Source organism: Sus scrofa, chromosome 13, assembly GCF_000003025.6.
Source record: "Sus scrofa isolate TJ Tabasco breed Duroc chromosome 13, Sscrofa11.1, whole genome shotgun sequence".
NCBI lineage: Eukaryota > Metazoa > Chordata > Mammalia > Artiodactyla > Suidae > Sus > Sus scrofa.
This window is the reverse complement of record NC_010455.5, coordinates 98,574,408-98,646,496: the sequence shown is the minus strand read 5'-3', so window position 1 is coordinate 98,646,496 and position 72,089 is coordinate 98,574,408. Positions and strand designations below refer to the sequence as shown.

The 72,089-nt window shown below is 40.6% G+C and overlaps 1 protein-coding gene and 1 pseudogene across 2 annotated transcripts; one reads left to right on the top strand and one right to left on the bottom strand.

The window, feature by feature from the left end:
• Positions 16,114-18,365, top strand: LOC102167018 (annotated as a pseudogene).
• MFSD1 (major facilitator superfamily domain containing 1) lies at positions 31,436-54,153 on the bottom strand. Of its 2 annotated transcripts, XM_003358650.5 has the most exons (16): positions 53,871-54,152; positions 52,179-52,231; positions 50,888-51,000; positions 49,323-49,365; positions 48,959-49,026; positions 46,913-47,021; positions 42,862-42,964; positions 40,965-41,063; positions 40,131-40,242; positions 38,641-38,697; positions 38,139-38,295; positions 36,768-36,865; positions 36,036-36,148; positions 34,146-34,193; positions 33,007-33,064; positions 31,436-32,153 (listed from the first exon to the last, which is right to left on the bottom strand). In XM_003358650.5, exons 1-16 carry the CDS (start codon positions 54,040-54,042, stop codon positions 32,150-32,152), a joined length of 1,407 nt encoding a protein of 468 aa, XP_003358698.2. In that variant the 5' UTR covers positions 54,043-54,152; the 3' UTR covers positions 31,436-32,149. The 2 variants fall into 2 exon arrangements, with proteins under 2 accessions (XP_003358698.2, XP_020925383.1); XM_021069724.1 differs by lacking the exon at positions 31,436-32,153 and having other exon boundaries at positions 33,003-33,064; positions 53,871-54,153.

The window sequence follows — 72,089 nt, the reverse complement described above, 5'->3', positions numbered from 1 at the left end:
AAAATAAGTGAAATCACTTTTGTAGAGGTGAAAAATGGACATTTAGAGGTCAACCAGAACTTGGTCAAGTTTTTAATTCAGTAGCTAAAGCTCTGTAGAGTCTAATCTAAGCTGAAAATCTGGTTGAAAGACCTAAGCATTTCTAATTTAAGATATATGCCAAGTAGACCTAAATAGCAAGAAAAATGGGAATAGACATACTTAGAGAAAAAGAAAAAATCCTGACATGTTCAGGTTAGCATCTCACTAAAACCTCTGAGGCTCATCCAACATGAATAATTATACAGAATAAGCTATAAATTGATGAGATTTTCAAAGTCTGATTTTTTTTTCTTTTCTAATTTTTTCTTTCCTAAAACTAACACTTTTGGACGAGGCTGGAGTCAGGATTTCCATTCACATCCTCCTGCTGCCTTTTTCATCATCACTCATCAACAAAGCTCAAACAGCCACCTTGTCAGAAAGTGCCCTTTGGCTAAGTGAACTGAGATTGAAAAATCCTTCTAAACTGAACAGCAGTCCCATGTGGGCAAGTGGCAAGGCTTCAGTGGGAAGGAATTAAGTACAGGATTCATCCCCTCTGAGGTTGGCTAAGGGTGAAAGTCTTAGATCTCCCCGCTTGCCAACAAAGCACAGAGCAATGCTTTCTAACAGCCCAAAGGGGCCCTGCAAATCAAGCCCTCAATACTGCCACTACTGTCATGTGGACACATCACCCAGCCTGTTCTTGGAATTAGAGGAACATAGATGTTTTTTATTTATAATGAACTTGGAGATCCTCTAATTTAAAATCCTTGTTCTGCAGAAATGGGAGCCCAGTGATACTAAATGTCTTATCCAAGCTCACACAGTAAACTACTGGCAAATAAAGACTCCACATTCTCCACATCATGCTCTTTGTCTGTGGCTTGTACATACTGCTAATACTCATGACAATTAAAAATATTAATTCCTATTGATGTTTCATTCATAAGAAGTTGCCAAAATTTTCAGCAGCAGTACTTTTAGAGCATTACAAACTTCCTGTGGAAGATTATATTAATATTCTCAGCCATTTGCTCTGTCTCCCTCAGAGAGGATTAAACTGTCCCATTGGAGTTCCTGCCATGGCTCAGTGGTAATGAACCCAACTAGTATCTGTGAGGTTCAATCCTTGACCTTGCTCAGAGGGTTAAGGATCTGGCATTTCCGTGAGCTGTGGTATAGGCTACAGACAAGGCTCGGGTCTGGCATTGCTGTGGCTATGGCCTATACCAGCAGCTGCAGCTCCAATTTGACCTCTAGTCTGGGAACTTCCATATGTCGCAGGTGCAGCCCTTAAAAAAAAAAACAAAAAAAAAAAACAAAAAAAACACAAAAAAACTGTACCACTGATGCCAGGCTATGGGATTTGCAATTTGCTTTGGCCAAAGATATGAAAATAGAAGGGAAGCATGCTTTTCTAAGAAGAAGCTTCAAAAGGCATTGCCTATTTCCTCTCTCTTTTTCTCCTCTCCTGTAAGATAAACATGTACCAGGTAGAAACCATTCTCTCCGCCTGGATCCCAGGATGAATAATAGACACAAAAAAGAACTGGCCCTCACTCACACTGATGCACTGTGAATGAGAAACAAACCTTTGCTGTTTTATGCCATTAAGAATTTAGGGTTTTTCCAATAAAAAAATGACCAAAAGATCTAAATAAACATTTTTCCAAAGAAGACACAGATGGCCAAAAAGCACATGAACAGATGCTGAATATCACTAATTATTAGAGAAATGCAAATTAAAACTACAATGAGTTATCACCTCACACTGGTCAGAATAGCCATCATCAAAAAGTCTATAAATGGTAACAAGGCCTTACTGTATAGCACATGGTAATCTACTCAATACTATGTAATACCTGTATGGAGAAAGAATCTGAAAAGGAATGGAGATATGTATATGTATAAGTGATTTGCTCTGTTGTACACCTGAAACTAAAACAACTTTGTAAGTCAACTATACTCCCAATTAAATTTATTTTAAAAAAATAAATGCTGGAGAGATTGTGGAGAAAGGGGAACCCTCCTACACTGTTGGTGGGAATGTAAATTAGTGCAACCACTATAGAGAATAGTATAGACGTTCTTTAAAAAACTAAGTATAGAACTATCATATGATCCAGCAACCCCACTCCTGGACATCTATACTGTGAAAACCATAATTCAAAAAGCCACATGCGCCCTAATGTTCACTGCAGTGCTATTTACAATAGCCAATGCATGGAAACAAAGTAAATGTCCATAGACAGAGGAGTAGACAAAGATGATGTGGTACATAATACAATGGAATATTACTCGGCCATAAAAAAGAATGAAATAATGCCATTTGCAGCAACATGGATGGGTCTAGAGGTTATCATGCTAAATTAAGTCAGACAAAGATAAATATCACATGAGATCACTAATATGTTTTTAATCTTACAAAAATGATATAAAAGAACTTATTCACAAAACAGAAACAGACTCAAAGCTTTCAAAACCAAACTTACAGTTACCAAAGGGGAAACATGGGGGAAGGGATAAATGATAAGGTTGGGATTAACATATAGTCATTACTATATATAAAATAGATAACTAACAAGGAACTACTTATAGCACAGGGAAATCTACTCAATACTCTGTAATAACCTATATGGGAAAATAATCTGAAAAAGAATGGATAGATATATAACTGATTCACTTTGCTGTATACCTGAAATACAACATTGTAAATCAACTATACCCCAATAAAGTTATTTAAAGTCAGCAATAGCTTAAGCTTAACATTTATTTCTAAAAAGAGCTGGAGTGGTGCAGTGGGTTAAGGATTTGTCAGTGCAGTGGTTTAGGTCACTGCTGTAGCACAGGTTCAAGCCTTGGCCTGGAAACTTCCACATGCCATGGGTATGGGAAAAAAAAAGATTTTAGTTTGTTATTATAGCACAACCTAATAAAAAGCTAACTGACAGTTACCAACAAACGGCAAAAACAAAAATGCTTGGTTAGTCATCACAAAACAACTCCTATAAAATTGTGAGTAGAGAGATCGACCTAATACATTATTTTTGAAGATGAAGGCAAGTCATAATTCATTCTTTTTTCCTTTTGATCTATTCACTTTCACATTGTACCAAACTCCTTTTACAAAAGCAGTGTGAAAATCTGACTATGGGATCATTAATAGGTGCTTTTCATTTATCCTCCTCAAGAACACACATCTCATATTAAGGGAATCAAGACCAGAGAGCATGAAATTGTGATATTCTATCTCATCACCCATGGCTTCTAGAAAGGAAGCTGAAGAGTAGGGGCCATGGAGAAGTCCAACATACCATGAGCCAAGACTTTGGGGGCTAAAGGCTGAAGCAACTTTCCCCATGTCCCCATTCAGGATGGGGGTTACCCAACAAATACTGTCTCAGAGGCCAGCCTGTCATCATCTTATGAATCCAGCAATAAAGTCCATCCTGTGGGGCAAGAGAGGAAGCATGACCCTCCCTTCTAGGACAGTAAACATGGCACTCCATAATTCAGCTAAGATCTGTTGAGTACCAACTATGTACAAAGCACTAGTAGGGGAAAGTGTACTCCAAGCAGTGGGGGGCAGGAATCACAAAGATTGTGGGGCGTGAATGAGCATGACATGTTCAGGGGACAGATAGGCCTTCAGGGAAATGAACTTGTGATTTGGGTCCTGGAACCAAATTCAGCATCAGAATAATCCAGACTGAATGACAGTCAAGGAATGGACCATGGGGAAGCAGGCTTTCTAGAATGCTTAAAAGCTAGAGGCAGGCATATTTTTCAGGCAAACCTAAATTTTGACTCTCCTCCAATGAGAATGTGGCTTTGCTAATGCTGAATTTGGTTCATAACTGGAAAATCTAAGAACACAGTATACAGAATGACAGGCTAAGTCTTGACATGAGTCCTATGTATTAAAAAGACCTGTGGTACAGCAAAAATCTGGCTGTTTACTTAGCAACAGCAGGACCCTATCCTGTTCTGTGTGGACATCCCATGGGGGAACTAGCAAAGTAGAACAGACCCCACATCTGCTCTTTTTTGGAAAGTTTCTAGGTCTTGACTATACCAATCAGGATATGTGTGTGTAAGAGAAAGAGAACAGTATAGAGGTTCCTTAAAAAACTTTCATTTAATTATATGCAAATATACCAGGAAAATATACTTCCTCTCTTTGGAGGAGAGAATATGTGTGTGTGTTAGCTTTCTCCTGTTGCCAGACCATAACCCACCTAGCACACTGTAGGCGGCTGGTGTAGTTACAGCCTGTAACTGGGGAGGTAAAAAGGATGAGACTAGGTTGGAGTGTGGGGCAGGGACAAAACCACACAGAACCCTACAGTACACTGGAAGATAGCTGGAGTTTATTCTGAAGAACACTAGGAAGGCAACAGAATGCCTTTAGAAGGGCACACTATCTGATTTTTGCTTCGTACAGATCACCCTGGCTGCTATGCATGGAGTAGGGTAGAAGGAGGCATGGAGAGCAGCGAGGAGTACAGCTGAAGTGGGCAAAGGATTACGGTGCAAACACCAGGGTGGTGGCAGTGAGTCGGTAGTAGTGGACAGTGTGACAGGTATTTGATACAACTCCGTGACAGACTGATGGGGGAGAAGGAAAAGAGGAAGAATGGAGAATGAGGTCTGAGGTTTTTGCTTAAGCAGCTGGATATGTAACAGTGCCATTTACTGAAGTGACAGAGAATGTTGAGCAGAGAGACATATGTGGTGGGAGAAAAATTAGGAAATTAGAATTTCACTCTTAGCCATGTTGGGGTGGTGAAATCTACAAAATAGCCAGGTAGTGCCAAGCGGGCAGCTGGATATACAAGTCTGGAGCTCAGGGCACAGAACAGGGCTGTGGGCCTGGGCTAGGGAATTATCAAGACATGGATGGTGTGAAAAGAACAAGCTTCACATACTGTTCAAAAATTATTCCTCCAAAATCAAAATGATATTTCTCTCAAATAAGCCCTATAACAAGAAGGCCAAGGCAAAGGGCCTTAATGGTTTCTGACTAGAAATTGGTTTATGAATTTATGTAGAGATAGAGTTATGAGACAAAGTTAGCGAAGTCATTAACGGTGCTGGTGGGCACACGACTGCTTAGGTACGTAAATCCAATCTCCTACCCAGACAATATTCTAATATATCCAATTTGTTATAACATACATACAGTGAATAAATGCAATTCTCCACAACAAATACATAAAACAAGCTTCACAGTAACCATTTCCTCGAGGTTAAAGATTATAGTTCATAGATGATTACAATAAACCTCTATAATAAGGAAGGGAAATATCCCGAGAGAATTCACCTTCTCAGCAAATAGACCAGCCAGAAATTCAATTTCACAAGGAAAAGAGCAAGTATATAGAGATCTAACTTTATCAGGACTTTTAAGCCACCTGGCTAATATACTTTATTTTTTGTGCTTTTATGGTTGCTACTTGTAAATATTCTCCAAACTTATCCCTTATCTTTGGAACAAAGGATAAGGAGTAAACTCAGTGCTTTTCCTTCACAGGTATACTTGTGTCAATAGTCTTACTTCCTCTCAAGACTTCCCATTAAATACTACTTCTCATTAAATTCCATGGCCTATAGTTTCAACTACCATGCGAGAAAAGTTTGACTCAAAGTGCCTTAGGCTGTGTCCATCTTCTCCTTTCACAATGGATGAAATCACCTTGAAAACAAGTATAGTCATGAAAAAGAAGCAGCTCTGGAGTTGGGCTCTGGGGATATCCAACATGAGAGATGAAGTTGAAGTGGGTGACACAGTATAGAGACCAGAAAGAGTGAAGTAGGAGGCATATTAGGAAAGTGTGATATCGGAGACATTGCTATGGACATTTGTATCTGCTGTTCAGTATTCAGTCCCTTTCTTGTGGTAACAGGACTCCAAATATGCTTTAGGAGAACCACTCTTTTCTCAGTCTAATACATAGGATATGGATGAAGCCAATTCTCTCTTCAATCCTAGGTTTGGGACATTTCACCAAGACCTGGGCCCATCTGTGCATTCCATTCCTCTGGCCACAGAGTTTGATTCAGAGATGGACACAGAGTTTAGGGCAAGACAACAGGATCAATCATTGCTAATCATTGCTAATCCCAGGACTTCATGGCTGAGGCCTAATTTTTCCTGCTGGATTTGCTTATAACTAAATGAGAGTAGCATTGATGGCAGCTATCTTGTCACTATGAGGGGAGTGTATGCAAGAGAATGAAGCCAATTTGGAGAAAATGGAGCCAAGAAATATGTATCAAGAAAGCAGTCTTAGTAACACTATCTGAGCTCCTGCAACAGTCCGTGCCTAAAGCCATCCTCCAAGGACAGTGACTGTATGAGTCGACAAATTATTGTTTAGCTTCATCACCTTTGGTAAGGGTTTCTCTCCCCAGCAATGAAGTCTTAACTATTGGGGAAAACATGAGAAGAGTTGCTTCAAGGAGTACTCAGTTGTGTCATATGCTGATTAGAGGTTTAAACTGAGTCAGAAAACTATCTGGAGAATTTGGCAACATGAGGGCCATCAGGAGCTTGTCAAGCTCAGTTCAGTACAGTGGTAGGTTGGAAACTAGATTCAGGTTGTTCTATGGAATATCTTCCAAGCATATGTATTATCAGTCATGGCTCCTAATGGATAAAATGGAGCAGAAAGAGCCCAGGACAGAGATAAAGGAGATCAGGACCTCAGATACAGCTCAGACACCAAACGTGTCTCCTTGGACAAACTGCTCACTTGGAGTTTAACAGTTTCCTCACCTATCAAGCGATTACCCCTGCCTTGCCAGGGGCCCTCTAGCACTAAAATTCTTAGGTTTTTGTTATTTTCAGCAAACGCGTTTGTTCTGAAACTTAGAAGCCATCCATGGTTCCTAGTCGGATTCGTTACCTGCTGCACCACGGCTGTGTAGCACTGAAAACTATGTCTAGTCACTTATGATGGAGCATGATAATGGGAGAAAAAAGAATGTACACATGTATGTGTAACTGGGTCACCATGCTGTACAGTAGGAAAAAAATCGTATTGGGGAAATAACAATAAAAAAAAAAGAAGAAAAAGCCATCCAAATCTGCCCAGGTCCCATCAGCATTCTCTCCTATGTTGCTAAGTTAAATTCCCCTTGGGGAGCTCCCCTCAAGGCTCAGAGGAAAAGAATTTGACTAGCATCCATGAGGACGCAGGTTCAATCCCTGGCCTTGCCCAGTGGGTTAAGGATCTGGCATTGCCGTAAGCTGTGGTGTAGGTCACAGGCACTGCTTGGCTCCTAAGTTGCTGTGGCTATGGTTATAGCTTGGATCCTGCATTGTTGTGGTAGCAGATACAGCTCCAATTTGACCCCTCGTCTAGGAATCTCCATATGCCCCAGGTACAGCCCTGAAAAGATTTTTTAAAAAATTCTCCTTGGCTTGGTTATCATTTCTTAGAATCATTTCACCGAAGGCTACATCACAGTTGTAGGGGTCTTGGGCAGAGCACTTGGGTGTGCCCCCTGCCTCTGACATTCCAGACTGAGTCTGTGACCATCCAACAGTGACACTGTCCCCTCGTGTCCTCTCTGTTTGGGGGCCCTCCATGCCACTTCCACTGTCCTTGTCGCTCTCACACCAAAGACACAGTTATGGGTCCACAAGATCTGTCCAAGAGAGTTTCACAGGCCTTTTGATCCTCTAAAAGGCAAAGATGTTTGTTGATTAGCTTTCATTCTTGGCAGAGTCTTTTCTGGAATGTTGCATATGTGTGCTGCTCTTTACTTCACACCATGGGCCAGTCCCATTGCAAAATGGACACTGGCCAGGAAGCAAAACCTGCACCAAAGGTCAGTGGCTATTAAAATGTATCCCTCTTATTTAGCTCAATTGGGAACAGGACAGGAGAGGTTAATTCTTCAACAGGGTAACATATCGTATATATCAGCACTAACAATGAGGTTTTATTTTCCTGAGTCAGCTTTAAAAATAATGTTGACTTTTATGGTCGATACATTATAGATCACCATATTTATGTCAGAACATATTGGCATGAAAATAAATCAATGAAAATATTAATACATGAGCCTTGTGTTTAAATGAAACTCCTTGCAACTCCACACCTTCCCCTCATATTTCACCATAGCGCTTTCTGAGACCTCACTCTGACATGTTTTACTGAACATGACATCAAGGCCTGTTTTCATTCTCTACAACTACTGTTTTTAATATCTCACATATAATGAGGTTCAAAAAACATCCAGTTGGTTCTTTTACCATAAACTTAACGTAACTACATTCCATCATTAATAGGACTGTCAATTCAAATTTAGGGCTTATACATGAACAAAATACCTCAGAGTCAAAGCTCTGACTGGTATACCATTATAAATGAAACTCTGTGTTGGAGACCACCTTCAAATATTGTATTTGCTATCTATAGTCACTTTAAGAGTCATGAGACATTTCTATTACAAATATGTGTTTTAGAAAGCAAGTTCATAATTTAGACATTATTAAAGAAAAATTGGGTTTGGTGAAAAAGAAAGCCCATTCTCTTAAGTGTATCCTTTCTTTCTAATGCTCTCCTGTACTCAAAGAACACACCAAGTGCCAGCTGCTCACTGGCCCCCCTCTGAGGGGAATTGTCTTTCTCAAATCCTCCACAGAAAGAGCAACCCGTAGTACCCAACCATCAGGTGGGGCCCTGCTCCTAACTCTGTTATCCCACCACAGCAGTCCCTGCCATAGTGAAGGACCCAGGCATCCAGCATGTATGCAGACCCACAGCATGCCAGAGGCATCCCAGAGTCCTGTCCAAACAGGAATAATAGTGAAAAATCAGGTCAACCAGAGCCCCTTGGGAAAATTTCTATGGCTCTGTGTGCAGAGTTAGCCATCTGCAATAGCAGGGGAAGCCAGAGGAAAAGCGAGTCAGGAGAAGCAAGGAGGATGCAGAAATTGAATTAGGGAAGCAACGAAGTAGAGAAATAATAGAGGAAGGGTGACAGCATTGGTTGGAGCAGCAGAAAAAGGGGTCACTAGGGGTAGTCCTCAGCCCCTCCCCCATATTCATTACCAAGTCACATTCATTTCCCTCCTAAATCTCCACTGAATACATCCATTTCTCTTCATTGCCATCCTCACCACTCAAGACAAAGCTACCATGAGATCCCCCCTAAATTGGAGCAAATGCCCCCTAATCTGTCCAATGATCCCTGCACTCCATTCTCCACATGGCATCTAAGCTAATCACATTTCTCTGTGTTTCTTAGACACACACACACACACACACACACACACACACACACACACACACACGGTGTGTGTGGGGGGGACCATGAAGCCCTTAGTAGGAAAAATCAATTAGATCTAAATGGGAAAAGCTTACACATGCTAATAGAGAATATCTTTATGACCTTGGGTTAGAGAGAGAGTCTTAAACCAGATACAAAAAGCACTAACCATAAAAGGATGACCATTTCAACTATGTTAAAATTAAGAACTTCTGTTTATTAAAAAAAAAAAAAATATATATATATATATATATATATGTCATTAAGTCAAGGAATGCTAAAGAGTAGGAAAAAAAATAGTTGTATCATGAATACCAGAAAATATTTTTGTCCAAAATATGTAAATAACTGCTAAAACTCAATAACAAAAAGACAACTCATTTGAAGATAAGCAAGAAGAAACTAGAAGGGTCACTTCACACAAAAGGATTCGAGTCCAGCTAGAGCAGGAGCCCCTCATCGCACAGAAATGTGTGGGCAGGGAAGGGGGACACCTCACAGGGCAAAAGAAAATGGGGTTGAGTGAGGAAACGCATTCTCTTCAGGGTGTCTCCTCTTTCTGATGCTCTCCTGTACTCACAGGTACACCATGAGCCCACTTGTGTGGCCTGGCCAGTGGAACATAGGAGTTGATGGATAAATCCCTCCTTCTTTCAGGTCCTGGGTGGACTTTCCTAAGACACCTTGACTCAGGTTCTCATCAGACAGTGCCTTCTGTGGGGACCAGCTCAACAATGCAGCTTCAACTCTTGGTATTGGCCCTTCCCCACTTGGCCAGTCGCTCTCCTTGCCTTCACCGCTGCTCCCTGGGACTACACCCCAAATACAATGGTAGCATGCCATCCTCCCTCTTACCTCATGTGCTGAGTGTTCAGAGCCATTGTGGAGTCCAGTCCCCTCCCTAGCAACACCCTGGGCAACTAGATTTCCTAGAACCGCAGGCTCTGCCACTGAATCTTTCTTGCCCCAAACCAAACAAGCTTTCTACGTTTCTGCACACAGGGAAAGACTCAGTTGTGATGGCTTTAAAGATCTCTGATGCCAAATGAAAGGAAAAGGGAAAAGGCTCATGAAGATCTCCTTCCAGGGTCGTGAGCCCAGAGGCAATGATGGACTCCCAGAGCCACAGGATATCATGGCTATGGTTATTTTTATTGCATTATTAATGTTAAAAATTCCGATTTCAAAGTCTTTTGGAGGGTACCTCGTATTTGCATAAGTAAAAAGATTATTTTTTCAGTAGTGATTATTTTTCAGACAGTTCCCGAGCAGCCACCTTCTCTGTTGTGACAATACAATGTCAGAGCAATGTTTCCAAATCACTCCCTGTGTTTACACTAATTTGAAGCTGCCAATTATGTCAGATCCTTGTCAACAGAAAACATAAATGTGCAAGCTGCTATATAAAGTAATTATTGAAATTAAGCACTGTCTCTAGAGAATCTTCTAAATTATTAAAAGGACCCAATTTGCTTTTCCTTGTGAAAAAATAAAAGCCCTTGGCTCTCATGTTTCGGGACAATTCACACATGAAAGAGGGACCCAGGTAGACAGCAGGCATAAGCCCACACTGTAAAAAGATAACACAAAATCATTAAAAGGAAAATGTCAGTGCTCTTTATCTTAAGACTCAAGGAACAGTTTTAACCTGGGTTGCTATGCAGGTCTCATTCTTGACAGTTCTTAAAAACTCCCATCTGTCTTCACTCTCTTCACCATTATCTCCAGATGAGGCTTTTTGAGCTAGGTTTCTGACATCTATAACAAAGGCACTAACTACACCTAGTGACTTTGGGGGAATGACCTGCTCCCCTGTCTTCTTTGTTGTGTGACTGGGGAAGGGGGAGAGGGAGTAAGTAACTAAGAAACCATTCCCTGGAAATCTGGGAATTTTCTGAGTCTCTGCTTGGTGAAAGAAGCCCAGGCTTGTCCTAAATCATCGCAGATAGGACCTCCACTGAACCTCAGTTTGCTCAGCTGTAAAATGGGGGAAATAATGCCAGTCATGCTTATCTCACAAGATCTTTTTAAAAATCATTCCCAACAAGGCTGCTTTTATCTGACTTTAATACCATTTCATTGTGCGAACCTAACACAGTAACCTTAGACAAAAGGCCAATACAAGGTGGTTCAGTTGGTAAGATTTTCTGTATGTTCTCAATGAACTGTGTCTCATCCACAGCTGCTATGCCTGGACTTGAGCCCAACCCCAATTCCTGCTGCCACTTAGCAGAAAAAAATTGTAACCTGTCTGTCAGTCTTCATCGCCACCCAGTGGTATATTGGACAAATAACACCAAATTATCTCGTGGATTTGAAACACTGAAGTAATTCAAAGTAAACCGCCAACTATTTTAATTCACCATGTAATTAAAAAAATGTACCTCGGGGCCCCATTTTTTGGGAGGGGCCACTTCATGACATATGGAGTTGCCAGGCCAGGGATCAGATCTGAACCACAGGTGCCAGCTACGCTGCAGCTGTGGCAACACCAGATCCTTACCCCGCTGTGCTGCACCGGGGATCGAGCCTGTGTCCCAGTGCTCCAGAGGCGTGACTAATCCCATTGTGCCAGAGCATGAACTCTTGGGACCCCGTTTTTAAAAATATTTTGAAAAATCAAATAATTATGTTGTAATATAAATAATAAATCTCTAAGTCATCTTTGTAAGTTAAGAAATGCATATATTAGAGTAGCTTTTGAGAAACCTCCACACTGTTTTCTACAAACAGTGTGGAGGTTTCTAAAAAAAACTAAAAATAGAACTATCATAACTCAGAAATTCCGCTTCTGGGTATATATCAAAAAAAAATCAAAAACACTAATTCAAAAAGATATATACACCCTCAATGTTCATAGCAGCATTATTTACAATTGCCAAGAAATGGAGTTCCTGTCGTGGCGTAGTGGTTAACGAATCCGACTAGGAACCATGAGGTTGTGGGTTCGATCCCTGCCCTTGCTCAGTGGGTTAAGGATCCGGCATTGCCGTGAGCTGTGGTGTAGGTCGCAGACACGGCTCGGATCCTGCGTTGCTGTGGCTCTGGCGTAGGCTGGCGGCTACAGCTCCGATTAGACCCCTAGCCCAGGAACCTCCATATGCCGCAGGAGCGGCCCAAGAAATGGCAAAAAAAAAAAGACAAAAAGACATACAATTGCCAAGAAATGGAAGCAACTTAACTGTCCATCAAGAGATTAATGGATAGGAGTTCCTGTTGTGGCTCAGCAGTAACAAACCCGACTAGTATCCACGAGGGTTCAATCCCTGGCCTAGCTCAGTGGGTTAAAGATCTGGTGCTGCCGTCAGCTATGGTGTACGTCGCAGTCATGGCTTGGATCTGGCATTGCTATGGCTGTTGTGTAGGCTGGCGGCTACAGGTATAATTCGACCTCTAGCCTGGGAACTTCCATATGCTGTGGGTGCAGCCCTAAAAAGACAAAGAAAAAAAAAAAAACAAAAACAGATGAATGGATAAAGAAGACATGGTACATATATATGCAAGGGAATACTACCCAGCCATTAAAAAGAACAAAATTTTGCTATTTGCAGTAACATGAATGGACTTGGAGAGCATTATTCTAAGTGAAATAAGTCACACAGAGAAAGACAAATACAGTATAATATCAGATATGTGTAGAATGTAAAAATTCAACAAACTAGTGAATATAACAAAAAAAGTAGCAGACTCACAGAGATCAAACTGCCAGTTATCAGTGGGAAGGGGAAGAGGAGGGGTAAACAGGGGTGGGGGAATGGGAGGTACAAACTATTGGGTATAAGAAAGGGTACAAGAATATATTGTACAACAAGTGGAATATAGCCAATATCTCATAATGACTGTAAATGGAGTGTAACCTTTTAAAATTGTGTAAAAACTTAAAAATAAAAAAAAAGTTTAAATAAATGCATATATTAATCAACAGCTTTTGGAACAACGTATAGAAACAAATTTATTGTCTGGAGGATTTATGACGCCCCATTAAATAGTTCCATTTCTCTAAGAAAACTCTCTAGAAACAGATAAAATACTAAATATTAAAATCAATTTATAGATTTAAACACATTAATAATGTAACAGTGGCATTTTAAAACAAAAATGAACAATGCCTTCTCCTTTGGCCCAAAATCTTTTTAAAGGGGGATCTTATTTTCTCATTCAACAACCACACCTCCACAATTGAAAGGCAGTAACATTTTGTTGTTACTCAAATTTATTCATAACTTTCCCTTTTTCTGAACTCTCGAAACAGGTACCTTATAAATACTTGTTAAAGGAGAGAGAACAGTCCTTTCTTCAACTTAGCTGAGTCACTTCTCTGGGTAGTGATAAGGATTACAAACCACAAAACGAAGAAGACTTCACACTCCCCTTGGGAAGTTGTCCACCATGTCACTCAGAGGTCATTTCTGCTCCCAGGATGACTTGCTGAGGCCCCTGTTGAGCAGGGAGCCAGAAACCAGCCCAGGATCTTGGAGACTCACAGTGGGAGGAACTCTGGGCTGGAGAGTAGAAGTCCTAGTACCCATCTAGCCCAGATTCAGGATGCTCATTTCATTCTTTCCTCAAGGCCATCTCCCCATTGCATCCAACAGTGAAACAAATTCCACCTCTATAAGTTTAGTCTTTTTGAAGGCTCTTGAAGACATGGTGACAAAGAGGGGAAATTGCATTATGCCACATATGCTCACTTTCTGGAAGTGAGGGCATCTCTTCTCCTGAGAATTCCATTCCTCATGCCCCCATCTTCTTCTCTATTGTAAAACCCTGGCCTGCCTTTCACTCTGGGTATTTTCTTTTGTTCTACAAATAACTACATAACCCTTCAATCCTGCATCCCAATGAATGAAGGGAGCTAGGGGTGGTAGGAAAACAGAAGAAAAGTCAGGAGATGACAGAGGCCAGGGAAGAGAGGCTTCAAAGAGGAGGTGGTCAACACGACCACAGATTTTAGCGAGTGCATTAACCTTTTATGGCCTGAGTTTTTCTCCCTTTCCCCTTCTCCATAACAGCAGTCTCAATGATGTACTGATCCAAACATTGTGTAGTTCTCTTACATGATGCCTTGACTAAGGAGAGTCAACCTGTCACTTACAAAGCTGTCCCTCCAGAATGTGAAAGTGCAAAGAAATCATCTTATTCTGCTCAAGCTGCTGTAACAAAATGCCATAGACTGGATAGTATAAAACAACAGAAATGATTGCCCACAGTTATGGAAACTGGGAAGCCCAAGATCAAGAAGAGCAGGGTTTGGTTCCCGGCGAGAGCTCTCTTCCTGACTTACAGTCCACTTTCTTGCTATATCTTGACTCAAGAGAGAGCAAACTCTCTGCTGTCTTTTACTATAAAGACACTAATTCTACTTGATTAGGGCCCCCATCTTAGGACCTCATTTAATTGTAATTGCTTACCCCAAATGATGTCACACTACTGGTTAGGGATTGTAGGTAACACAATTCAGACCACATCAGAAGGTGATAGGAAGAAAAGTGACTTTGTCAGTTATGGGGCAGTAAAGCTACACACACCCTCCTGTCCTCCCACATAAACCAAAGAGCTCAGGCTTCCAAGGTGCCATGGTCTCTAGAAGAGGAAGAGGAAGAAGGAAGGGTGGGAAGAGAACCAGAACATATTTGGTCACCCCCTGTGGCAGGGCTGTGTGCCTCTCTTCCAGCTAGTTCTCACAGTAACCTCACTGGAGACACTGTCCCATTCTATAGCTGGGGAGACTATGGCTCACAGAGACAAAGTGACTTGCTTTTTCAGACTGTTAATGGTCCCTGTTGGGACTGGGATTTGAGTGCTCTTTACCACAGTCCTGAGGGGGCAGAAGCCCACAGCCCACCTCAGCAGCAAGCCCACCAGACTGAAGAGCCTACCAAGCCCCACCGGTGTCTCCTCTGATTGGCAATTTCCTCACAGTAAAATGGCGCTAATGCTTCATCCACAGGGCTGTTCTGAGTATTACAAATGATCACAGTGTGAACTGGAGGGCCCAAGCCAGCGCTGAACCAGGCTGGTTCCCCTCCTTAACTTTCCTCTGAGAGCCCCCACTGAGGTGGGGAGGCAGCTTTGCTGGAAATAACTAAGCATTTTGCCAGCCCTCCATGTGGAAGATGACAGGGGACAAAAATGAATGAAAACCACCTTCTTTTTACCCACCCAGCCAAAAAGTTTTGGTCTCCCAGTCAGGTAGATCTTAAATCCAGTCTGTGGTGGGGGGGTGAGCTCTCTGCAGGCTGCAGCATAGACAGCCACAGTCCTCACGACCTGAGACATCAGTCCTAGCCTTCCAGCTTCAGACTTCCACTCAGGCACTGGCCTCACCATCTGCCCAGTCTCAGGAACACCCTCAACTCCTCCTCTGGCTCTTGCCTCAGCAGTGCCTCTGAGGTCAGTGCCCACTCCCCATTCACCTGCATGGCCTTGCTTGGGGTCCCATGCATCTCTCACCTGTGTGCGTGACTCCAGCCCCCTTACAGTCTGACTGGTCCAGCCTCAGTTCTGTGCTGGGCTGGGTATGCTTTATCCCATCACTATCCTGCTTAAGCACATCCATATGGAGGTACGTGGCACCCTCGGTTTTCACCCCCAACATGGCAATCTTACCATCCCATGCCCTTCAGGTCTATCCCTTTGGGTGTGCTGTGCCCCCAACCCTGCCCCAAATGTCCTCATGCTTCTTTCCTAGCAAGCGTCTCTGTTCTCCCAAGCAGCTCCCATGGCACCTAGCCTAAGAAGCCTTCACCCTCAGCACCCTGCTGGTTTTCATAGCATTAGATCAACCATTGTCCACATTGTAATGCAATGAGCTGTTTCTGCTTTTCTTCCCCACTGAACTGTGAGATCCTGGAAAGTGAGGACCATGTTTTAGTGATCTTTCATCCCTGTGCCTGACCAACAGATACCCCATAAGTGTTTGCTGACTAACAGTGCAACAAACTGTTCCTTTTGTTGTAATGATCTATATGTTACAGTTTACAGTCAAAACTCAATTTACCACAAAACTACCCATCTTAAACTTTCCTCTCTTGCCTTGTATTAACTCATCTGAGTGCTAAGCTCTAGAAATAAACTTCTTTCCACCCCTGTGGGCTCCATGCTGACCAACTAACTGACCCACTGACTTCCCAATGCACCAAAAACTGCAGGCTCTACGTGCAGCTGTCCCAGCTCTGTAGGTCTGCCTATTGGATCTGCTTTGTCAACCAGGACAAGGGTAGTAAAGAAGCTGCACCTGGCTTCATGACTCAGATTTGTTTTCTTGGATGTCCAGGATGCTGAAATGGTTAATAAGCAAATCAGCCTCAGGATTCAAATACGCAGTTAATAAATCCTGAAAGAGATACAAATCAAAATCCTCCAGCAGAGCCTGTAGGCAAAACCTGTGCTTTCCCTAATCCTTCCTAATGCCCAAGGATCACTTTCTACTCCACCAGGGGTTCGGGCCAGATTGTAAGCAATACTGCCCCCTAGGAATGCAACGGTGTCTCCAGATGGAGAAGGTCCTATTGGAGGTTTCTAACTCTATGCAAAGGAGTCTAGTCAGAGGACAAGTCCTGGCACTGGAGGAAGTGTGTCCTGTTTAAATGACAGGAGCATCTCCCTGATGCCATGTGTATCTGAGCTTCCTATCCACCCGGCCTGGAGCCGAGAGTATACAAGTCAGGGCAAGGGAGGCCTTGTGGACCTGGTAAGTCTAGAAGCCCTGGTTTTGAAGACTGCTTTGCCCTTGGAGTTAACTCTTTTCTCTCTCTCTCTCTCTCTCTCCTGGAGCCGGTCTCTCAAACAAGTACTCTGACCTGACTGTGGGAGCTGAATACCAAACTAACACCCAGCTGAGGTCATGATGCTCTCGGATCCATTTTGTTTCCCCCCAGGGGAAGAAGAAGCAGGAGCAGCTGTGCTCCTGAGGGAGCCTCCCAGAAGATGGAGAAGCTGGATACCAATACCTCAAAGGAAGAAAGATTCTGCCATTTCTCAGAGAACTACAAGCAAATCTATCTCTCCCTGACCTACAGTATTATCTTTGTTCTAGGGCTGCCCCTGAATGGCACTGTCTTGTGGCTCTCCTGGCGCCAAAACAAGCCCTGGAGCTGTGCCACCATTTACCTGGTGAATCTGATGGTGGCTGACCTGCTTTATGTGCTGACACTGCCCTTCCTCATCATCACCTACTCCCTGGGTGACAGATGGCCCTTCGGGGAGCTACTCTGCAAGCTGGTGCGCTTCCTGTTCTACACCAACCTCTACAGCAGCATCCTGCTGCTGACCTGCATTTCTGTGCACCGCTTCCTTGGCGTGTGCCACCCACTGCGTTCTCTGCCTTACCGGACCCGCCGGCATGCCCTGCTGGGCACCGCTACCACGTGGGCTCTGGTGGTCCTCCAGCTGCTTCCCACCCTGATCTTCTCCCAAACAGACTACGTTGACGGCCACATGGTCTGCTACGACATGACCAGCCCAGAGAATTTTCATCAGTTTTTTGCCTATGGCATGGTCCTGATGTTGTCCGGCTTTGCCCTTCCCTCCTTGGTCATCTTGGTGTGCTACTCACTGATGGTCAGGAGTCTGACCAAGCCAGAGGAGGGCCTCATGAGGGCAGGCAGCACAGCCCGGGCCAAGTCCATCCGGACCATCCTGCTGGTGTGCAGCCTCTTTGCCCTCTGTTTTGTGCCCTTCCACATCACACGCTCCCTCTACCTGACCCTCCTCTACCTGCCTGCACAGAACTGCCAGCTCCTGATGGTAGCCAGCCTGGCCTACAAGATATGGAGGCCTCTGGTGAGCATGAGCAGCTGCCTCAACCCAGTCCTGTACTTTTTGTCGGGTGGGAACAACAGAGTCAGGCTTTTCCAGGAACTGAGGCATAACAAGGTGGGTGAGCACCCAGCTGGGACCAAGGGAGAGAGACCCAGGGGTGAGCAGATCTGGATACTGCCAAGATGAAGTTCAAGTGAAAAGAGCTCCAAGATGTTGACAAAGACTTGTTGAAACACAGCGCAAGTGGGAGAGGGACTCAGGATCTCCTAGTGGTGTCCTGCTAGGAAGAATTCTATACTGATGGTAAGGGATTTTAAAATAAAAATATAGGAAGAGCCACCAACACAAAGGAACACTTTCTTAATTTAATGAGAGCTGACATTTATCTCATTGTTCAGATCTCAGCTGAAATGTCACCTCCTCAAAACGCACTCTAGCCTATGTTGACCTCTCTCCCCCAGCACAGCCACTCTCTATTGTTTCCCTTTTTATTGTGTTTGGAACACTTATTGGTACCTGGACTTGTTAATTTGTTTACTTATTTATGGTCTCTTCTCCCTAGAACATAGGCTCTGATAGGGCAGGGACCTTATCTGAGTGACGTAACACCAGCCTCCACATAAGGGCCCAGCACACACTGAGTGCACAATAGATAGGGGCTGAAAGAATAAGTGGATGGGAGTTCCCGTCGTGGCTCAGTGGTTAACGAATCTGACTAGGAACCATGAGGTTGCGGGGTTCGCTCTCTGCCCTTTCTCAGTGGGTTAAGGATCTGGCGTTGCCGTGAGCTGTGGTGTAGGTTGCAGACGTGGCTCAGATCCCGCATTGTTGCTGTGGCTCTGGCGGAGGCCAGTGGCTACAGCTCCGATTCGACCGCTAGCCTGGGAATCTCCATATGCCGCGGGAACAGCCCAAAGAAATAGCAAAAAGACAAAAAAAAAAAAAAGAATAAGTGGATGGATGGACAGTGAACAAAGCTTTGATATGTAAAAGTACTGTATATAGAGTAACTCATTTAATTGTCCCAACAGCCCTTGGAGGCGAGAGCTACTATTAGCACTACTTACCAATCAGGAAAGCATAGAGCATTAAGTAGCTTGTCCAAGGTCACCCAGCTGGAGAATGCCAGATCATAGTGCTGGAAGGAAGCTTGGAACCCTGGCACTGGCTCTGAAGCACACACCCCTAAGACTGAAGCAGACTGTGCGATCCAAATACTGGTCCAGAGCCGGCCAAGTTCTCTGTGGTGACAATACCAGCTCACTTGTTTACATAACTGTTGTTACCTGCAGACCACTGGGTATACACTTGGCACTCTTTTACTACACTTCTTAACCAGCTTTCTGGTTAAGGTCAGAAAAAGCCCTGCAGGGAGTTCTCATTGTGGCTCAGTGGTAACAAACCCGACTAGCATCCTAGCCTTGCTCAGGGGGTCAAGGATCTGGTGTTGGTGTACGCCACAGATGCAGCTCAGATCTGGCACTGCTATGGCTGTAGTGTACGCAGGCTGCTGCAGCTCTGATTCAACCCCTGGCCTGGGAACTTCCATATGCCACAGGTGCGGCCCTAAAAAAAAGCGAAAAGAAAAAAGAAAAAGCTCTGCAGGGTATAATAGCTGCATGAATAATGATTCATCTTTTTCTTATTTAAACATAATATCTCAGCTTATGACAAAATTTTACCACTGTCTTAAATCATAATATGATGTTCCTCTTAAAAAAAAAAAAAGATCCAAGTTAAAAAAAAAGAGCCTCTCATAGTTAAATAACCATGATATCCAAGGAATTCTCAGATATAAACATATATTATTTAATCATTCATTATAATCTCCCTATGAAGAGATAGATAAGCCTTTTTCATAAAAACCTTACTGTAACCCCTCATTACTACTTTACTTTATTTACAGGAAATATCCTAGTAAACCATGTACATGTCTAAATTATAAAGTTTTATTCTAGGGAGTTCCCGTTGTGGCTCAGTGGGTATCCATGAGGTTGTGGGTTCAATCCCTGGCCTCGCTCAGTGGGCTAAGGATCTGGCATTGCTGTGCGCTGTGGTGTAGGCTGCAGATGCAGCTTAGATCTTGCATTGCTGTGTCTGTGGCATGGGCTGGCAGCTGCACCTCCGATTCAACTCCTAGCCTGGGAACTTCCATATGCTGCAGGTGTGACCCTAAAAAGCAAAAAAAAAAAAAAAAAAATTCCAAAAGTGCAGTTTATTACTTTCAGGAGCACACAATAATTAGAACTACACTAAGTGCTGCCTAGCAGAATGCCTTAGGATAATTAGTTTAATGAATAGGCGAGGATGTTTTCTAATTAGCAGGTCAGCTGTTCCTATACAAGTAAATGCTTCTACAGCAGCTGGGAGAGTTTAAAACTGTTTGCTCTTTTGAATATTCTCAGTCATCTTGCTTATTATTAATTTTTGTCCCTTTCTTCTCATAAACACACAGGCAGGATTCAGCTGACCTACGGTCCCAGCTATGACGCCTTACAAATTAGCAAGATTTAATATTCCTGAAGAACTGGTTCCCCATTCAAAGCTTAAAGTCATCCCACAACCCACTTAGCCCTTAATCTCTAATACCCACCAGGCCTGCCAAACCTGAAAAGGGAAAGAAAAATGATATAGAATCTTCAGGATCATTGCCTTTATCTAAAAAGCAAGTGCTTTGTATCCCTGGCCAAAAATTTCCAGTCTTTAGTCCTTGTTAACTTATGTACTTTGCCATTATTTCTCTGATCCATATAATGCTGATTTTGCTTGAGCAGAATCTTTTGACCTACTTAACAGCAGAGTATAAGCATCTACTTTTAATTCATTTCTTGATAGTTGGGATCAAAAAAGTTTAATTTAGTTGTCATCCTGGTTTTCCAGGATAGTTAAGACACAAGTCAAAGCAGACTATTCTCTTTGGATAAATGGCCTCATTGAAAGGGGAGATGGGGGAGTTCTGCTGTGGCTCAGCAGGTTAGGAACCCAAAACAGTGTCCATGAGGATGCAGGTTCCATCCTTGGCCTTGATGGCAACCATTCTGTCACAATGAGGGAGTGTTACGTACAAGAATGTGGGTTAGGGATCCAGCATTGCCTTCAGCTGCAGCATAAGCCGCAGATGCAGCTCAGATCCATTGTTGTAGTGTAGGCTGGCAGCTTCAGCTCCAATTCGCCCCCTAGCCTGGGAACTGCCATATGCTGCAGGTGTGGCCCTAAAAAGAAAAATGGGGGTGAGGATCTGGGACCCCACTGCCCAACAAAAGTCAAGTGGATATTTCTGGCTCCCCTATGGTTATCGAAACCCACCTTCACAAGGGGACAAGGAGACTATAAGAGATAAAAGTTCTTCCCAAATCTCCCCATTCAGTGGCCACCACCAAAGTGAAAGCCAGGGTCCTCAAACCTGTTATCATCCTGGGCCCGCAAACATTCTGCATAATCTGCCTGGCTGCTTGCACAGGTTAAAACAAAATCAAAGGTCACTGAACAGCACCATGTTCAAAATACCATGCCTGAGGCAGTACTGGATACAAATATAATGGCTGTAAGCCACCTACAAGTGTCAAGCATGGTGCCAGCCCCTGAGAAGGTTACAAAATGTTGGAGAAACAAAACCAAAACATATAAACAACAATATGAGCACTAATTAAAAATTTCAGCAGCTACAGAAAAAAATCATGTCAGTTGTTCATTAACCAAAAAGGAACAATACAGTTGGTAGATGTTAAGAAACTTTCTGCAGGTGGCAAGAGGATGTGGGGGCCATGAAGGGCATTATAACAATGCTGAAGGCTGGGTAAAATTGCAATTAGAATTTCTCAAGCATTGTAAAAAACTGGAAAATTTGTGTGATGGCCAATGGCTGTTTCCTGGAGGGCAGGAGGTGAAGATAATGCTGGAAGGGTGGGCTAAAGCGTGATTATGAAGGCCACCTCAAAGCCAGCAAAAGAACCACTCCTCAAGGCATGGCCATGGACCCACCAAGGGCTTTTGAGCAGGAGAGTGATGGGATCAAATCTATGACTTAGAAACTTAATCTAGCAGCCACTGGAATTTGAATGGATTATAGAAAATAAACAATGTCACAGCAGACTTCCATGAGATCTCCTAATTAGTCTTCTTCCCCTCAAAGCCAGCCTACATACCACCTCCAGATTTTTCCCTTTTTAAAAGAGCATTTTTCATAGATCACACTCTCCATTACTAACTCTGTCCCTTCCCTCCCTATGTCCTTACTTCTACAGGATAAAGCTCAGATTTCTCATATTGGTTCACTAGACCCATCACAGTCCAGTCCCGCAGAATTTTCAACTCCCAGGTCGCCTACCACACCATGTGGATTGCTACCTCATGTTTACTGTGGAGCCACCATCTACCACTCAACATCCTCCTCCTTCTCCACACGCCTAAGTACTCATCTTCCCAGACCTTGGGGTATACTTCCTCCAGCTCCCCAATCTCACTCTGCACTGCTGATCCACCCACTGCGCCCATCACCTCGGAGTTGATGATAGGCTCCTTTATCATTTCAGGTTGGTTTCCTCTCCCCTACTACTCCATTTTTCAATCTATAAACTCTGGCATCAGAGCAACATTCTGAGCATGGCAGACACTCAGTAAGCAATGGTGATGCTGACAATGAAAAGGGGGAAGATGGAGGTGACCATCATTTACAGGACCACTGCAGTGATCCAAGCATAGAGATAACAGGCATGATTAGAACTAAAAAGATTTTTCAAACATATTGGAAAGAATGAAGAGAAATGAAATAAATTATTAAGACATGGGTGGTAACGGAGATAGAACAAAAATGACTCTGAGGCTTCAAGCTTGAAAATCAAAAGATGCACTAGGACCTAGCACATAGTGGGCACTCAACAGCTACTAGGGAAAGAAAAAAGAAGGAAAGGAGGGAGGGAAGGAGGCTGTCTGTTTACTGTGGGGGAGTTCAGACAAGTTAAATGTGAGTTGCTAGTGAGGCCTCAAGGTGGAAATGTAGAATGAAGGTTCAGAGACAGCTTAAGCTCAAGCTCTAGGCTTAGGGTTATCTGTCAGGCAATTATTCAAAGCTGCAGATAGAAACTACATCTCTAGGAAGAAGGGAAGAGAAAAGAGATACAGGAACCACAAAAACCCTTACAGGGAATACAGGAGGTGATGCTGCGTAATAAAGCGTTGGAAAAGCAAATGAGGGAACAGTTTTAATAAAGAGAGCTGTCAAGGGTATCTCAGGAAACAGACTAGTCAGAGAATTGTGTCCAACGTCCAGCACTGCAGGGCAAAGGGGGGAATCCAAGAAAAGGGACAGCGCAATACAGCAAAACACACAAGACTCTTTTACATTTAGAAAGTGGGAGACTGGAAGGCACTCTGTTCCACAGAACAAAAGGCCCTGGGCTTTAGCCCACACAACTTTTATTAAGGAAGGTGCCGTATGTAGATTAGTGGGCAGGAGCAGGCATAGGCAATGATTCTCTTAGGGAATAATAAAGGAAACTATTAGCACTGGTGCATACCTCTAGGGCATAGTGCAGCTGCTTATAAAATAGCATAGTTTATGCATAATGTCTTTATAGGAGACCCTGTACTTTAGAACTCTGCGTCAGCAGATATTTGCCTTTGGCAGAGTTCAACTGTTCAGTGGTCTCCAAGAGAGAATGAACAGTTGTCTCCTAGCAAACAACTCAGTGCCACCTCTTCCAAGAAGCTGCCTCTGGAGTTCCCGTCATGGCTCAGTGGTTAACGAATCCGACTAGGAACCATGAGGTTGCAGGTTCACTCCCTGGCCTCGCTCAGTGGGTTAAGGATCCAGCATTGCCGTGAGCTGTGATGTAGGTCGCAGATGCGGCTCGGATCCCGCGTTGCTGTGGCTCTGGCGTAGGCCGTTGGCTACAGCTCTGATTCGACCCCTAGCCTTGGAACCTCCATATGCCGAGGGAGCAGCCCAAGAAATGGCAAAAAGACCAAAAAAAAAAAAAAAAAAAAAGCCGCCTCTGATCACACACATCAGAAGGCCCTTTTTCCTTCTCTGACCCCTCATCCACACCTCTTAAGACACATCTCCCCTTCTACCAAATATGAGCAGCATTACTTAAGTTCCCTTATTTCCCCTCCTACAGCATCTAGGCTTGAATATACAGGTACTTGCTAAATCTCTGTGGAGTAAATGAATATACAGCAAATAATTGTCCTGTGTATGCTCTTCTGGAATTACTGCCTAAATCCAGTTTCTGAATGTGTGCCTATAAAACAAAATCACAAATCGTTTGGGATTTATTTGTTCTCACACTCACCAACTGCAATTCAAAAGCAATTCCAGGCCACACAATACCTGCAAGCATTCTCACTTTTTAGCCCATATTTCAAGGACAATAAAGAAATTTTTCACAAAGTCTTTTGCAATTAAGCATAACCTAAGCTTACAGAATTATGTATTCTCATTGTCTTTTATTTTCTTGTAAACAAGCCAAATCTCTTTAGTATTTCAATTTCTCAACTTTATGTTTTGTTGAGGTCTTTGCGTGGTTTTTTTTTTTTTTCATATACCAAACAACTTCAAAGGTAATGGCCTCAAGAAGAATTCCATGATAAGAAGTAGAACTTATGTTCTTGCAGCAAGCTTTAGCTGGACATTTTTATAGTAGTTAAATTATGAACAAAAAGTGAGACGTGCCACTTCAAGAAAATTAAAGAATCGCGGAGTCTGAGAATGTTCCACACTGCAAGCAGAAAAACACATTAGCTACAAGACATTTAGAAAGCATTAACCCATCAAAGACATAGCCACTGGAGACTCTTTATGCCCTCTTCCCTCACAGCCTAGTTTCTTGTGAGAGTAGGCTACACTTTTTTTTTTTTTTTTTTTTTTTTTTGTCTTTTTGCCTTTTCTAGGGCCACTCCCGAGGCATATGGAGGTTCCCAGGATAGGGGTCTAATCAGAGCTGTAGCTGCCAGCCTACGCCAGAGCCACAGCAACGCAGGATCCGAGCCGCATCTGCGACCTTCACCACAGCTCATGGCAACGCCGGGTCCCCAACCCACTGAGCAAGGCCAGGGATCGAACCTGCAACCTCATAGTTCCTAGTCAGATTCGTCAACCACTGCACCACAACGGGAACTCCAGGCTACACTTTTTATTGCAATTGCTACCTTGAATTCATATGCCAAATTCCTGCAAGCTGGCTGTTCCCATCCTGCCATCCCACTCCAACCGAAACTGCAAGTTTCAGAAGGCCAAAACAGAAATCATTTTCCTCCCAAACCTGCTTTCTGCTTAATGGTGCCACTATCCATCCAAGCCAGAAATCTGGGAGTCATGCTTAATTCCAGTCTCTCCAGCACTTTGTCATGATCACATTGTCAATGCAATTTCACAAGTGTCACTGAAACTTGTCCTCTCCTTTTTCTCTGCACTGCCACTGCCTTAGTTCCAATTCCATCACCTCTCATGAGCTTCACTGCTCCAAGCTATTAATCTCTGAATCTAGATTTCTTCCCCTCAACCTCAAATTCACTCCCTGCCTTCTGCTATTCTGGAGTCTTATTTCTAAAAACTTATCTTAATCCCCAATATAAAAACTTTCTAAAGCTCCCATTTGCCTTCAGGATTAAGATCAAAATACTCAACATGGAATGACAAGCCCTCAGCAATCTGCCTCCTATCAGAGCTTTCAACCAGAACTCTTCACACACTGCCTTCTCTCCATCTTCATTAACCAGCAGGCTCCCTCAGGACTAGCTGTGGGACCTCTCATACTCCTCACTCGCCTTCCACTCCTTCTCTGCCTAGGAGAGTCATCCTACTCGTCCTTTGCGATGCAGCTCAAAGACCATCTCCTCCGAGAATCTTAGAAGTATTCGAGGCTCACCACCCTGTTAGCCATTGCTCTTTGACAATGCTCATCACACTGTATTACAATCACAGAATCACTGATGCTCTATTTTTCCCACTCGACGTGACCCTTGTGGAAGACGGTTCACATTTTCCACACCTCTGAATCACTGCCCCTAGCAAAGAGCCTTAGGTTCAGCGATGCTAGAAATTAATGATGTCACAGAAGTCTGCATTACATCATCAAGCATCATCCATTTTTACAGCATTGTATTCAGTTTTCCCCACTACTATATTTCTTTGAATCATAAGATGCTGTCAATGACTCATCCCAATTTCAGAAATGTTAAGAAGTGAAATACTGTGGTCTACAAAATAAGCACATTATTTAAGTAACAGATTATAAACTTTATCCTTAGTCATCAGACTAAGAAGACAGTTTAAAAATCCAAGTGTTGGAAAATAACCTAAAATAACTTATAAATGAAGAGAACACACATATGTTATCTTAAAATATTACAATCTCTTTCCTTTGAAATGTTCATTAAGGAACTCTTTGTTCTGTATCCTTATTGTGGTAGCCAGAACACAAATCCATATCTATTAAAATTCATAGAACTGTAAAAACAAAATCATGGAAGGCATTGTAAAATCTCCATTAAATATGGCCCATTTCTCCCCTCCCCCAACACTTCCATGGACCTCATCAGAAACCAAAAAAGACACTTGCTTCTCCCCTGACACTCAGTCCATCTCATGAGCGATGACTCTGAAATCTGGAGACACTCGTCTCCAGGCCCTGCCCCCGCTCCCCGCTCTCCACATCCCAGACCAGGCTTCCAGCTGCTCACACAGGTCCTGTTCCCCTTACAGCCAATTCTCTCATCCCAGCTTTCCCAGCCCTGTGGCCACCAGCTCAAACCCACCTCTCTCCTCTCCCTCTCAACCTCCTCCCACTTCATGCCATCAACCATATGATCATCTCTCATCCACTGCACCCTCTGAAATATGGGCTCAATAGAGTGGGGATAAGCGGAAAAGGATTTGGCTTTTGTTCTGATACTTTTATCTACCAGGGCACATAGGGTCTGCTTTGAGTGGTTAAAAACCACCTGAATATGATAAGCACAGAACCTGGAAATAATCAGATTTTCCTTGGGAAAATGAACCAGCCTCAATACTGGGGGAGGAGTGGGGGGCTAAGGGTTGGAACAAGCCTCACAAGAAGCAAGAAGCTTGAAAATGTCACCAGCCCACACTTGTGGCTGTATGTGAACAACCCACTGTATCCTAGAAATTTCCACACATGCTTCATTTGCTTGCCAGAATGCCTAAAGGAATCTGAAGGCAATCGTAGGAGGACCCATGCAGTCCAACCTACTTATCACCTGAATACAAGGAATGTTCAGATGGTTCTCTAAACAATGTTTTAGGTCATCTATCAAAGAATACACACCTAACATATGGTAATTAACTGTATTTATATGTTTCATAAATTAAGAACATGAGTACTAGGTGCTCACTTCGGCAGCACATATACTAAAATTGGAACAATACAGAGAAGATTAGCATGGCTCCTGCGCAAGGATGATACACAAATTCGTGAAGCGTTCCATATTTAAAAAAAAAAAAAAGAACATGAGTACTACAAGGAACTCTAGCGATAGTCCATTTTGCTAATCAGGAAATGGAAGCACAGAAAATTACTAACCTACTGAAACTTAGGAGATAGCACAGAAGGTGAGCCTCTTCTAAAAGACAAAAAAGACAAACTCCACTTTAGGATACAAATCCCAAACGGAATGCTTCATAAATCCCTTGATTTTCACTACAAAACTGATTTACAGTCAAACCTACTGGTGTGGGGGGAATCATTTTAGGAGGAGAGTTAAGTTAGGCAGAGTAGCTGCCAAGAAATGGGAATCATAAAGATCCACCAAGGAGAAGACACGGTCCCTTGAGTGCATGACCATATATAGGAACACCTCAGGGGAATAAGCGCTTAGAGGTCTGTAATAAGTTTGGCTGCCTGTCCTGCCTGTATGATGTTAAGGGCTTTTCTAACAGAACACAAAAGAGTTCTCCATTGATCTTGAGGCAGCAAATCTCTGCTCAGAGTCTAATCTCAAATCCCCGCTGGGACACATAAAGAACCAAGAGCCAAGAGGCCCTGAGGGTGAGACATTCCAGAAATCATGGATAGCTTGCAGACAACATGAAGCTGTTCTCTACTTCCACTGGGACCAAAATACAAATGCCTTGACCCTATTCTCTATTGCTTTGTCACCTATAGTTCCCTTCACATGCAATTTTCTTCCTGTTGATGCAAATTTATTTCTCACTCAGGGCCTGTTTAACTCCCACCTACAGTCCCAAAGTTCTCTGGAAAATGTTACTTGTTACCTTCCTCCCTCTGAACAGTAACTACCACTTTCCTCAAATAGGAACACTCAAACTTCCCTTGAATTTGGTTCTTTGTAGGGTTTTTTCACTTTTACTATACAATAAGTGTTCACTGTTGAAAAATTAGAAAATACAAATAAGCCAAAAAAAAAAAAAAGTCATCACCCAGAGACATTTACACACATATCCTTCAGACATGTTTGTGTTTGTTTTTACAGAATTAACAGCACACGAATCTTCCACATAAAAATGTCACCATTCCATGTCAATATGCTCTCTAATGAAACCATTTAATGACTGCTTGATATTTCACTTTAAGCATATTACACAATGTACCTAACAAATCTCCTTACAAACCTGGGTGATTTTCTCTCTTAGGCTGTTATAAACAATCTTGTAAGATACTTTCCTAAAATATGTTTAAATGTGTGTATTTGTCTGATGATTTCCTTAGAATAAATTATTAGAAATGGAAGTGCTAAATCAAAAGGCATGCAGCCCCCCACCATCCTGCTTTTTAGATCTTTTTATTCATATTGCCAATTCATCCTCCAAAATGTAAGTTTATCCTCCAGTTTATTCTCCTTTTTATGCATCAGGCAGAAAAACATTTATTTTGTGCCTACTTTGTGCTAGGCACTACCACCACAGTAATTATTAACATACCAGACACATGTAGATGTAAAGGTGAACTGGTGCAGCCACCACAGAGAACAGCATGGATGTTCCTTAAAAAACTACAAATAGTTAACATATGATCATGCAAAACTACACCTGGTTATATAAGCAAAAAACCTCTAATTTGAAAAGACACATGCACCTCAATGTTCACAGCAAGAAGATGGAGAAACAAGTTAAATGTCCATCAACATATGACTGGATAAAGAAAATGTGGTACATATACACAATGAACTACTACCCAACCATAAAAAAAGAATAAAATAATGCCATTTGCAGCAACATGGATGGACGTAGAGATTATCATATTAAGTGAAGTTAAGTCAGAGAGAGAAAGACAAATATCATATGATATTGCTTATACGTGGAATTTAAAGTATGACACAGGAGTTCCCACCGTGACACAGCAGGTTAAGGATCCAGTGCTGTCTCTACAGCAGCTCAGGTCACTGCTGAGGCATGGGCTCAATCCCAGGCCCAGTACAGTAGGTTAAGGATCCTATGTTGCTGCAGCTGTGGTACAGGTTGCACCTGTGGCTCAGATTCTATCCCTAGCCTGGGAACTTTCATATGCCATGGGTGCAGCCAAAAAAATTGTTTTTAATTTAAAAAAAAAAACAAACATGAGGGAGTTCCTGCTGTGCACAGCGGAAATGAATCCAACTACTATCCATGAGGATGTGAGTTCGATCTCTGGCCTCGCTCAGTGGGTTAAGGATCTAGTGTTGCTGCAAGCTATGGTGTAGGCTCAGATCTGGCATTGCTGTGGCTGTGGCTGTGGCACAGACCAGCCTCTGTAGCTCCGATTCACCCCTTGGCCTAGTAACCTCGACATCCCACAAGTGCAGCCCTAAAAAGAAAAAAGAATATATGACACAAATGAACTTATTTACAAAACAGAAAAAGACTCCCACACAGAAACAAACTTAGGTTATTAAAGGGAATTGGTTGGGGGTATAAATTGGAATTTCGGGTTAACATATACACACTACTATATAAAAAAATAGGTAAACAACAAAGACCTATTGTATAGCACAGGAAACTATACTCAATATCTTGTAATAATACAATGAAAAACAATCTGAAAAAAATATATATATATAACTGAATCAATTTGCTATATACTTAAAACTAACACAACAGGAGTTCCCGTCGTGGCGCAGTGGTTAACGAATTCGACTAGGGACCATGAGGTTGTGGGTTCGGTCCCTGCCCTTGCTCAGTGGGTTAAGGATCTGGCGTTGCCATGAGCTGTGGTGTAGGTTGCAGACGCGGCTTAGATCCCGCGTTGCTGTGGCTCTGGCGTAGGCCGGAGGCTACAGCTCCAATTCGACCCCTAGCCTGGGAACCTCCATATGCCACAGGAGCGGCCCTAGAAATGGCAAAAAGACAAAAAAAAAAAAAAAAAACTTAACACAACATTGTAAATTAATTACACTTTAAAAAAATAGCAGACACAGTTCTTGCCCTCGTGGAGCTTACAACCTAAAGGAAGAGAAAGAAACTCACACACACCTCATGACAAACTTCATTATAAACTGAGGTTAAGCTAAGAAAGAAAAGTATAGGGTTTCTGAAAAGACCACAGGAATTTTAAAAGAATCTGATATAGCCTGAAGGGTCTGGAAGAGTTTCCATAGGAAGAATGGTTCTGAGTTGGGCTAATGTTTTCTGTTGTAAATCCCATGAAACCAGGTTGTCAAGAGTCCTGGATAAAATATTCTAAGCAAATGGAACAGCATGAACAAAGGCCCTGAGACAGGAAGGAAGAGGATCAATTTGAAAAAATGTAAACAGCTCATACACAGAGGCTTGGAGCCGAGGTTCAGAGGTAGTAGAAAGAGTAAGGCAGAGACCAGACCACACAAGCCCTCCATGGGAGCAGCAGACTTCTCCCAAATAGTAAGGCCGACTTTCAATACCATGGGCTAGAACAGCCACATGGCAATAGAAGCCTAAATAACTAACAACAGTAATGACACAATAAACTGTAAATCAGAAAAATGGAGAGAAATGAATTTACCCTCAATAAGGAATGCACTTTCAAACTGTTCTAGAACTTTTAAGTATACAATGTTATGCCATGTACATCAAACAAAATAATCAGCTAAATACATTAAATATTGTTGTCTAAAATAGCTGCCTGCCTGCAGAAAGCACATTCATAAAAAAATTCCTTAACTTTTATATGCAATATGACATGATGAAGTCAACTAAGCAGTGTTTAAGTGTGTCAGAGAAATTTCATGTCCATATTTTATGTAAAAAAAACATAAATGTTATTTAAGTTCTTACTCTGGAGAAAAAGCTATCCTCATAATCTTTCCATGACTATAATGAGGCAAATTTTCTTTATTCCAACTTAGATTTTCTTACAGAGATAAATTTCCACATAAATAAGACTTAAAACCAATGTTCTAGTATTTTTAATCAAAAGTTAAAAGACATCAAGGATTCCTGTTGCAGCATTTTTATTTATCTTTGTAGGTATGCAATTATAATTTCCAGGACACTTTAGTAATTGAGTGGACTCTTAAAAAAACCCATACAGAAAGTTTGTACCACAAAATCATGTCCCTAAGGGATTAGGGTCCTCGGTAACAAAGAGTTAAAGAAGCTCAAAAGGGTCACTGCTCAGCAACCTCTCGTCACTAAAGAAAGTAGAACACAATCTGCTTTTTGTGAAAATGAGACTTCATAAAAATATCTGTCAAATATTTCCTATTATAAAAGGGACTGCCTATTAAAACGCCATTGTTTATTCTATATAAAAAAATTCCTTCTACCCTCTCAAAAGTTTTTTTTTTTTTTTTGCTTTAAGATAAAGAAAAGGCCATATCCCCTAAGGTACACTTTGTGAAAATTATCTCAATGCCAGATGCGAAGATTTCTGTTATTTGCTGTCCTTACAATCACCTGCATGTACCATTTGCAATTTTCTAAACTTCATCAATTAGTCTATTCTAAATCAGAATTCTTCAGTAATACAGAAACACAGGCTAAACAGTCCTCATAATTGTACTTCAAAGTAGGTTGTTTCAAAATATAAATATAATAACTCTCCAGACCATTATTTTCCCTAGTGACTAAACTCTAAATTAAAAAAAAAAAGAGGTTTTCAAACCAATGATGTGTGCAGCCCATTCTCAAGACAGTCTTTTAAACTTCTCATCTGCAAAACACAATGTAGCACACTATCAAAAAGGGGAGGAAAAACCCTAGAACATTCAAACATCATTACAAACTGAAAGCCAAACCACACAAAACATGTAGTGCTGAACATTATGCTACACGTTCTTCTAGATAATAATGTAGAACACTTGGAAAATATAGAAAAGCCAAAAATTAACTCTTCTAACGGAATTTCAGGGATTTCAGGTAGCCAAGAATCAACCCCAGAAACACGGCCTTGTTCTACTCAATTTTAACCTATTCAAAATTCACAAAACTTACAGTCACATGGTGTATATTTACAAATAAATTTTTTAAATCATAAAAAATTCAATGTTTAAAAATTAGAAATAAGAGAATCACTCTTACGTTTTGGCATATACTCATGAAAAAAATTAACTTAAACTCCACACCATATACTTTAATCTGTTTCAAATGAGTCAGAGACCATGTAATAGTACGTTAGTGTCAGGAGAAGATAAAAGAGTGTCTAAGCTAGCTAAGAAAAAGAAAAGATGGAAAAGAATGGAAGGGTGAGCCCAGCAGAGGAAGTCAGGACAAAGACCTTTCTTCCAAATAAATTACAAATATTCTCTCTCTCTCTCGCCTCTTGGAAATAAATTTCAAGCCCAATTTGTTCTTTATCCCCTTCATTTTAATGTTTGATATCCACCTTTTCAAAGTTTTCTAACACAAACCAGAGTTATGTTACAGTAGTTGCACAGATATTTGTTAGCTCTCAAAACTCCAGAAAAGGGGATAATTTCCTAAAAGTCTAAACCCAGTATCCTGAAATAAAATACTACTGTTCTACAATTTTCAAAACACAGACATTTCTTACTTTCAATACTTACTCTGCATGAGAAAGTTTTATTTCTTCCCTTTGTGTTGCAGAATAATTTAGCGTCCCACCTAAAATACAAATAAGCATAGAATCTTTTCAAGAATAGTATCATAAGTAATACTCAGACATGCAGATGAGCACACACGCGTACACACCTTTAAGTAACAAAAAAGGCTATGGAAGGTGAGAAAGAAATAGTTTATCTTCTAGAAATTTATAGGGGGGAATGTTTTTTAAGAATCCATATATGATACAAATAGTCCTTAATTTTAGTTTTTAAGAAATTCAGACTTATGTACTGCTTGAGGTTTTGTTCACTGGGACACTGTACTTTGCTACTCAGTAATAGCAAAGTTAAGAAACATTTGAGGAAATTATCTAAAACAGCATACATAACAACCTGAGAGTTTAGAAAACTAAAGATAATACCAAAATCTTATTAAAAAAAAACAAAAAAAGTACAATGTAGTAGATATTATCAAAAGAAAAAATAGGTTCTCATTCTACATCAAACACTTTAAACCTTAAAATGCTAATTATAGCTATAAATGTGTGTACTTATTTTTTAAAAATACAAGATAACAACATAGGAAGGGCTTTAGGTTATTTATTTATTTATTTTGTCTTTTTTAGGGCTGCGCCTGTGGCATGTGGCAGTTCCCAGTCTAGGGGTCGAATCAGAGCTGTTGTTGCCGGCCTACACCAGAGCCACAGCAACACCAGATCTGAGCCACGTCTGTGACCTACACCACAGCTCGCGGTAACGCCAGATCCTTAACCCACTGAGTGAGGCCAGAGATCGAACCCGCAACCTCATGGTTCCTAGTCAGATTAGTTTCCACTGCGCCACAATGGGAACTCCAGGTTATTTTTTTTAAAGCCATACTTCTTTATGCTAAAATAAAAAGAACATCTAATATATTACACAACTTAAATTGAACTGGCCAGAAAGAACACGGTAACAGTTTTCATAAATGTGTAGGTCCAGTATTATATGCTACATAGTGAAATGTGATTCCATCACTATGAAAAGAATGTTATTACATGAATTAAATAAAGCGCCAGCCTCTACAGAGACACAAAGACAATCCAGAGGCCCCACAAGATGACCCAGTGGTTTAAGAAGAAGACATCTGAACTTCCACTTACCTTGGGCACGATTCACCAAGTAGAGTAAGACCACAGATAAAAGTGACACTGGAAGTAAAAAGACAGGGTCCTTAAAAACCAGTATTTCTTCCCAATGATTCCTATGTCATCATAATTACAAAGTGAAGCTTAGAAAATCAAATCTGTCTTAACTAGTACCTAGAAATAAAAGCATTCATACCATTTTCCAAAAAGCACTAAAAGTTAAGTTACACACCATTTTCTCTATGAGAAATATATTTCTCATGGAGTCTAGAATGTCAGGGACAGTTAAAGAGAAACTGAGACACTCCCACACCCATCCTGGGAGAAGGAGCCAATCTTTCCATGAGTTATTTCTGCACCCCTTCCCTCTCTCTCCCTTTGTAACTGCTGGTCATTCTCAGTACCTCCCCAAAACCCCCACCAGCTGCTAGACTGTTCATCTTTTTATAGAGAACCAAACAGGAGTAATCTTTTGTGGGTGATAGGTCTGAAAACAACATGTCCATTTCACAAATTAACCATACCTTAAAATGCGGTATTGAGCTCCCAGAAACTCAGAGCAAGTAAAGGCATCAGAAAGTCAAGTACTTGGCTTTTTACTTTAACAAGTACAGCATAGCTTATTTACTTTAATACATCAACAGAAACACTTTTAAATGGCATGGTTTTTGGCCTGAGAACCAAATTAATATAGAACCACTCATTAAAATTAAACCACATGCAGTAGCATCAAAAATAAAAACATTTTCATGACTTAGTATTCTAAATTATTACATGGCCCACTATTTAAAAAGAAATAATATATTTTTAAAATTTGGTGTTCTGATTTCTAAAATGAGATGATGCATTCAAGCTATCACAAGCAATGATGTGCAAATACCACACTTCAAGTATAGTCTTTATTCCCGTACATGAAAATGATGCCTGATTAAAATCATCACTGGGGCTTGCCATTTTAGACACAATTTATCAAAGTATAAAAGTATGCTATTTTAGACACAATTTATCAAAGTATAAAATCTTTGATGTCATGTGAAAATCATTTTCAGACAAACTCAACTGATGCATAAGGTGAACATTATCAGTGGAAAAATGCTGATTTATTTTTGTAGTTCTCAGCAGTTTCCTAATGCCTCCTATTTTTAACCAATGAATCATTACAGGTAAAAATCAAATAACAGGACTAAGAATAAAAGCAATTCAAAATAGACTAATGAATAAACCATGAGCACTCACACCTAAGCCACACTAATGTCCACACATTTGCACCAGGGACATACTCAGGAGTCTTCAAATGTTTCCACTTTAAAAGGGAAAGGTTTACACACACACACACACACACCACACACACACACACACACACACACACACACAAATATGAAGCAGATTCCACTGCTGCCTTTAAGAATAGGAATCTGATGAAAATCATCCATGAATCTAAAAAGAACTGAAAAGTCACTAGCTGGGAAACTGATTCACAGGTTAAGAATTAGGCAAATCTTGGAGTTCCCATCGTGGCTCAGCGGAAACAAATCTGACTAGCATGCATGAGGACACAGGTTCGATCCCTGGCCTTGCTCAGTGGGTTAAGGATCTGGTATTCATTGCTGTGAGCTGTGGTGTAGGTCGAAGACACGGCTCAGATCCCATGTGGCTGTGGTACAGGCCAGAAGCTACAGCTCTGATTCTACCCCTAGCCTGAGAACCTCCATATGCTGTGGGTACAACCCTAAAAAAGACCAAAAAAAAAAGAAAGAAAAAAAAAGAATTAGGCAAATCTTGAGCAACAAATCTTAAAGAGATTTAGTTTTAAAAGGGGGAAAAAAGAACAATACAACAAAAACCTAAAAGTATAAATGAGAACATTCTGCTACATATTAAAAGAAACTAAATGTTGCCACTTACAAGAAACACAGGCAATGAAGAACACTTCTAAAAACAAATATCCCCGAGTATCCAATATCATGCCGGCAATGATGGAAATGACTGCCAACCCAAGATTCTGAATGGACTGCATGCTACAATTTAAGAATTAAAAAAAAAAAAATTTCAATTCTAAAGTCCTCACACAGAGCAATAATGCACTATAAATATTAGTGTCTATAAACCACATACCATTACGGTTAAGAGATTCTCAATCAGGAATGACCTCATTAACATTTGTATTTTTTTTTATTCCATGATTGTTTGCACTACTAAATATATTTATACTCAAAGGTAAAGGTGTTTGCCTTAGCAAGTACAGTATGAACTCAATACCTTCCTGCTGAATGAAAGAAAGCTATAAGTGAATACCAACCACAGATGTAGTTTCCTGCTTTGGCTTTCGACATCAGAGACTGGAACTCAACTTCTCATTAAGAAGCCCTCAGATAAATGGCTGGTGAGGCGGTCATGTCAGTAATTACCTCTCATGGATTAGCTTATCTTCAGCACTCTTTCTGGACACTTGGAGCATTTTTTTTTTTTTTTTTGCCACAGTATAACATAAATAGATTAACTGACTTTTCTGGCTATTTCCAGGCTCAGAGCTGTCCCAGAAGCTTGAAGATGACTAGATTAAAGAGACCTAGTTTGATAAGGTAATTAAATTGACACAGCAGAGAAGGATATTATATGATCCACAAGTGCACTTACAAGCCATACGCAGTTCCCAGTTGATGTTCAGGAACTACAAATGCCACCATTGGCCACAATGCACAGGCAAGCAGTGAGTAGGAGAGTCCCAGGAGACACTACAGAAAGCAATATGGAAAAGGGTAAAAAAGTCTTATATTAACCCAAAGGTGATTTTCCTTGGATGCAGATTAGCAAAAGTGACATAATAACTAATAGGTGAATATTTGTGCAAATTGCACTGTAAAACAATTAGATTAAGAACTCACATTCAACACAAAAAAGTCCTGGCTCTCTCTAACAGTATCTCTCTAGGGACAAAATGCACACACAACACTGTCTCAACCACTTTATATTATATACATATATAATTGGCTGGGCCTAGGGTGTAGTCAAAGACCTAGCAAAGACCAAAGCTAATTTGCAAAAAGTCATTACCAATGTTTCGAGCTAATTTTCCAGTGTTTATCAGGAATTACCAATTAAACAATCAAGGTAACATTACACCAATAGGCCATTACCTTACCTCTGGGTCATCACCACCCAAATGGAGAGCTGGGCAGAGAAGCAATAACAACCCCTCTTATTAAATATCACATAATACTAACTTTTTCTTCAATTGAAGAAGAGAGCTTATGATTTAAGTTAAAACAAGATCAATTACCCCTATCAGACTGGCAGCAATTAAAATAATGCCAACATCCAACAATGGCAAGGATACTAAAAAACAAACACATTCGTACATTACAGGTAAAGCTATAAATGGGTAAAAAGTTATTGGAGTAGAGGTTTCACAGTATCTATCAAGACATTAACTGTGCAATGCCTCTGCTATAGCATTTCTACTCGTAGGAATCCATCCTACAGAAATCTCACCAGGTGCACAAATATACCGGTTTCAGACACTCATTAACAGGTAAGAAATGCAGCACTTTGACCTGTGGTCTTGAGAATGACATTTTGAAGAACAACAACAAAAACTTGATGAATTCATTATTACTTTCTGACCTACTAAGAGTCAAAGGTAAAAGAACACAAAATCATGGATATCAGGCTGATAGATTTTTTGAACCAGCTATGATGGAATTAATGAAGTAGAGAAAAAATTGAATTAATAAGCATTTTTGGCTTTCATAAGACTATTTTATTTCAATTCTATATCAGCATTGAGGATATTCTGTTATATAAGCTAAGTAAAATCAGAAACACCTATGTGTTAATTATTAATAATTACCTATTTAAAAAATAGTTATCTATAGAAAGTGAAATCAAGTCATTGTTTTCCCCACTGTCACAAGCACTGCTGTCAAACAGCTGAGTGTGGCTCCTGAGATGTGCTGTACAAGGTCACCCTTGAAGCCCTGAGCCCCCCGGTGTTAGCAGCAACATTACCATAGCAATCCAAGGGTTCCACAGGGTAAAGGCCAGCAACATGTGGGAAGCAAGAGTGGTCACCACTGCACACAGAACCCAGATGATGTTCTTTCCTGTTTTATCCACCAGAAGCCCAAATATGGGGGACATGGGAGCCGATATTACATACACAATACTGCCCAAAAAAATATAAAAGACATTTAATAAAATATATCACAACACAAAAAGGAAAAAAAATCAAAAAGTTCCTAAAACAATTAGGTAAAGCAATCCCTAGCTCACTGAATTTAACGTTCTTCTAAAATGGTCATCAGTAAATAGAAATATAAACAGTTATCCAAGACTTCTTTGATTTTTCTGTTAATGCAAAGATGGCTGTTTAGGAAGATCTAAGATCCAAGAAAGACTTGGTTTCACACTTGATTAGCTCACAATGTCTCTTCTGTCTCTTATAACAATGGGTTATAATTGAAGACCCACACCAAGCACAAATTAAGTACTTACAGAATTAAGGAAATACCTGTTAATAGCACTTGCTGCCTGGGAGGAAAATCCAAATTTTTCTGTAAAGAAAACTCTAAAATAAAAACAGGGGGGAAAATGAACACTTCAGAGAAGTACTCTGTTTTTAAAAAATAGAGGTAAAATAAAACAATAAAAATAACTCTAAATTTAGTCAACTTTCTCCCCCGCCTTTTTTTTTTTTTTTTTTTGCTTTTTCTTTTCTTTTTTTTTTTTTTTTTTAGGGCCATACCTATGGCATATGGAAATTCCCAGGCTAGAAGTCCAATCGAAGCTGCAGCTGCTAGCCACAGCCACAGCAACTTGGGATCTGAGCTGTGGCTGCGACCTACACCACAGCTCACAGGCAACACCGGATCCTTAACCCAATGAGCAAAGTCAGGGATTGAACCCACATCCTCATGATACCAGTCATGTTTGTTACCACTGAGCCACAACAGGAACGCCTAACTTTCCCTTCTTTCTTTATACTGTTTTCCCACCTAAAGTTCTAGTATTTGTATAAGTGCTTCATCAATGTGCTGATGCCTATTTTTTCCTCTTTTACGTGGACAGCAAACAATACACACAAATTTTCAGAAAACCAAATGTACTACTAACAGGAATTAAGCTGACTTCCTTAAAAGCAATACTGGATAGATTCTTTGCTAAATATTGCATAAGGTTCTTGTCTCAAACTATAAAATTACAAACTGAATTTAAAGGTTATAATTCAAAGACACACCAGGTGTTCCTGTTGTGGCACAGCAGAAGGGAATCTGACTAGAAACCATGACGTTGCGGGTTCGATCCCTGGCCTCGCTCAGTGGGTTAAGGATCTGGCATTGCCATGAGCTGTGGTGTAAGTCACAGACATGGCTCGGATCTTGCGTAGCTGTGGCTGTGGCATAGGCTGGCACCAAGAGCTCCGATTAGACCCCTAGCCTAGAAACCTCCATAGAGCAGGTGCGGCTCTAAAAAGACAAAAAAAAAAAAAAAGACACACCACCACAAACATACTCACACTTACATACTGCTCTGTTTAAGTAGCTGACAGTGAAAAAGGAGAGAAAGGTAGAAAATAAAACAAAGAATAATTTGATTTGAACCCTGAACTTGAGTCTGGAAGAGTTGCAATCCTAACGAATGAAAATATACCCTGTCACTATGAGCCAATGCACTAACTCCATTCTCAATGAGGCTTCCTAACAAAGGAATAAAGAAGAAATAAAAAAGAATATATCATACAAAATATGAATATAAACTAAATCAATATTATGAGTCAAAAACTGCTTTTAGGTATTTCTTCAAGAAATGAATACAAGTAATAAACTAACACTAAACCTTAAGCTAAGAAAATCAGCTGTACCCCAGGACATAAAATAATTCCTGCAAAAATATAAGCTATAACCAGAGAAGCAAGATTCACAGCTTTAAAAAATTACATTAATGTACTTGCATTATCATTATAATTCAGCCAATGAAAAAGGAATGCTAGAGGACACTCACTTGCCAAGTCCAATGAAAGGGAACACGGCCACATAATAGCAGACACAGATGATAAATATGAGCCATAAGGGTAAAGAGAAGTCCTTCACATCAGTTAACTTAATAACTTCACCTTAGAGAAGAAAGGGAAGAAACTGTTAATGTAATTGTGCATTTCTAAGCCAAGATTATTCTTCTTCTATCATGTGATTAACCTCTGCAATTCAGTTTAAAAAAAAACTTTTCTCAGTAAATCACTAGAACATAGTTTCTGGGACAAGTTTAAAAGAAAACAGAAAAAGCAAAATCTAAGATTAGTATCTACCTTCTCATTCTCTTTCAGGAACATTTATCATTTTGCAAATATACAAAATATAATCAAGAAACATAAATTTTTCCAAAAGTATTTGAGGGAAAAGAAAATGTATCAAAAATCTAGACAAGTGGAAATAGATTTGAAAATAAAAGATTAAAAAATATGAAAAAAATACGTATAGGGAGTTGCCATTGTGGTGCAACGGAAATGAATCTGACTAGTATCCATGAGGATGCAGGTTTGATCCCTGGCCTCACTCAGTGGGTTAAGGATCCGGCGTTGCCATGAGCTATGGCATAGGTCACAGATGTGGCTCAGATCCTGTATTGCTGTGGCTGTGGTGTAAGGCCAGCAGCTACAGCTCCAATTTGATCCCTAGCCTGGGAACTTCCATATGCCGCAGGTGCAGCCCTAAAAAAAAAAAAAGATGTATGAAACCTCACTGTTAAACAACACTACTGTTAGAACTTATATCATTGTAAATAATCTCAAAACGGACTGAATTCCTAAAATGTTTCAAGGAAAAAATTTAGACGAACCTGTTTTTCCTTGTTCTTTATGAAGGATTCTTTCTGCTCTCTGATCCAAGTAAGCAAGGGCCAAGGCACAGACCAGTGAAAGAATACATGTTATACCCCCTGTAATAAAAAAGAGAGAGATTTTAAAAAGAGAACCCAACTGAACATTCCTAAAAGGCAGCAGATTACATTAATGGCAGAAAACATAGCAATTATAAGAGGTGGCATCTGACATATATGTGAAAAGCCTACAATTACTAAACCAAGACAGAAGGAAAGGAAGTACTGTATGGGAAGCACTTAAATAGCAGTCACTATTCCTATATTAATTCCCAGTAGAAGGCTGGAAATTAGAGGGAAAAGACTAATACAAACTAGAATAGTTTTAGAATCAGAATACAGATTGAACATAGCTGATTACCAGCCAGCAAATTAGTCCTACTTTCTAAATTCAGTATAAGTACCAATCACTGACGGATGCCAGAACAAAACTACAGCAAAGTCTGAGTCTGTGATTACTTCATCTTCCTTCAGATTCCTTTCCAAAGTCCAACACTTGCTCCTACCCTGTGGCAGCCCAAAGGCTGCCTCCCAGAGCACATCCTCCCACAGCACAGCTGGCTCAGGCTCACTTTCCTTCCAGTGTTCATCAGCATTACTCACTAATGCTGACCTCAGATCGTTAAAATGAATCAGGACAGAGTGTGAATAAAGTTTACACTGCACAAGAATTTTAATAAAAAGAAGTTGAATAAAAGAAATGAATCTTTAATTGGTTGACATAATATGACATCACATGAAATACTGTAAAGCAAGAATCGCCAACAAGCTGATTGTCCTTGGGCAAGGAACTTAACTTCTCTGGGCTTCAATTTTCCCATCTGTAAAATTAGAGCCTTTGACTTGATAACACAAATCTCTCCTGGCTCTAAAATTCTCTATTGTGAAGGGAACTAGAACGAATATGGAAGAACATTTGAGAGTAAGAAAAAGGTTTTAAGTGGCAGAGGATCTGAGAGGGAGAGGGAAGAAAGGAGGAGGCTCGAGCTGCCAGTAGCCAGTTTAGGGGGACCTTCCCACTGTCCTCCCTTTACCAGCCTGTACCAAGGAATTATAAGGAATAAAAAATGGCACCACTGCACAGGTCTCTCTAGGGCTCTGTAAGCAGCTCTCCACAGACTGAGAGACAAATCCACTGATCAGAGAAGAAGCACAGGTGGTAAATCTAGAAGGTCTCACCTGCTTCTCATGACCCATGCAGCAACCAGCACAACTGAGCCTTAGTCAACGGAACTCAGGGCCAGAAGGGACCTGTACAGTTTTAGCCAAACCTCCACAGTTTTACAGAAAAGAAAAGTGAGACACAGAGGCTAACATCCTTGTCCGACATGGCAGAACTAGTTAAAGCCAGGACCAGAACTCAGATTCCTGGCTCCCAAGTCGGTGGATTTCACCCCATATCATATTGCCTCTGACTTCTATAAAATCTAAGCTCCATAAGTGCAGGATCTGATTTTGATCAAAGGGAAACAATTCTCTCTTCTGCTATAGACTATTAATGAACACCTAACATGTACAAATTTCCTGTTTTCAGAGTTCTCATGTATACACTCTCATTTGCTCGCCATGACACTAAAGCAGACATGACAGAATAAGACCCTCATTTTTAAGAGCGTGTAAATAAAAACACAAATGGGCTGAACGATGCCACTATGTTCACTGTACCTAACCAGGACTGAGAACTAGCGAACAGGGCAGGCGAAACCATAACCAAGTGGTCTAACCCCAATGCCGGTGTTCTTTCCTCTCAGCCACAACACTTCCAACAACAAGCTTTCAGAGAAACAAAAGGAAAAGGAAGAAAGAAAGGAAAAAAAAAAACTGAAGAGATGTAAGGTGGGACACAGGATTCACTAACCGATCAGAAGTGTGACCCCAAGGGTTGTGTGACCAGCAGAACCCAATGAAGCTTCAACCTTAGAATACAGCCATCCCATGAGGTTCATGTTTACTGTACTTCCCTGAAAGAAAGGGGGGAAAATGTAATTTTCATTTATATCTCTGTCCTACTCAAAAAAAAAAAAAAAAAGGATGTGAGATGGCTTAGAGAAATTGGTATAATAAAGTTCAGATTAAACGGATAAATTTTTTTAAATACAAGGGAAAGACTAGCAAACTAAGATAAAGCCACAGTAAAGATTACTACACAAAAATGCCAATTTACAGAAAACGCTAGTATTCAAAAAGAGCACAGCTAGGACTTCCTATATCGCAAACAAAAATGAAACACAAGTTACAAAATTCACAGGGGACCCAAGACAAATATAAACCTGAGCTCAGAAAAACACAGCTTTTCTTGATATTGACACCTGAAAAAAAAAAAAAACCTCATCCTGATAGTCCTTAAGAAGACAGTAATTATACATAATATCCTCATACATTGATTCTTTCATTTAGCAGTTACTGAACCCCAATTATATGCCTGTCATTGTTCTGGCTACTGGGAATATAATAAGGAACAAAAGAGAAAAGCTTCCAGCTCTCATAAAGAGCTACCCCTTTTTAGTGGTATAGCAAAGAGGTAAAATATGTAGTCTATTAAACAGCAGTAAGCTCTTTTAAAAAACAAGGGGAAAAAATAAAGCATGGAAGGAGAATACGAAGGGGTGGAGAACTCGCTGAAAATGTGACTGTGGATTAACAGCTTGAAGGAAGCTGTGAAGCTACCCAGGGGAAGAGAACCGGCCCAGGGGAAGAGGACCGGCCGGAGAGGAGGCCACTCAGTGTACTCGAGGCAAGGAGGACAGAGACTAGAACAGTGTCAATGAAGAAGGGAGGGAATGAGATGAGGTCCCCAAAAAGGAACTGGTAGAAAGGCGGGCTATAGGTAATAAGAACTATCGGCTTTTAGTCTGTGTGAAATGGGAAGCCACTGGGGTTTTTGAGTGGAGGCATGGCACAATCCCTTGTTTTAACAGACTCACTCTGGCCACTATATTCAAAACAGACTACAAGTGGGGAGGAAGCAGAAGCAAGGACATCAGCTGGGGACTACTGCAAAAATGCAGCCAACAGAGATGTAAGTCTTGGACTGGGGGCAATGGGCATGGTGAGAAGTGCTCAGAATATGGGTATTATCTAATGGTAAAGCTAAGAGGATCTGTTAATGGAAAATATATGCAGAGTGGGAGCAGGAGCAGTAAGGAGTAGTTTAGGGTGACATCAAAGTCTCTGCCTGAGTAACTGGAAGTAAAGAACTGCCCATAACTGAGGATGAAAAACGTCAGCATAGGCTTAGGTAGGGGATGAGAGCAGGCTACCAGGAGCTAAGTTTTGGCTGTATTGAGTTTGATATGCCTTCTAGACATCCAAGCAGAAATGGCAAGGAGGGAGCTGCACACAGGGGTAAGGAATTCTGGGGAACACCTGGACCATTTAACTCCAGGAACAAAGACAGTCTATGTAAAGTTTCAAAAGTAATTAAGATTACCGAGGAAATGAGTGCCAAATGAAAAGAGAAAATTTCCACTGACCAAGCCCACCTTTACAGGCTGAGAAGATTAAGATGGAACCAACAAAAGAGGTATATGGAGCAGAGAGAAAGGCAAGAGGAGAACAATGAAACTGCAGAGTCCTGGAACCCAAGAGAAGAAATCAAGGAAGGTGGAGTGTCAACTGCGCCAAATACTATTGATAGATCAGACACTGAAGACCGAGAACTGAATGTGTCCTCGACCACACTGTCACAGCAAATACAGCAGCAAATCTCACATGGCTACTTCTCAAAAATGTGAGCCATCCGGCATTATTTAGACGAGCAATAAGGAATACATGGAGACCTACTGGAAACTTTTCTCAGTATCAATGAAAATATAAGCCCCTCAAAGACATGCTGTCTTAATAACGCTCTAATTCTAAAATGCCTAACCTGACCTGGCTTACCAAGTCTCAACAAATACTTATTGAAACAATGAGTTTTCTATAGTAACAAATTACAAAGGAAAATCAGAAGGGTGCTGGACTTCCAAATCCCAGATAAAACATGAAGAATAATAACAGTGAGAAGTCCACTGCCTGATGGGATAATGGTAACAGTTCAGGTGCCTAAAATCAGGCAAATCCACAGCTCAGCCATCAATAAAAGCTTGGCAAGGTAAAGCCCAAGCCTCTGTCATCATTCTGAATATGTTCAGGGGCAGAAGCAGTACAAAAAAGAATGAAACTCCACCTACCCCAGAATCTCATGCATCTTACAAGGACCTTCAATGAACCAACCAGATCAGAGCTGCACCGCCCTGTTTGACACACAGAGGTGGTTGGTTGCCTGAGGTCTGGTTCATTCCACATCCTCTCACCATTCCCATTACCCCACCACTGTAACCTAAAATCCTGAGATTCCTTTCTCCAAATCTAGGGCTCCTCAGAACACAGGTGAATGGATTATAGCTAGTTAATGACCACACAGGCAAGAACCTGAAGGTCACTAGTAACCACAATGTTGTCACTGAGAATGTCTTGCTCAACTTCTCCTATTTCCTTCTTTTGGAAGTTATTAGACGAGACCCACCAACTGCCTTAGACATATCTTGACTTGCACAAGATATATAATGAAGTACCCAGAACGTCCTTATGGATAAAATTTAGAAAATGTGGAACAGTACACTAGTTATCAAAGAATTACAAATTAAAATATTATTTAGGTGTTTCCTATCAATTTGCTAAATATGACTTTTTAATAATAGCCTGTACTATCAAAACTGTCATAAAAAAGGATCCACTCTCATATCCCACAGATGGGGATGTAAACCTCTGAGAAGATGAGGTGGAAATAGGTCTTAACAATCTTAAGAAACCCTCTGACTCAGTTATAATTCTATTCTTAGCAACCAAGCCTCAGGAAACAATCAGAGATACAGACAAGTTTTAAAGTGTCACAAAACAGCACTGATTTTAATAGCGGAAAATTAGAAAAAGCCTTCATGTACAAAAAACATAGAAATGTTCGCACACACAGAGAATATATATGTGCTAAATTTCATAAGATTAAACATTACACTAAAAACTTTTTGAGAAAAAAAACCTTTTTGTACTAAGTTTCTTTCTTAAAACTATGTTACAAGCATTTTCATGCCATCTATAGTCTTAGAGCCTCGATTTTTAATTGCAAGGATTTAAAAAACAAAAACAAAAACAAAAACAAACAAAAAAAAACTCTATCCATTGGCATTCAGAAGGGGGAAAAAAACCTAAGAGAGTTTGGGATGGCCAAAACACCTTCCAGGTTGCATTAATAGCATAATGTTGTTCTGCTGGGTATGCTTTGTCATGAAAAGCCATGATCATTTCCAAGTTCCAAGGTGAGTAATGGCCACTTGCAATGAAGTCCAGAGCGGTGGGAGCACCATGGTTCAGGAACTTAGACACGGCTTAGACAATCACAGGGAGGAGCATGTCTGACAAAGACCTTCAGAGTTGTCTTTATAAGCAAAGTGCTGGTGCACAGCAAGGAAATAAACATTCACTGGAGGGCAAAAGTCAGAGCAATTAGTAAAAGCAATTTATGCAAGCAGATTTCATCTCTAGGAGAGGCTGAGCTTCACAAAGTAAATTGTAGTAGACTAGCCATCTCAACACACAGCAAGCTTCTAATCACTAGAAATATGCAAGGAGAGCCCAGATGACCATATGCAAAGATTTTCATAGCAAGAATGCCAAAAATGGGTCCTCCCAAATGCTCAGATGAACTAATTAATGCTTAACTAGCCTTTTTAGTCTGTTTCCTAAGAGAAATAAGGTTAGAAATGCCTTAACTAAAATAAGGTAAGTGCTATACTCTGGCCCAGAAAAATATATAAAAAATCAAGACCTAAGTTACACACAAACACATTTCATCCTATAATCTTTAAAGGATTAACTACAAGATTCAGTTTTTTCCTTCCTATTGGCTTCATTATGTTTGTCATACTTACAATTCTAGCCATGCTAAGCTGGAGTCCAAATACCAAGTTTAATTCTTTGCCTTTAAACCAACTCACAGCATATGTATTCTGGGCAACTGCTAAGGACTCTCCACCAATCCTAAAATAAGCAAAGAAAAGTCATAGGTTTTAAAGAAATGCCACAGTTAGCAATGCAGCAAGTTCAAAATTTTGACACCCCCTCCTATCAAGGTGAGCTTGTGACTGCTTCAACCAGTAGGATATGGTGGAAGTGGAGTTTCGTGATCCCAAGGCTGGGCCATAAAAAGTGACATCTGCAAAAAGGTGGTATCTGCCCTCTCACTCAAACATTTGCACTTAGAGTCCTGAGACACCTTGTAGGAAGTCCAACTACCTCAAGTTCACTATGATGTGAGAGCTAAGCCACAAAGACAGGCCACGTTCAGGTGCTTCAGTCAGCAGTACCAGCCTTCAAGTCATCCCAGCCCAAGCTCCAGACATCAGGTGCACAGACACTCTGTCCATACTGTTCCCTGTCCAAATTCCTGACCCACGAAGTCCACAAAGTAATGGTTGTTTTATACTGCTAAGTGTGAGTCATTTAATAGACTGCAAGGATAACCATGACTGGCAATAAAAGGAGTTTGGGCTACCACATCACCATCTATGCTCTATAAAATGTTCACGTGGGAAGAGTGTCCCATACTTTGTGAAAACACAAAGATCCACACTTTTCAGGCCAAGATCTTCCTTACTCAACATTTTCCCACTTCCTCAGATTTATTTTCCTTCTGTAAGTTCTATATACTGACTTTCAGTTAGGAGCTTCAACTCCTTTGCATCCTATACTGAGCTGGCCTCATCACACTGGCCTCGCAACCCTCTTCTACTCATCCAAATCCTAAACTGATGAAAAGGCCCGCTCCATCCATGAGGCCATTTCTGACCACACATCTCTGAATCCCTTTCATATTTTCATATACATTCTCTCTCCCTCTCCTTCATTTAGAGCATTCTGAGGGGATGTCATCTATGTCTACATGTCCCTCATACCTGTGAAAAGCTTAAACAAGTTATGTCATCTGCATCCCTCTGGGCAGGAAGCCCAAGACTGAACTCAGAATGAGCTTGCTGGAGTTCCCGTTATGGCTCAGCAGTTAACTAAACCAACTCGGATCCATGAGGATGCGGGTTTGATCCTGGGCCTCACTCAGTGGGTTGGGGAATTGGTATTGCCATGGGCTGTGGTGCAGGCTGCAAAAGAGGCTCATACCTGGCATTGCTTACTGACTCACAAACTTTGAAAACCTTATGGTCTCCAAAGGAGACAGTTTGGGGGGTGGAGGGAGGCGTTGGGGTTGTGGGATGGAAATCCTATAAAACTGGATTGTGATGATCATTGTACAACTATAAATGTAATAAATTCACTGAGTAATTTTTAAAAAAAAGAAAAAAAAAAGATCTGGCGTTGCAGTGACTGTGGTGTAGGCTGACAACTATAGCTCTGACTGGACACCTAGCCTAAGAACCTCCATGTGCTGTGGGTGTGGCCTAAAAAGTAAAAAAAAAAGAGAGAGTGAGAGAGAGAAAAAAAAAGAAAAGAATGGGCTTATTTGACACAGAAATTGATTAAAAGCATTCAGTCTTTTGGTAATTTTCTTATTCAAGCCTCTTCAATGCATTTCAAAAGGACCTGCACATTACTCATTAAGAAACAGCAAAATGTTCATTATTCACAAACCCAGAAATTGATGGTCTATACTTTTCCAAGTGAGGTTTAAATCACAGTCTTCAATACAATGAAAAAGCAAAACATCAAAGAAAAATACTATTTTTTGAGAACTATTTAGTATCCAAACTCTACACAAAGTCAACTGTGACCACTTAAAATCACTGCTTACTTTAAAGGAAAATTGAGACAAATGTTAAATAGTCTTAAATATATAGCCAGATTTCAAGGATTTGAAGTAATTCTCCAGAGGATACAATAATATACTTTTTAAAATCTTTAATAAATTGACAGATGAACATGAAAACAGCAATGTGTTAGGATAAATGAAATTATGCATAACTTACCCAAACACAAACCTTCCAAGTTCCATCAGCCAAAAAGCATTAAATATTCCACCCAGAGCAAAAATAACCTATAACACAGAATATAACATAGAATCAATGAAAAATTAATTCAAGGAATTTAAGATAAATAAGTAACTTAGGGTGAAACAAATTCTACAATGGTTTTAATATTCTTTCTTAGTAAATCCGTGAAATTTAAATATTAACATTCACCTGTCTCAAGGCTTAAAATGGACTATGCATTGTGCTACCCGGGCATTTGTGAACCCTGCTTAATTAAGTTAGGCTTCCACTAAACACATCTAGTGAAATTAGACAAGAATTCAAGCCACTGTCACAATGAATATGCTTTGGCTTTTCTTACCTGTCCAATGCAAACAAAGCAACTAAAAATAATGGTGCCCCACCTGATACAGAAAAAGAAAGAGAGAATGAATTAAAAGTGTATCACCAAGTCCTTCAGTAATAATTCACTTTGGGTTTTTCTGACCCTCTCTACATTCCCTCCACAGAAGTAAAAATGAGGTGCTGGTCAGCCTCTGAAGTCAGCAGATTTCCTAGGCTGAATGCTAATCACAGAATTCTTGACTTCTAAGGAGATTCCAGAGGCTTTATTGATGACATGTGTTTGTTTAAGCCATTATTATCTCTTAAACTAAACTTACTGAATAATCTTCAAGAAGTTCGCAGGGTTCCCATTTAAAAATGGGTGTCTGTTATAAAATTTTTATTGGGTTTAGGATGGATTCCAAGAAATTCTAGATTAAGTAATTTTAAGTGGCTATAATTCTTAATAACTAAAAACTATTTTTAAAAGGAAAAACAGCAGCCACGCTAATATACTACCAATTTGCTTACTCTAACATTTTGCCCTCTGAATAGATCATTATTTTTTCCCCAGAGCAACAAAATGCCGGTATTAGGTGAGTCCTCAGGTATCATATGAGTAAACCATCTTTTTAAAACTCAAATCCCTCCAATGTGTGAAATGGTCATACTATAGTCTAATGATTGTTTTATAGCACTGGAAAACTTACTGTGGTTCCAAGGCAACTTATGGCCCCTCCTGTCACACTGATCAAACAAGGTCTTCATTATACTAAGTGGAATCTGTTTCCCTAAAGTTCAAAGTAATTCTATGCCTTTAAACCAAGCAAATTAAATTTAACTCATACTTTATACAGTCTTCAAAGTTTAAAAGTTAGTCCCCAAGTTTAAATACTTAATTATAGTTTCTTTCTTTTCCACTAGATATGGTTAGAAAACCCATCATCATCTTATCCTCCACCTTCCAAAGTATTCCCACTCTACATCTCTCCTAAAGTCTCTACTCATGACACATACCCACAATTGATCATTAGGATGAAAGTGACAAATGTTTGTTTATAATATTATGCCTTCCTCAGCATCTAATAGGAGTGGTCACAAGAAGTTTGATGCCTAAAGAAACGCAAAAGGGAAAATCTTCCTGGGACAGGGTGAGGCAAATACTGCATATGTGCCAAATACTGTGCATCCATCTCGCTCAATCCTTATAACCACCTTCCAAGGCAGGAATTATTATCCATATTTTATCAATGGGGAAACTGAAGCTCAGGAAGCTAGGAACAGCTCAGAAGAGATAAGAAGTTGAGCAAGTGGCAGCAATGAGATTCAGACCCTGGTTTGCTGATTCCAAGTGAGGGCATTCCAAGTTTAGACAACTGAGTTACGATATCCCATGAGCAGCATTTACCTTAACTGAAATACCAACCAAGGTTCAAAAACCAATTCCAAAAATATAAAAATCACACACACACACACAAAGCTAATGCAGATTATCACATTCAATACACAAGTTTATTCAGTTCTTTCTAGAAATACTTAATCTAGTTCTGTTTTCTTAACAATCACATTTTACCCATAAGTGAAATTTTTTTCCAAGCTTACCGTATTCCAAACACTCGGTCTGTCAAAAAGCCACCAAAGAAACACAAAATTACATTGGGCCAAGAATACCAGGCATACAGCAGCATGAATTTTGTGGTATTCACCTGCATATCCTACATGGAAAGAAAACAAAACCGTTTTTTTCCCAAACAGTTAAGTTTAACAACTAACAACTCAAAACATTCTTTCTGATAAGGCAGATGTTTTTGTTTTTTCTCCTTTTTTTCCTCATTTTTCTTTTTTTCTTTCTTTCTTTCTTTTTTTTTTTTTTTTTTTTTTTTTTTTTTTTTTGACTGTACCCCCACCCCTAGCATATGGAAGTTCCCTGGCTAGAGACTGAATCCGAGCCACAGCTGTGACACCGGATCCTTTAACCCACTGCAAGAGTCCAGGGATTCAAGCCACGCCTCCACAGCAACTGGAGCCACTGCAGTTGGATTCTTAATCCACTGCTCCACAGCGGGAACTCTAAGAGGCATTTCTTAATCATTTGTAGTCACTAACTGCTTTGAGACTCCCATGACAGTTGTAGCATGTGCCCCAGAAAAATGATGACACGTGGGAACTTCTTGAGTCCACCGCTACTTCAGAGGCTTCATGGAGTTTAGAATCAATCAGCTCTCCCACTACAATCTGCATCTGCCTGTATCTTCTACATTCTTATTCCCAAATAGAAAGGGATTATCTCAGCCTAACTATCCCTTGCCTTCCTCCACTAATTCCTACCTTCTTTCCCTTTCATTCCAGAATGTGAAGAGTCAATCTATACATTTCTCCCTGTTCAAAGGGTTAAAAAAAAAAAACTTTCAAAGGAAAAAAAAAACTACCAAAATACATAAAAAACTGTAAATATCAAATATATTTTTACAAAACCAGACTAAAAATACTGGCATGGACAATCCTCTGGGATCAGTATCCACATTTTAAAAATAAAATAACCACAAAAGACACACTTACAAAAGCAAAAATCCATCCTACCAAATCATGTGTCATTCAGATGTTTACACAATGGGACACAGAAATGCAAACAAAAATCTAATAATACTTCTTGGCACCACTGCAAGAAACTGCAATTATTTATTTAAACTGTGAAACAATATCAAGCTGCAAGTGTTATAAATGAATTCTTTGTGGCCACTCATTTCAAGAATACTGCTTGCCATACACAGGTTTGATGAAAATGGATTCACTGGACAATACTTCAGACTGGGAAATCTTAGAACTGATGATGCCTCAACAGAACATCTGCTCCAGAGCCAACAAAAAAAGCAGTGGTGAAAAACCAACTTACCCGTTTAACCTGAGTCTGAAGGGCAGCAGGATTATCATAGCAAAAATAGCTGCCTAGAAAAAGGAAAAGCAAATATTTTTAAGTAACAATACTTCCCATATAAAAGTGTCAAGTTGCAATTGCTACTCAAATTGTGATTTTAAACGTTTATACTAGGGGCTCGACACTGGAAACATTTCTGGACCACGTCCTTGTCCACCAATAATTTCTAAGTTGCAGGCAAATATGCAAAGAAAACACACCAAGTTATTTACAAAATATTAGTGTGACTACATAGCAAGTACTGGGAACCTGCATTAAGAAGTTAATCTACAACTATTTGTTCTTCTACTTTACTTTTATCATGCTTCATGTCTACTGTTTTATTCACATCCTTGTAAAAGCCGTATTTTCCTTAAAGCTACCAACGCACACACTAAAAATTTTAAAAACATCCTCAGAAGTTTCCTAGTATGTTACCTAAAGCTACTATTTATCTTGAGAGCAGGGGAAAGAAGTTTACTCTGACTAAACCTGTTTTTGAAACAAGAATTTTAAATCTACAAACAAAATGCTTTAGACAAATAATTTAGCAAATACAGTGCCAGTAATGAAGAAAAACAAAAGCATTCCAAAAGATTAAATTAAAACATAATGTCTTTGAGAGGATAAGAAAGAGAGAGGTGGAGAGATTTGGACATTCGTGCACTCAGAATTATTTTTACAGAAATAAAATTGACTTTTTTTTTTTTTTTTTTTGCTTTTTAGGATCACACCTGCAGCGTATGGTGATTCCCAGGATAGGGGTTGAATCAGAGCTGCAGCTCTTTCTTTCCACAAAGAAAGAGGGGGAACAAAAAGAGATGCAAAGGAACTAAGGCTCAAAGCAACCTCCATGCCAACATACATATCCTCAGCAGTAGCATAAAGTTACCCAATATAATGTTTCTGAACTTGTTGATGATACCCATTCCCGCAAGCCCCTTGAGAAACACATTATTACCTTCCTATCAAACTTATATTGACATTAGAATGTTGCTGAAAAAAATTAGTAGCTGGAACACAGGCAGATAATTTTTAAAATTAGCTCAAGAAATTTCCTTCAGAGTCACCAGATTTCGTAAATGAAACCAAACACCGTCAAGCCTACCACAAGTCCAATCCAGTATGATTGCTTCACATTGGCATAGCGGAAGAGAACGAGAACACATCCACTCATTGAAGCTATCAACAAGACACACTCATACGTTTTCCCAAAGAGGATGAGAAACACGTAAGACTGCCAACGAGTTGGTCAATCAAAAATTTTAAATTGGGCAGAGGGGCGTTGGGGAAGGGCAACGGGGAAAGGGACAGTTAAATCTTTCTGAATTCCTTCTGAATGGAACTGTCATTAGAGCAACCTTGATGATCCCGGGATTCCTTCATATCTAGGGTCCCAGGCGGCAAGTTGCTAGCCTTCGAGACTTCTTGGAGAGGAAAGGAGTGGCACAAAACTCGCGCAGCTCAGTGCCCTTACTCCTATCTTCGAAATGCCGAATAGCTAGCAACGTCTACAAGGCTTTGATGGGGTGGAGAAGGGAAAAGAAGGAAAGCCCAGAAACAGAAACTAGAAGCTGCGCTGAGGCCTCGTGGCAGCCAAGAACGACTCTCCGAAAGAAAGTCGGTAATTTCCTGATTAGCAGCAACACCCCACCAGGCCGGCCGGCTCACCGAAGCCAAGGAAGCACATCAGCAACAGCACCAAAAGCCGGTGCGCCAGGTGACTGGGGTCGCAGAGGGCGGACAGCGCCCTGGGAGCGTCGGGAGTGTTGGAGGCACCTCTGCCGGCCTTGACGGGGCTGCTTGGCAGCAGCGCCCTCGCTTCTTCATCTTCCTCCTCCATCCGGCCGGCGGGAGATCAGGAGAAGACAGTGACAGCAACTCCGGGAAGAAGCTGCTGCTGGAGCCCAGCAAAAACCGTGCTCACGTGACCACGGTTGCTCACGTGATGCCGGGGCAGGTCACGCAAGGCCGCGCTCACGTGAGCAGGCAAGATCACGTGGTGGGCAGGCCTAGCGAGGAGAGAGGGGAGGAGCTACGTTTAATTTCTCCCGGTACTGTCTTAGGCGCCAGCCGCAGCTTTCCGCTGCCCAAAATGGAACTGTGCTCGTTTCCTGCCTGCTCCTGCTGTCCATCCCCTGCCGCTGCGCGGGTAGAGAGTGCCGGCCTCCGCTCAGCCTGACGCGAAGAAGCGCACCGCCCTTCTCCTCGCAGCGTTGCTTTCCGCAGCCTTTTTGGCTGCTCTTAATTCCACACAGTTCATTGAGAGTCTTATGTTGTGTCCACTCACATGCCAGGTACTGGGAATACAAACTGGAATGTGACAAGCTCTCAGACCTCAGAAAGTTCGTGGTTTACTTGGGGAGGTCGACAGAAACTGATCCTTTAAAGAATAGTATGGTGAATAGACGAGTCTAAGTGAGAACAGCGGTTGAAATAAGTAGTGAATTTCGTAGGAATGCCTGGGAAAGGCGTTTGGGAAGAGAGTAAGTACAGTTTAACAAACTTTGGGGGAAAGTGGTGGCGTGCTGAAGGTCCTTTAAATTCATACCTAAGCTAGAATTAGTACGAATGGGTCAGTCATGACGCCTATATGAGGGAGTTGGTTATGAGGGTGGGGATTAGGAGGGATAATAATGATGCAAGCCTGAAACAGAACCGTGTGTGTGTGTGTGAGGGGAGGTGGGGGAGAGGAGAGAGACCATTGATCTGCGAATGAAAGAAGAACTCAGTAGGAAAAACTAAACCTGTTCCGTAAGGAGACATGCAAGGATTTTGTGTAGAGGATCAAGAATGCAAGACCTGTGTTTTTATTTAGGGCTGCACCTATAACATATGGAAGTTCCCGGGCCAGGATTGAATCCGAGCCACAGCTGTAGTAGAGTGGAATCCTTAACCCACTGCACCAAGCGAAGGATCAAACCAGCGCCTCCACAGTGACTCAAGCGGCTGCAGTCGAATTTTTAACCCATTGTACCACAGTTTGGGAACTCCAAAACCTATGTTTTTACAAATTACATCTGGCTATCATTCAGCCATTAAAAAGAATGAAATACAGCATTTTTAGCGACATGGATGGACCTAGAAACTATCATGCTAAGTGAAGTCAGCCATACAATGAGATACCAACATCAAATGCTTTCACTGACATGTGGAATCTGAAAAAAGGACAGACTGAATTTCTTTGCAGAACAGATGCTGACTCACAGACATTGAAAGACTTATGGTCTCCGGAGGAGACAGTTTGAGGGGTGGGGAGATGTGCTTGGGCTGTGGGGTGGAAATCCTGTGAAATCAGATTGTTATGATCATTATACAACTACAGATGTGATAAATTCATCTGAGTAATTTTTAAAAAGTTAAAAAAAAAAACAAAAAAAAAACAAATTACATCTGGCAACACAACCTGACACCCTCCTCAACTTTCAAGAAGGGGGTGGTGGTGCCAGGCTTGCCAGCAGAACTTTGAGGGTGACAAAGCTAGAGGTTGAATAATCATTAAGATTATTAGGTACTATGAAGATTAGAAATGGCAAGGTCCTATAACTGGGGAAATAGGGATGAAGCAAAGGAGAAGTATTTTGGAAGTGAAATGGGGATGAATTTGGGCAAATAGTTTATGAGGTCTGAGAGGAAGGAATTGAGAATATTTCCCAGATTTCTAGCGTGGGCTCCCAATAGAGATCAGAATATAGGAAACGGTGGGGTGGGGCGGGGGATGCCAGAGAAGATAGATCAGTTTACAACGTTTTGCCTTTGAGATGTCTCCACAAATGACTCCACTTTCCACCTCCCTTTCTCACCCAACCCCAAAGGAGAAGCCCCCTGTCTAATGAAACTGTCTTACCAAGATGGCTAACAACTCCATCTTCCCAGTTAGTGGTCACTTCTCTGTCCTCATCTTATGCCACTCTTCAGCGTCAGCTGATAATAGTTGACAGCCCTCTCCTTAATTACCTCCTTGACACTACACTTGCCTTGTTTTTCTCCTAGTTTACTGGGCTCTCATTTTCTGTCTCATTTGTCAGCTCCTTCTAGCTCCTCCTCTTCTACCTAAACTCTTAAATGTTCAAGTGCTCCAAAGTCCAGTCTTGGGCTCTCTGCCACTTACCCAGTTCCATAGCTTTAAACATCATCTCTGTTCTGTACAATAGGTAGCCAACACCATGTATGACAAGCTGATACTTGAAATGTTGCTGGTTGTAATTAAATGAACTGTAAGTGTAAAATATACACCAGATTTCAAACTTAGTATGAAAAGAATATAAAATCTTTTTTTAATTTTTATACTGATTACGTGTTAAAATGATAGGATTTACATATATTGGGTCAAATAGAATAAAATGAATTTCACCTGCTTTTACTTTTTAACATGGCTGGTACAAAATTTTAAATTATGTATATGGCTTACATTATATTTCTGTTTATCGGTGCTGATTTACATGCTGATGCCTCCAAAATAATCTGCATTTCAGACTCCTATTCCAACTGCCTATATGACATCTCTACGTGGATAACTAATAGGCATCTCAAATCTTACATATCCAAAACAGAATCCTTGAGTTCTCTCACACATGTCATACTTGTTCCTTCCTGATTGCTCCCCAGCAAAGTAAATAGCACATCTCTTTGCCAGTTGTTAGCCACAAACCCAGGAGTCATCCTGATGGCTTCCTTACCTCATCACCCATAACTGCTCCGTCATTGTAGTTGTCTTGTCAGCTTTCTTCCAAAACATATCCTGAATCTATTCATGACCTCCACTACCACTATATTTAAAAGACAAGTATCATCCACACAACTGCAACTGACCTTTACATTTTTTTTGCTGTTTTTTAATGAGAAATACATACACCTAGTATGACATTCAAACAGGACCAAAGAGAACACAGCTCAAGGCAAGTCCTCCCCCTCCCAGTTCTCTTGGGAAGTAATCACCATCACTAGCTTCCTTTGAATCTTTCAAGAGATATCCCACACAGTTTTTTTTTCTTCCAACCTGACAATATAGTGGAGATATTGTCTTCATTTTCTGTTACAGATGCAAAGAATTCTGTTGTATGGATGTGTTAAATTTAGCAAGTCCCCTATTGATAGACATTTAAGTTGTTTCCAAACTGCTATATGTAGTCCTGCAGTGAATTGCCTAGACAACAGCCATTTCACATTTACCTGTAGGATAAATTCCTAAAAGTAGAATTGCTAAGTCAAACAGGTATACTTTTAAAATTCTTTTGCAGTAGTGTCACATTGTTCTCATTGAAAGTCATATCATTATACACTCCTAGCAGCAATGCTGAAAAGAGCCTGTTTCCCACGCTATTGCTAATCAAGCTTGTCAGATTTTTAGTCTTTACAAATCTAATAACTGAAAAATGGCTATCATGGTGTAGTCTCAATTTGCATTTCTGCTAGAATGCAGGTTGAACCTCTTATTAATAGCCACTTACATAGGAATTCTCTTCATATCCTTTGCTTATTTTTTCGGATAAATTGTTTGCTTTCTCTTACTGATGAAATTGGCTCTTTGTCAGTGCTATGAGATATTTCTTTTGTCTATGTTTATGGTATATCTTTCCATATAGGTTTTTTTTCTTTTTAGTATAAATGGGTTTTTTTTCCTATAACTTCAGGGGTTTGCTTTCCACACAGGCTTTTCAACAGCCTTAACTGTGTTCCTACTTCCACTGTTGCATTTACAAAATGATCTTTTTAGTTTGGGGGTTTGGTATGTCAAAGGATAATGAGACAACCATCCAATGTATAAACTGAAAAAGACAAAATTGAATTTATTGTGTACTCTTGTGGGGGAGAGCTGTGCAGTAAGCCCAGTCTCACCAAGCAGAGTGGTCTGTGGATCTTATTTAGGGATTATGGGAAGTATGGGGTTCAAGGACAGGTGCTTTTAGGATGCAAGAGGTTTGAACATCATCTGTCTAATTTCATTAGCTAATACCTCTAGTTCATTGTTAGATAGCAGTGGGAATTCTTACCTTTGACTTGGGATAAATACTAAATGAACAAAAAAAAGAGAAGGGAAGAAGGGAAAGCTCTTCCTGACAGTGGAATAATAAGCGTAGAAGAAACGATGGAAGTAGTACATCATAATTTAGGAACTATCCTAGTATTGATTCAGGCAAGAATCATCGATGTTTGCTAAAATTAGTGGATGAAATTTTGAAGAGTGATAAAATACATACATAATCTCAAAGTATCTCTTCACAAGACATTTACTAATTATAAAGAGAAAAAAACAATCCAAGTGTTCCCTGGTGGCTCAGTGAGTTAAGGATCCTGCATCGTTTCTGCTGTGGTGTGAGTTTGATCTCCCTCTCAGGAACTTCATGCACCGTGGGCACGGCCCAAAAAAATGCAAAAACCCAGCATGTGCCTCCTTAACCAAAAAGTTAATATTTCCAGTACCGAGGTAAACTGACATCATGTGCCTTTCGATTTTATGCACTGCAATGGACACGGTCCTCTGCTGTGGACCTACCAAAAGTTTGCTTTGGACCTACGCCTAGATCTAATCATGAGGAAATATCAGACAAATCCACATCAAGTTATATTGTGCAAAATAACTGGCCTGTACTCAAAAAAGTCAATGTCATAGAAGACTAAGGAACTGTTCCTGAGTAAAGCAGACTAAAGGGACATAACCACTGAATGCAATACGTGATCCAGAACTTCTTTAGGTGTAAGAAACATTATTGGGTCAGTTGATTAAATCTGAATAACGTCCATGATCAGATAATTTAAACTTAATGTCAATTTCTTGATTTTGACCATCACACTGTGGTTATGAAAGAGAAAATACTTCATTTCAGAAAACACACACTGAGATGTTTGGTACCAACTTACCTGCCACTTAGTTTCAAATCATTCCCAAAAATGTGTATGTGTGTGTGGACACACACATATATCTGTGAATATATGAATGCAGAAGGAGAGAAAGAAGTCAAATGTAAAATGTTAACATTTGGGGGATCTGGGTACAAAATATATGGGAATACTTTGTTCTGGTCTTACAGCTTTTCTGTAGGTCTGAAATTATGTCCACCACACTCTGACCTGGGGAGAGGACCCAGCTTTGAAATAAGGCTGAAGTGGATGGCAACTCTCTCCTAAATCCAGGAGAGAGTTGCACCAGTGCCTGATGTAACAAGGAAAGTGTACTTCCTTGGAAAAATCCATTTCTGCTTACACAACAAACATGTTCATGCTCTCTGCATTGATCTATTATGAGTCAAGCACATTGCCCTTATTTTATAATTACTGAGTGATGGGAAAATGGAGATGACCATATAGGTATAGACTTTTATCATCTGGCCAGGAACAAGGCTATTGGATTGACCAACCGGTTTCATTGGTGTGGGGGGTAGCTGCAGCCTCTAGGGCAAAGTTAGCCCACATACAGAAAAGAGGATAGGGTTCACTCAAATCTCTAAGTTCTAGATTCAGCTTTGACCTGCCTTTACTTCCCACCATGCCTCCTGAGGGCTGTGTGGGTCAAAACATTCCCTTACGCTTGTCCCATTCTGAAGCCAAGCTGGAAACCACATAGTCCTCTTAAGTGCCTTCTTTCCCTCCTAGGTCCACCCCAGCCCCGTTTCCCCACCAAGCAGTGTATTTCTAACGTGGGACAAGAGAGAGGGAATGTTGGGTTCTTGGGAGCCCAGAAGCAGTGATAAGTGAGCTTGATCTCAAAGAATGGAGAAGATTGATGGGGGAGGGGGAAGGAGGGGGAGGAGATTGAAGGTGTTTCAGGCAAAAGCAACATGACAAGTATAAATATAATAAAATTCATTGAGTTTAAAAAATATACAAAGGCTTAGAACAAGATTAAAAATCACATCAATTGCCAAACCAGCTGTATCCAATTCTAAATAAAGATGTGCCAAAGAAAGCTTTGGAAGTCTGATAAAATAACTAGATTGAGTTAAATCATGGGACTAGAAGTCTGGTTTTTCCGTTTATCAACTCATGAAAAATATAGTCTCTGGTCAAGTTTAGATAATCACAGGAATGAAAAATTTGTAGATTCTTATTTGAATGAGGAACCAATTTTAAGAGAAAAAAATATGTGCTTTAGTAGTGAAAGATTGCCTTTATGTTTTAGAGTTTAATTGGCAAAACTAGTGGCCCAGATCATGGAAAGGCATCCACTAGGAGGTCTGGGGAGCCTCGGGTAATTCAAGTACTTATTGTTTCTTAACTGCCTTCTCTTACTCTTTCTCCTCTTTTGGCATTACCTTCCATGACCTGAGATGCTGTGTCTTTCACACATGTTGCCTGGTGCCTTGCCTTCGACTGTCCCCTGTATGGAGAAATCTCTTCCTTCACCTCTAGGCTCTGGGACTCAGGTAACGTTCCTGTTCATTCATTAACATTTCTCTCAGCAATACATTTGCAAGGAGGTCTACTCTGAATATCTACTTCCTTTGTCCACAACCTAAGTTTCACTCATTTATGAGGAACAGTAGCATGATATAAAGCTGAAATGATGTCTTCATAAATCATAATTTTAAAAGTTGATTGAAATAGAAGTGGGTTTTTTTCAGTAAGAAAAGATGTTTACCATATGATTTGAGCTCATTGCAGGTTTCTGCACCTTAATTTTCCTATAATAAAAATCATATGTGTGACCTGCATACTTTATTGGAATGCCAAAGTTATAGCGGGATTTTTAAGCATGTCTATGTCCTCATATAGGAAAAAATATGAAGAGTAAATACTAGTCTTAATGTCTTTGGGGTACAAAGTCTCGAATCTAACATCGTTAAAGCCAAGGAGTAGTCTTTATCGATCAGACCCTCTGCAGCCAAACTTTTTTTAAAGGTATGTTTGTATGCTCAATAAAGAATTTTTTTATTATATAGCAAAATACATAAGAACCAGTTAGATTTATTTTATACACTTCCAGTGTAATAATTCTATTCTCTTATTTGATCATGGCACACTTGAGTCCTGAAGGAGCAGAATAAATAATTCACTGGGGTTCCATAAAAATTAGTGAACAGATTAAACCACTAGTTAAAAGAAAGAGATTGTGAAAGATGTTATATTATTTATATGTGATCATTCCACCAAATGAAAAAATTCATTAAAAATGCAAAAATCAGAGTTCCAAAAGTTGTGGCTCAGCAGAGATGAATTTGACTGATATCCATGAGGTCATAGGTTTGATCCCTGGCCTCACTAGGTGGGTTAAGCATCTGGTGTTGCCGTGAGCTATGGTGTAGGTCGCAGACACGGCTCAGATCATGCATTGCTGTGGCTGTGGCTGTGGCGTAGGCTGGCAGCTACAGCTCCAATTTGACCCCTTGCCTAGGAACCATATGCCAAGGGTGTGGCCCTAAAAAGACCAAAAAAAAAAAAATCTGTGGACATATTGGAAATATATGAGTCAATATGGACCAAGCAATAATAAAGAGATAAATAATACAGGATTACAAAATGAGGAGGGAAAAATAAGAAAAAAAATAAGATTAACACCAAAACCAGCCCCATGGGAAAACAGAATTAGAAAGTAAATATGAGGAGTTCCTGCTGTGGCACAACAGGATTGGTCATGTCTTGAGAGCATTGGGACACAGGTTCGATTTCAGGCACAGCACAGTGGGTTAAGGATCTGGCATTGTTGCAGCTGCAGCTTAAGTAGTGTCTGCAATTCAGATCTTACCCCTGGTCCAGGAACTCCAAATGCTGTGGGGTGGCCAAATATGGGGGAAAAAAAGAAAGAGAGAGAAGGAAAGAAGGTAGGAAAAGGGAAGGGGAAAAGGAAGGAAGGAAGGAAATATGAGCATGCCATAGAGAAGCATGTAAGATTTTCTACTGGGAAGAATGAAAAATGAGAAGACAAGATCACTTATACCTCAGAGCTTAGAGCCTCTGACCCTCAGATCCCAGTTTGACCCTTAGAACTGTAATTTCTTGAGTGTAAAGTGTAAATACATGTGTTTCCATCATATACCACCACCCCCCAGACTGACACATTATTATCTGTTTTGAGAACTAATTAAAGAGAAGGAAGCTGCCCCCCAAAATACTAAATTGGCGAATACGTCAGGTTGAAGAGGAAAAAAGGCTGGCATGCAGGGAACAAAGATAGGTACAATGCCTAGGATGAAATGCCCCCTAAAACTGCCATCCAAATTTCTAAGACCAATGATTAAATTTATGCCCTTCAGATTTCAATTTTTAATATTATGTCTCTCTTACTGTGAATGTCATTTCTGTGTGCATTCTTTGAGTCTATTTTTCTCTTTCTCTGTGTCCAGCTGTGCATTCATTCATATGCCGATATATTTATCTATTTGTCTACTATAGTTGTGAAAATCTATTTTACAGTCTAATTGCAAAAATAAACTCACTATATTTTTTCTCTTTCATCACATGTAAAGGGGGTCAAAAAGATAATATATTTTCTAACTGTAAAACTTTAAAGGAACTCTCCAACTTGGTAAAAGAAAAAAATGTATAAATATAAGCAATGAAAAAATGTACACATGCTTATGAACCACATATTGAGGAAGAGGAAGACAAAAGATGAACAAACATTTTAAGAAAGAATTAAGCTGTTAGGGAAATAGCCATAGGAAGTATATATGGACACTCCTTATGCAGGTTATGGATTTACTGTCTTAGCTCCAGTTCATCCTTTTCACCTAGTCTATGATAAGTTTTTTTTTTAATTTTAAAAAAATTTCTTGCTTTTTAGAGCCGCATCCACAGCATATGGAAGTTCCCAGGCTAGGGGTTGAACTGAAGCTGCAGCCATGGGCCTGCCTCACAGCAATGCCAGATTCAAGCCACATCTGCGACCTACAGCACAGCTCACAGCAATGCTGGATCCTTTAGTATGCTTCCTTTCCCAAGTGATGCCCATTAAACTTTGCCAGTAGATGGCAGTAGAAAAACGTCTCAGGCAGAGGGTTTTTGCCTCCAGTGCTCCTGTGTTCTCTCTAGGGCCTTCTACACTGTGCACAGCCTCTCTAGCACCCAGTTCCTGCAGCACAGGTGGAAATTTTTGTTAAAGGAAAATCACACATTTTAATAGAATAAATAAGTATAGTACTATAAAATTAGTACTGTAACAAAACTGTACAACGACATTATCTCTGAAATTCAAAATGAGAAGACGAAAGGGAAAAGGACGAGAAAAATATTGAATTAAATTAGGTGTAAATGACCAGCCTGTTGGAAGAGCAATAATAGAAGGTAAATATGAGCATATCTCTACAGAAGCAGGGCAGATTTTACAATCTGAGAAATAGTAATGTCTTCCCTACTCTAAGCTTGAAATTTAAGTCAACACATATTCATGTCAAACAGATCAGTGTAAAACCTTGGAGTAAACAAACTTACTAGTCTGTGATCCACTGCTGTCATCTGTTCAAGCATGATTTGTTTGTAAATACTGAAAATGGCAGGGTCAATGTGTGATTCAATTCATACACCTAAACTCATACACATTTTTATTATCTGTTCAGATACCTATCTGTTTATTATCTACTTCTGCATCTATGTATGTATGTGTATATGTAAATATATGTCTCTTTATCTATAGAAATGACCGCCCCCAAATAGATTGCATTAATGAGTATGTCAGGAGAGCTGGCCCATGGAAGACAAAGACAGGTTATCATATCTAGCTTGAAATGCCTTTGTCAGTCATCACTACCATTCTTGATTGACCACAGATTTCTAGCACTAAAAATTTAAACTCTTCTGGACTAGATCAAAAACAGCATTGTTACTCATGTCATTCACTAAAACTGGTTTCTCTCTGCCTGTTCCGAAAAGCCCTCCAGATCAGTTCTTATAGATCTTACTCTTTCTTTTCTTTGTCTTACCTGCATAGTACTGTATTGTATGTACCATATTGTATGTATGTACCATAGTTTATTTGACCACTTCCTGTATTGGGGCATTTATTAAGTTCTCAAGGTTTTGCAATCATGATTCATGTTGCACTAAATAATCTTGTGCATATGTATTCTTATATTGTCAGAAGTTTTTCAGGTTAATGTGCAATTGCTGGATCAAAGGATAAATGCATATGTGGTTTTGTTACCTACTGCCAAATTTTCCCTTAGAGTGGTTATAACATTTTGTGTCATAAAAATACCTGTTTTCCCATGGCCTAACCAAGAGAGTATACTGTCAAGCGTTTGAATTTTTGCAAATCTGGATTGGCATGTGCAGCATAGATTTATAAAAATAATGTGAAGAAAAGTATACACTAGTGGATATAAATTTTTAAGATAGAAATCATTTGCTTTGGATAGATGTGTTAAGCTATGTAGAACATCTGTCTTTGAATGTTCTCTTCCTTTCACTCATTAGAGGTAAGCTCTCTTTCACATAATCACTAAAGCTGTTTGGCCAGTGGATGGCACTCTGATGCTACTTTTAAGAGGATAGATTCTAGCGTACCCCTGTCAGATCATATATTTTAGAACAATTACTCTCTTTGAAAATCCAATCCAGGAAAATTCCCTGGTGGCCTAGTGATTAAAGATCCAACATTGTTACTGCTGTGGCACAGGTTTGATCCCTGGCCCAGGAACCACGGGTATGGCTCCGCCCAAAATCCATTCTGTGTGTTCATTAGATAAACGAGGCAATAGACAAGAGTTTCCAAGGGACAAGCCTTTTTGGAAAAGCTCAAGTTTTTTGTTTTTGTTGTTGTTGTTGTTGTTGTTTTTGTCTTTTTAGGGCGCACCCATAGCATATGGAGGGAGGTTCCCAGGCTAGTGGTCCAATTGGAGCTATAGCGACCAGCCTACGCCAGCAACATGGGATCCGAGTCGCATCTGCGACCTAAACCACAACTCACGGCAGCACCGGATCCTTAACCCACTGAGTGAGGCCAGGAATCGAACCTGCATCCTCATGGATGCTAGTCACGTTCGTTTCCTCTGAACCACAACAGGAATTCCTGGAAACCTCAAGATTAATATGCTTAACAGAGGGAGATTTTTGAAGAGGTAAATTCTGCATGTTCTGATTTAAACAGTGTGTGGTAGGTTTAATCTGATAACTGAAATTAGCTAAATCAAGAAAAAATTCATAAGCAATGAGAACTAAACCATGATCGTGTGGCTCTTTGATGTGTGTAAATATTACCAGCTTGGCATGTTTGTCCTTGATGAAATGTTCTGCACAGGTTCAGAAAACTAGATGAGGGGGTTTACCTGCACGTCTATAGACCCCTCTCCAGCTGTGGGCAATGGCTTTTTCACTTAGGAAGGTCTCCAAACATGAAGTGCAAATCTCTTAGTTTAGGTCTTGCAGTCCTTCTCCCAACGCTGCCTTCATAAAACTGATCTTTAAGTGAATTCCTGGAGTTCCCGTCATGGCTCAGTGGTTAACGAATCCAACTAGGAACCATGAGGTTTCGGGTTTGGTCCCTGGCCTTGCTCAGTGGGTTAAGGATCCGGCATTGCCGTGAGCTATAGTGTAGGCTGCAGACGCGGCTTGGATCCCACGTTGCTGTGGCTCTGGTGTAGGCCAGTGGCTGCAGCTCCGATTGGACCCCTAGCCTGGGAACCTCCATATGCCGCAGGAGCGGCCCAAGAAATGGCAAAAAGACAAATAAATAAATAAGTGAATTCCTAAAGCATTTATACATTTTTAAAAAATTGGCAGATTTGACCTTATGGCCTAGAGAATCCTTCAATCAGTTAGTTTGTTGACTAAAGGAAAAGAGAAATCTTAGCAAATCTGGGGAATTAAACTGTTGCTCTTTTTTTTTTAATTTTATTTTATTGAAGTATAGTTGGTTTACAATGTTGTGCTAATTTCTGTTATACAGCAGAGTGATTCAGTTATATATGTATTCTTTTCATATTCTTTTCCATTATGGTTTATTACAAGATATTGAATATAATTCCCTGTGCTATACAGTAGGATCTTATTATTTATTCATTCTGTATATAATAATTTGCATTGTTGCTCTTTAATATTCATTATCATTTACTTCAAAGGCAGGTACTTTTCAAATTCAAAAGAAAAGGTTAAGTTCACAGATTAGTGTTATTTATCATCAATATCAGGCATATTTCTTATCAAAATTAATTAAATGTCATATAGTTGTTATTTTTAAATACTTTATCAGGAGAGTCTCAGTGGAAAAATGATAGCAAGCTCAAATTAGTATACATCAAAAAAGGTTCCGGAGTTCCCTTCGTGGCGCAGTGGTTAACGAATCCGACTAGGAACCATGAGGTTGCGGGTTCGGTCCCTGCCCTTGCTCAGTGGGTTAACGATCCGGCGTTGCCGTGAGCTGTGGTGTAGGTGGCAGACGCGGCTTGGATCCCGCGTTGCTGTGGCTCTGGCGTAAGCCGGTGGCTGCAGCTCCGATTGGACCCCTAGCCTGGGAACCTCCATATGCCGCGGGAGCGGTCCTAGAAATAGCAACAACAACAACAACAACAACAAAAAGACAAAAAAGACAAAAAATAAATAAATAAATTAAAAAAAAAAAAAAAAGTTCCAAGAATCTTGGAGTTCCTGTCGTGGCACAATGGAAATGAATCCAACTAGGAACTATGAGGTTGTGGGTTCGATCCCTAACTTTGCTCAGTGGGATAAGGATCTGGCATTGCCATGAGCTGTGGTGTAGATCGCAGACATGGCTTGATCTGGCTCTGGCATAGGCCAGTGGCAACAGCTCCAATTAGACGCCTAGCCTGGGAACCTCCATGTGCCACAGGTACAGCCCTAAAAAGACAAAAAAAGAAAAAAGGTTCTAAGAATCTTAATAAAGACCACAGAACATTAGTTGGAAAGCCCAACTCCCCATTCTGGAAGAAGTTTAATATTCAGTAAACATAACCATGATTAATAAAATTGACAAGAAATAATATACATTTAAGTGCTGAGCAGTTAAATCCCTCCAGGTGACAGCCCTTAGCTTAGTGTGGCTGAGAGATCATCTCCTTTCTGAATCTCTCTCCACTCTGGGGAAGACCTGCCACACATTGTCGCTTGCAGGCTTGGTCCTGTTTGGATCTCACAACCTTTGTGCCAGTTGCCAGGCTGTGTGGAGTTCTTGCTTATGCTCTTGTTCCAGGGTCACCTGAAATGCAGTCTTCGGGAGGAAGTTCTCAGGAGTGTCCTCTTCCTTCCGTTGTGCTTGCTAAGCATTCGTTGTTCATCACGTGTGACCACAGGACTGGCTGTCTCACTGTGCTCGTGAGGCTCTGTGGCTTTTGGGTGTTTTTCTTTTGAGCATTGTTAATTTACTGGCCATGGACTCTGTTCTCCCCATCAGGGGTTTTGGAGGAAAGGGATTTCAAATCTGCTTTGTAAATGTTGGGCTTTTTTAAAAAGGAATAATTAAACTGTATGGATAGTAGAGGGTGACAGTGAACTTAGAAGAGTTACCACTTTATCACCTTCCATTCCTTCAGCAAGAATTTCACTAATTTAGGAGTCAAACATATAAATCACTCACAACTATTTGAGAGGAATAGTATTTTACCTAGAATTTCAGAAAATTTTGCAAAATCTGAAATTGAAAATTGCTAAGGAGTTCTCACCATGGCACAATGGGTTAGGATCTGGCATTGCCACAGTTGTGGTGTAGGTAGCAGCTAAGGTTCATATTCAATCCCTGGCCCAGGAAATTCCATATGTCATGGGTACAGCAAAAAAAGAAAAAGAAAAAAAAAAGGAAGAAAGAAAGAGAAAATTGACTAAGAGTTCCTGAAAAATCTATTGCCATTTTAGTCTGCTAATGCATTGTAATGAGCAGGTTGAAGCAATCTGGGCATTCTTTTTCTTCTAATAAATACCTATCTGCCAACTAATTGTATATATGTAACAATAGTTCCCATTGTGGTGCAGCGGAAACGAATCCAACTAGTGACCATGAGGTTGCGGGTTTGATCTCTGGCCTCACTCAGTGTGGGTTAAGGATCTGCTGTTGCCAAGAGCTGTGGTGTAGGTCGCAGACATGGCTTCGATCCCGAGTTGCTGTGGCTGTGGTGTAGGCCAGTAGCTGTAGATCCACTGGTCCCCTAGCCTGGAAACCTCCATATGCCGTGGGTGCAGCTCTAAAAAGCAAAAAAAAAAAAAAAAAAAAAGAAAAAGAAAAGAAAAAGTTTACACTGTTGTGTGCCTACCATTTGCCAGGCAGTTTTAAGCACTTTCCTTGTACTATTAGACATAATCCTCATAGCAACTCACTCTGTAAAGGTAGGTACTTTTTTTCCTAGTATGCAAATAGGAAATGGCAGAATGAGGAAACTGTAAGCAAGCCAAAGAGTTCTGGAGAAAATAGGAACTATATCGAGAGTAGGCAGAGTGAGTCAGCCCCACTGGACCCACACAATACCCAGACAAAGAGAGTATCCCTCAGTGTGTAGCCTGATGGCAGATCATCTCGATGCCCCTTCTGTGGAAGAAGAAGGCTTCCATTGACCTACTCATTAGACTGAGCTAGTAAAGAGGAAAAGCAAGAAACAGTAAATCCAGGCAGGGCTTCCTGTGCCTGTGACTTGTGGGCAGAGAGGGGAAAAAGGACTGTTTCTCTATGTTGAATAGATAAGACAACCTCTCCCTGGTGCTCCTGGTGCCCTGGGCTAGGCTTCAGCTTCTGATGACCTCTCCTGGGAGGCAAGGGCTCCCTGCTGGGAATGGGTCACAAATAATTCATTCTCCCTGTGTCCACAGGGAAGGCAGTGGGAAGCTTGGGAAAGACTGAGCAATAGCCCTACTTCATGTCTCATTTCATGCCTTTTAGGGCCTGTGGCAGAAATGCCTCACCACATCCTCCTGCAGGCACATAGCATTTCTACACGCATGAGCCCAACTTCCAGCTGTAGCTCTTTGCTTCAGGGCTGGCTATGGGCACCAGAGCCCATGGGTCCTGTGCACAGGGTAGGCTGGAAGTTCCAGACAGTTAATATGAGCTGGAGAGTTGGTGAATAAATATCACATCCCCCTTGGAACATAAATATCACGTCCCCCTGAAACACATGTTGCACACTTATTTTAAATTCCACAGAAGAATTTTGTGCACTCTGGTGACTTATTTCATAATATATTCCTTTAAGGCCCTCGTCCTTTTCCTTCTCAGTGTCTCCTGGGATCACCTCCTTTATTGGGGTCTCCAAGATCACCCCCAGTTTCAGTGACTATGTAGGAGGACTCACAACTCAGCATTTAGTTATACTCGTGGTTATGACTGATTACAGCTAGAGGTCACAAAGCAAACTCAGCAGAGTGCACGGGGTAAAGTCCAAAGGACCAGGAACAAGCTTCCAAGAGTTCCCAGTAAATCACATGAGATGTGCTTAATTCCCCAAAGCCGCAAGTGGTGACAGCATATGTGAAATGTTGTCTGCCAGGGAGACGAATCCACACCCAATGTCTTTCATGAGAGGTAGTCACAGAGACACCTTCTGCCTGGCATAGGATATGTGCCCAAATCCCAGGCTCATAAAAGGAAAGCAGATATTTAGCGCAAAAAGCATTATTTGCATACAGCTTAGGTACAGTGAGCCATTCTTGTAAGAGTTTTGGGTCCCTCCCCAAATCCAAGTTCTCAGATGCCAGCCAACGGCCTCAGGGTAGCAGACCCAGGGCTGCCTGTTAATGCTTTTCTCCACCCCTCAGATCCCTGTGTCACGGTACCCTTAACCCAACCTAAGCCTGGAGCATGTCTACCTCTGGGGGTTCTGTCAGGAACTGTATCATAAACTCAGCATGTTTTTATTTATTTATTTATTTTTAGGGGCCCACCTGTGACATATGAGGTTCCCAGGCTAGAGGTCAAATCAGAGCTGTAACTGTTGGCCTACATCACAGTCATAGCAGCCCAGGATCCGAGCCATGTCTGGGGCTCACAGCAGCGCCAGATCCTTTAACCCACTGAGCAAGGCCAGGGATCAAACCTGTGTTCTCACGGATGCTGGTCAGATTCGTTTCCACTGAGCCACGATGGGAAACCCCTTAATGTTTCACTCTTTTTCACAGTGCTTTGGATTCATATAAAATAATATTAGGGAGTTCCTGTTGTGGCTCTTTGGGTTAAGAACTCAACTAGTATCCTTGAGGATGCTGTTTTGATCCCTGGCCTCACTCAGTGGGTTAGGGATCTGGCATTACTGCAAGGTGCAGTGTAGTTCACAGATGCAGCTCGGATTTGCTGTTGCTGTGGCTGTGGTGTAGGCCTGCAGCTGCAGCTCCAGTTCTACCCCTAGCCTGGGAATTTCCATATGCCATAGGTGTGGCCCTAAAAAAGAAAAGAAAAATATTATATAAACCAAAAAGAACTGAATGTATGGTACAATGACTGGATCCTTGTTCTGAGAAGTAGAGATCTTAATTCTTTGTAAAAACATTCTAATCCTTGTGTGCCTTACTTAAAGACTGGCTCACATCAGTGGGTTTCAGTAGATTATCACCAGTCACTCCTTATTAATTCTTGTTTTGGTCCATTCACACTGCCAAAACAAAGTGCCATAAACTGAGTAGCTTACCAATGACAGAAATATGTTTCTCACAGTTCCGGAGGCTGGCAAGTCCAGGATCAGGATGCTGGCAAGGCATTATTTGGTGAGAGTCTGCTTCCTGTTTCTTTTCACTCTGCCCTTATGCGGCAAAAGGGGGTGGGGGAGCTCTCTGGCTTCTCTTTTTTAAGAGCACAAATCCCACCTCCCAAAGGTGCCACCTTCTAATACCATCACATTGGGGATTGAGTTTTAACATTGAATTTTAGGGGAAAGTAGATATTCAGTCTGTAGTAATTCCCTGCCTCCATAAACCCCACAGCTCTTTGATTTGATCTAAAATTTTTAATCACTTTTATTGAGGTATAATTTACATTCCTGTCAATTTAAAATGCATACTTTGTCATAGTACAAGTGACTCATGTTGAATGTATACCATTATGTAACCACCGCTCAAATCAAAACAAAATAGATGTCACCCTGAAAAGTTCCTTCACGGCCCATTACAATTAATCCTTTACACCTACTCCTCTCTACTACTCTGGTTCCTTTCATTATAGTTTGCCTTCTCTAGATCTTTATGTAAATAGAATCATAGAGAATACAGTTGGCGTTGTTTTTCTTCTTTCACTTGGCATAAGCCATTTGAGATTCATCCATATCGTTGGGCACACCAGTACTTTATTCCTTTTTATTGCCAGGCAATATTCCGTTGGAGGGATAGAGAATTACTATACAGTTACCTGTTGATGAACCTTGAGTTCCTTTCAGTTTGGACTCTTATGAATAAAATTGCTAAGGACAATCATGCATAATTCTTTGTAAAAACATGTTTTTATTTCTCTTGTGAATACCAATGAGTAGGATTACTCAACTGAATAATAAGCACATACTTAAGTTTTTAAGAAACTGCCACACTATGCAAACTGGCTGCGCCCTTTTACATTTCTGACGGAAATGTATGAGAGATCCAGGAACACCATGTGCTCATGGACACTGTATACTTTCAAGTTTTGTTCTGTAGTTTTAGCCATTCTAATGGATGTGTAGTACTATCTTTTGGTAGTTTTTCTTTCTATTTTGCTTATGACTAATGATGTTGATTGAAACACAGCTTTTCATGTGTTTAACATTCACCTCCCTTCTTCAGTGAATTGTCTATTCACATCTTTTCCCGATCTTAAAAAAAATTGAATTGTTGGAGTCCCACTGTGGCATAGCAGGTTAAGGATCCAGTGTTGCCACAGCTGTAGCATAGGTTGAAGCTGTGACTTGTATTTGATCCCAGGTCTGAGAACTTCCATATGCTGCAAGTGCAGCAGAAAAAAAAAAAAGGAAAAAAAGAGTTGTTTGTATTCTCAATATTTAATTGTAAAAGTTTTTTATGTATTTGGAATATAAGTCCTTTAATAAGATTATATTTTGC

Coding starts and splice junctions, on each gene's coding strand:
- MFSD1 (XM_021069724.1), bottom strand. CDS start 54,042: ATGGAGGAGGAAGATGAAGAAGCGAGGGCGCTGCTGCCAAGCAGCCCC. Junction 51,001..52,178: donor TTCAGACTCAGGTTAAACGG/GTAAGTTGGTTT, acceptor CTTTCCATGTAG/GATATGCAGGTGAATACCAC. Junction 49,027..49,322: donor GCTTTGTTTGCATTGGACAG/GTAAGAAAAGCC, acceptor TCTGTGTTATAG/GTTATTTTTGCTCTGGGTGG.